The following is a 72089-nucleotide window of genomic DNA, read 5'->3' as shown; positions in this document are numbered from 1 at the left end:
CTCTTGCAACTTAGGTAAAAGCAGTGTACACTGCAGGGTACAGCTAGAAGGTAGAGCCATTTGAGAAAAAAAGGACCAAAGCTGTCTTTTTACCACTGTCCAAAGCAGCAGGTCTTTTTGCTTGTGCTGCTGAGGCATAGTAAAGTTGTGAGTGGTCCTAGCCTACTTCAGTATACATGATTAAAAAAATGTAGGAGTCTGTGGATATTGCATGGACTATGAATGCTCGCTAATGGGTCTGTCATAATAATTAAAAAAAAAAAAAGTTTCAAAGGTTATTTTATGAGTTTACATTTCTTGTGAGATGACAGACCTCTGTCATGAACCTTATAGTGTTTTTTGTAGTATGGCGGGTAGAAATCTCTTATGCAGGCTCTATCTAATTGGTAAAATTTTACTAAACTAGTACCCCCCGCAGAAAATCCTGGCATAGACAAGAATCAAGGATTTTTAACCTTTGTTAACCTTTTAACTTTCTGCAGTTTACTGTGCACCTATTGAAGTTCTGCAAAACAATTCTTTTCTTTCCTATGGAGCACTCAGTGCTGCATTACATACATTCTTATTTTATTTTAAATTAACAAAATAAACTGGAGTTGAGATCTTCCTGGCCTGAGCTTTTTACTCATCATTGGCCCTTAAGTCTCCCCCCAACTGTAGCTGCCCCCACTTTGCTCCACCCTTCAGCAATGCATGTAAATCAGACGGAGGCCAAGGAGCCCCAGCTCAGAGGGATGCTCACTCCCTGCATGGGACCTCAGTGAGGGCTCAGCAAGGGATACAACTGGGAACTATGTCTTTTCTACATCACTGTAAGCTGAACAGAAAGATAAAAGTTTCCTCCGTCATGCTTTCTCTCTCTCTTGGTTTCGTGTTTGTGGTGAAGACTGCTGCATGCAACAGCTTCCAGTGAGTTTGTTTGGACTTTGCCCACTGCTCAAACTTTTCTGGAGGGCTGCAGAGCATTTCAAGCTGCAGAAAAATGTACAGGGGAAAACACGTTAGGTAAGGCTGCCTACGCTTCCAGGTACCTCCTCTAGCCAAAGATGCTTTGTTTCTTAACTGTATTTTTTGGGGATGAGAATAAGGAAGGGAATGTTACATACCTGGAACTGAAGGCTAATGTCTCTTGCCTTTGCTGTTTTTGTAACTGGATGGTGATAGCTCTGCTGTGTTAACGGAATGGTACAGAAAGAGATATTTTTGGCTGATTGTTAACCAGTAAGTGTACCTATAGTTTTCTAGAAGAAAGTATAATATGTATGTCTTTTCCTCCACATCCTTCCCTCCCCCGACCTTTTTTGTTTGTTTTTTTTTGTTTGTTTGTTTGTTTCATTTCTGATCTTAATTTGAGATTTTTTGATGTGTTAATTAAAATTACTGCTGGCATAAAGTATTTGTAGCTTTATCAACCATGAGGATTATACATTTTGAAAATGTTTCCCCTCCCTCTTTTCCCTCCTGCCCCTTTTCCTCCCTAATCCCCTCGAATCAAAATCTCTTTCGGTTTTTGGGTCTTATTAACATGAATCTAATTTATTATTTTTATTTTTTTAAGAATTCTTTTCACTCTGACTGTGGTCTGGCAGGCCTTTCACTTAGGAAAAGGTAAAGATAACTTCATGTTTTCCGCTGTCCCATGTTTTTCTTATACATTTACAATATGTATTGTTTCATTACAAACTATCGTTTTCTTCTGTTTTTGCACATCTTATCAAGGCCGTGAAGAAGAAGACAATGAAAAAGATGTGAAAAATCTCAATGTCACAGCGCAAAAGCTACAGCCTAAGAATGAAGGGACTATTATAAATGCTCTCAGTGACATGAATCAGAGTTATGAAAGCAGAAAACAACAGAATTCCAGGTCATTTGTACCTTTTACTGGGATTACAGAGAGTAGGTAACATTATTTAAACACTGTCATAAGATTGATTTTTAAGATGCTATACCACAGTAATGCTTTCACTGTTCTCATGAGCACAGAGTTGGATGAAAGTATCCAGCCTATTGATTTTCTGCAGCAGCTCATTTAAATTATTCCTGTAGCCAGTTATGAAATAGTGTTAAAATTTTAAGGTAAAATTTGAGATTTTTCATCTTCAAAATGTTTAATGGTGATAAGACAAAACAGAGTAAAATGCTAGACATTATGAAATGGCTGGTCCTTGCAAAAGAGTTTGTAAAATTTTGTAAAATTCTGTATATTTTGTAAAAGTCACCATGACCAAAAATGAAATTGTATATATATTTATGTATATATTGTTGAGCTATATGAAAGTAAAAAAGAACCAGAGGGAGGAAAGGAAGGTATATCCCAGGCATCTGCAAAATGCCTGAGGGAAGGTTCCATTCCCCTCTCGAAATTAAGTGGAGTTTCCCCTTAAAAATGCCTCATTTCTTCAGAAACTAACAACACTTCCCAGTAATTGCCTTGTTTTCTCGTGTGAATGAAACCTGCATCCATCAAAGTGAAATATTTCACTTGAATATATGCTGCTTCTAGTAGACATGTCAGGCTTTGCTTCTTGAACATCCTGTAATCCCTGGTAGTTTGCCTCTAATCCCTAACCAAACAAACTCGGCTTAACTGAACAAACACTCCTAACAGGCAGCTAATTTTATTGTCTCTAGAGACAATAAAACTAGATGTCCTTAAGATCCTTTGGCAACTGGAGAGACCTGGGAGAACAAGTGAGAAAAAGAGGAGGTTCAGAGCCCCCTGAATGCTCAGTAATATCGTCTTGTTTTGTAAATTCTGTAATTCCATCTCACAGGTAAAAAACTGAATAGAAACTGCTGCCTAAATGGAGGGACCTGTATCCTTGGGGCTTTCTGTGCATGCCTAAAGCATTTCACTGGCCGGTACTGTGAACACGATGAACGGCAAAGGTAAAAAATAGATCAAAATCAGAGAGCTGCTCTGGCTGGTTACTTCTTGTGGCATACCAAATGTCTCCCTTGTCTTTGACAGCAACTGCGGCAGCATTGCCCATGGTGCCTGGGTGCTGAAGGGTTGTTGGCTGTGTCGGTGTGGCTTTGGTACTCTGAACTGTCTCTCTGAAATAATGCATGAAAACTGCGGTAAGGATTGGTGGTTTGGTTTTTTTTTTTCTTTGCTTTTTTTTTTTTTTTCAAGCATTTATTTTTTTCCTTAATGGACAACAGAATTGCATTCTGCAAGGCTGAGCTACCTGCAGGATTCTGTAAGTGCTCCTGTTAAATTTCTCCTCCCGCCTGCTTTGCTTCAGAGGATGTATTAGTGAGACAGTAAACAATGTTGCTGTTGCTTATAATAGTATATTACCTAAAGTACTTTGAGATCTTTATAATCCTGTTCAGAAGGGAACTACTTCCCCCATTTTCCCTGAAAAATTGGAAGGATTATTATTTTTCGTGATTTGCAAAATCTGCATATGTTTATGATTTCCCATTTAACAAGAGAAAACATAAATGTAAACTGTTGTGTGGTAGGATTAGAAACCAGTATTATGCTACAGAAACTGCCTTTGCCTGAAGAGTTAAACGTTCTTCCTTTGAGTGTTCAACTTAAATGGTTTTCTATTACAGAACCGAAAGACCTAGCAGGCCTGGCCACACTCAGTAAGGGCAGTCTTACTACTTGCCTTCCTACTCTCGAGCTCTGCTTAACAAAGGCAGTAAAGGTGGCACTATAGAATTGGTTGCTTATACTCAGAGCAGGGACTCGATGGCTTTCACATGCATGATGTTAAGCCTTCCTGCTAATAAGTGGAGGAGCCCCTTCCTGTTAAAGGAAGGGGTTAAAAGGCTACATGCAGACTTGAGTGCATACCTCTTGTGAAGATCTTGCCCTTGCTTTTGCTTGGTATTTACTTTTGATTATTCTGAGATTAATGCCTGCAAGAGCTGATAAGTGCTATCAGTTGCACCCCAAACGATCATTGATGGGACATCTATTCACAATCTCTCTCTTGAGAATAGCTCCTTTGATTGGTTTTAACAGCTGATATCTTTAACTTAAATACCTGTGAGATGTCTGAGAAGTTTCAAACTGTTGAAAATCTTTTTTTCTCTTTAACTATTTTATTTTCTTGATACTTTTGTAGAACTGAAAAGAGAAGAGGAGGAAATTACCAGACTATATTCTAATGGCCTAAGATTACAACAAACGATGTTTACACTCACTTGCCTCCTCACCTTACTCTTGGAGTTTTGCTGCTGGCAGTTGTGAATCTGGACAAAGGGAAATATAAATATTTTAAGATTCATGTAGCCCTCATCATGAGTCATACAACTTCCTTCTTCTGTATTACTGCAGAATACACTTCTATGTATATTTTTAAGATGTGTTAGTTAATGTTAAAATTTTTGGTTTATTATAAATGCAGATTATATAAATGTGAAGTATTTATTATATAACTATCTTATTTCTACTACCAACGTCTGATTCCATTAAGTCTTTATTTCTAAAATATTGCTCTTCCAGCGGAAGAAGAAAAACAAAATGTTCTATGCCCTAAGTATTGTAAGTTATAATAATTTTCTGTGTACCCAGTACAACTACTTTAACAAATAAAGACATTTTCATTTCTAAAGAGCTTTTGTATTTGACTTTATTTAAATTAGAAAATTCCAACTACCATTTTTTACTATATTGTATCCAGTAACAAACAGTCTGGAGCTTGAAACAATAAGGAGGATTTTAAGGGTAAATTTCAAGCCCTAATATATGAACAAACTAAAAGTTACATATATCTTTCAGTTTTCATTATTTATGATAGTTCTATTTTACTTTTATATAATCTTAGGCAAGAAGCCTATGTTTCTTAAGAACTCATAGCTGATACTTGTCTTTTGGAGGTTTATTTTTTTTTTGTATATTGGAAATATTAGTTCTTTTGTTTTTAAAAGGAAATAGAGGAATAACCTCCTTAAACTTTTTGTATAGGATATCTGGATTTATATACAATTTAAACGTGGGTATTTCTGAGCTGCAAAATAAATAATTAAAAAATGTTTGGAATGTGTAACCTCATTTCTAATGTAAGTTTGTAAGACATCAGAACCATTTTTTGTTTTTAAATTACAGAGAGCAACCTAAAATGTATCTTCATTCTCTGAAAGTTAAGCTACTACATAAAAACAATCACTCATGTTTTTAGAGCCAACAAAATTATCATTTATTTATAAAATAACTAAGGGGTCCTTAATGACTCTCAAAAGTTAAATATATGTACTTCTTAGCATTTCATAATTACAACAAACAAATACAACAATGTAGTTACTAAGCAGAAAAAAGATTAACTACCAACAAATTACTTAATAAGGTGGCTGTCTTTGAATCTGTGGTAGTTACATAACATGTTGACTTTTATAGGAACCATTGTGTAAAAGTGTGTGCATGGCAAGTGCTACAAATATTCAGACTTCTTTCCACACCCCGGAGCTGAATAGTAATGTTTCTTGCCCTTTATATAAGATACACTAGACCAGAAGTGATTCTTTTCTCATATTACTTATAATCTCAATTGTACACATAAATCTGTGTTTACACAGACTTTGAAAAGAAAAGATCATCTTAGGACAACTAAATATCAAAGAGAACAGCTTAGAGGAAAATGGTTATGCCTTTATTTATCAGATGCTGAAATTGCAGAGATGCCACCGTGAAAATATCTCGTCTTGCCATAAAGCATATCTGGGAAGAGATGCAGCTAGTAATGTGCTTTAAATATGTTTTACTTTTAGAGGGAAAGCAGAAAGATATGTGGAAAGTACACAGTAAAAATATATCTGAAGCAATACTCAATTTTTTATTCCTACAGAAAACATACTGAGCCATAAGAAATTGCAATTAGTGAAAGGTAAGAATGGCCTAATGCAGGGTTTATAGCAGAAGATCTATTTCTGTTGCAACAACATCCACAGCAGATATAATCAGGAAAAGCTGATCTGGAATAACTCCTTATTAGATCAGTCCATGTGCCTGCAGACTCACCCTGATGGACCTATACATTATTGGATCGGTATGACTTGAAGTATTAGAGCAATTGAAATGCCTACCTAAACAACATTTTCCTCTTGTACCAAAACCAGTCCACAACATCTTATTAAAAGCATCAAGGTACATTTTCAAAGCATTGCATGAGAAACTTAGCTCAGTACGTGATTCTAATTAATGTTAATGTAAATCACTGCTCACTCTAAATGTTGGGATTTGAAAATTTATCCTGTGTACCTGGAAAAAGCGTCAGACTTTGCATGTGTGTGTTTGCTTATTTTAGTGGTAAAAAATCTTTATCTTATGTCATTGTATTTTGGGTTACTGACAAATCTGGAACCGATTGCTTCAGGACTGTTTTACATCTACTCTATTATGTCAAAGCATATCCTCTGTGCTAGTTAGTTGTGGAAGGTTTTTGTCTGGCCTTTCTGTCAAGATCCTGAAAGATGCCTGAGTGGGAAGAACAAAAGAAAGAGTCTGTTATCCTTGCATAGGTCTGAAGCAGAGGTTTCCATGGGAGTTAAGTTTGAAGAGAAACAGGTATCTCCTTAAGTTAAAGGAAAAAAATAAATAAATAAAAGCATTCATAAGCTGATCGATGCATAGTCTTGTTCACAAATAAAAAATATAACTAAGAAGGAAGAAAACAGAAAGCACTAAAGAGCAAAGGAAAGCATGCAGTCACAATCTTTGCTTAGGTTAAAACTGTCTCTGCTTTTATCTGTCTCCAGCTGTTTGAAAGAACAGATGAAAGAAAGCATTATTTTCCTCCACTGCTACCATGTAGGCCAGGCTAACCTTCTAACACCACAATTACAGTCACTTTTAAGAGGTTTGTTTATAGCAAACAGTCATGCTTACTCTCCAGCCTCATGCTAACTCTTTTTATGGACCATTCCGTCAAAAATGGCACGTCCCAGCAAAATAGACATCTGTTGCCACGAGTTCATGCATGTGCCCTTTCTATATGCAACTACGTTTGGGCAGGGTAAAGACCCTCAAAGAGAAATATTTATCAAATGCTTCACAGGCCCTAGACTTTTCTCTCCTCACAGTTGACTCAAAAACTAAAACAAATGGTGCATCCCGTGCGTGGCCTCCACAGCTTCACCCCTGCAACCAGCACAGCCTCCTCTCCTCAGGGCACAATGCTGATAAGGTCCCAGATTGGGGCAGCACTGCAGCAGTGGGGGCTGCCTCCACCAACCCATACTACTCTGAGCTCCAGCAGCACATCAGAGGGACTGACTGACAGGGACAGGCTGACATCTGCCCATAACACACTGCTCTTTTAAAATAAGCCATCCATTTTAAACAAATACTGTCTAGTGCACCAAGGCTTCCTAACACAAGCCTGAAAGACCAGTTTACATCTGCAGGCACTAGAGAAGTGTCACTCCTTAGGCTCTTTGGGTATCTGACATTTATCTTTCAAGGTGACTTCCTAGCTAGGAGAGATGAATTTCTGTTTGCAAGAAGTGTCAATGGTGCCTATAGGTGCCAACAGCTTTCCCTCACCTATAACTGTGAAAAAAATGTTTTGTTTTGTTTTGTTTTCCAGTCAGTCAAAACAGAATAAGAAGTAATTTCCCCCACTTGTTTACCTAGATAATTTTTTTTTGGGGGGGGGGGTATTTTAATTCTGTGATTCTGTGATTCTATAATTGACATGTGAGATTGCTTAGGTCTACCTTCACACATTTCATTACTTATCTTTCACGAACTCAACAGTGTGTAGCAGGCTGTGTGTCTGGATCATTGCACCCACCATTTCCATGTGCACGCTTCCATAGCAACTTTATATTTTGGATCCTGTTTATTAGAAAGGTTTTACAGTACAGTAGACTGCCTCACTGCAAGTTACAGGCGCACGTAAGGGGGGTGAGGGGAGGGGAGGAAGGGGGGTGTTAATCTAGTCACCCAGCAGTCATCACCTATAATCACCTGCCTGTCTCAACTTTTTACATGGAGACCCAAGACCAATGAGCAGCTGTATTGAACTGCCCAAGAGTTATGAATACTCCTTGTGATTGCAATGCACCTTCACAGTCAGAGAGGACATTAAAACACATAACTCTTTCCATATTTGGCTCATTGACCTTGCCCTTGGCTGGTGCTGCTGTGAGGAAGACTTCTTGTCAAGGGCATAAAGCTACCATATGCCATCAGAATAAAACAAGATGCCTTAAGTATGTTGGGCTTAGCATTTTTCTTCAGGTACATGCTGGCACTGCAATAACTTTAATTAGCAGCTCTATTCAATTGCTGCAGCAGTAAACACAAAATTACAAAGGCAGCAAAGTTACAAACTTAGAAGGCAGCATATGAGGCTTCAGTTCAGACACCCTTTATATGATAACACCTGGAAGAAATACTGTGATAGTACCAGGACAGAAACACTGGTAAAGGTTCAAAATCAAACAGTTGGAAAAGCATCGACACTATAGCCCCATTAGTTAGAGAAGTCATGTTGTCCACACTGAGCCTTGCTGGCCATGTGGACTCATCAGATTTTTCTTCTGACAGCCAGTGAACTTCTGTGAGCTTCACATATTCCCTGGGACATATCTAATCATCTTTCACCAGCCACAGAGACATGAGCAGAATCAAACACACAAATTTTGAGGATTAGTGTAATATTTTTCATTGGCTGTTACACATAGTGATGGCTGAAGTAGGCATGCTACTAAGCTAACGTGTTCCAGTTACCCAGCGATAGCCTCTCAGAAACCAGGCAGCCAGCACACATGTAGGGAAACACTGGCTTTAGGGGCATACTGGAGCAGGCTGGTTCTCGGGCTCAGTGATTTGCTAGTTTCCATCTTTCTTCTACTCTGGGTTTATATTTTCTCATAATGGAACTCTTTCTGGAATCTGTGACACTTTCAAATCAATTTGCTTTGAATTCCTGTTAACCAGTATCACGTTAACAATCTCACTTCTGTGTTTGTCTTTATTTCTATTTCCTTATCTTGTTTGTCTTAGTGGCCTATATGCTCCCTCATTTGCAGACTAAAAGTGGTAAATAACTTACAGCTCACCACTGACATCCTCTCGTAAAACTGGGACTTGGGTCACAAGACTGAGCCTTGAAGGACTGTGACAGACATTTGTAAACCATTCATTTAGAGTTTTCTATCACCAGAAAACACTACTGTGATTAATATTAAATTATTTTATGGTCACGAAGAGCCCCACTAAACATTGGCTCATCCTACTCAGAAAGCATTTCAAAAAGGTTTATTTGAGAGGAAGTCTCTTGTATAGGCCAATGAAATAGTTCTGTCTCCTGTACTGAGAGAGAATGTCTAGTAAAATTTTACGAAGTTTCATGGGAAAGTTGACTCTCCTGGTTTTGTAAGGCCAAGATTACCTCTTTCCACAATGCACATAAATATTTAAGTACCATGAAATATTTAATTATAGTTGAAGAAGTGGTAAAATGATGGAAACATGATATTCACAGAAGATCAAAAAGACTAGGTGTCAAAGATCTTCCCTACCTGACTATATAGATCAACTATTCTGAAGACAGCTTCTTAGAACCAAAATTAAAAAAAAAAAAAAAAAAAAAGAAAAAAAAAAAAAGAAAGAAAGGGGGGGAAAAAAAGGGGGGAAGGGGGGGCGGGGGAGGAGGAGAGGTGTAGATTAACAGACCTGGAAAATCTCATGCTTTCCTTGTAAGCCTTGTTCTTTCAGCTGCAACATTATGTCCTCTCACCTCAAACCTGTAATACAACTTCTCTGTTGCTCAGACACCTCGTGGGGCAGAGACTGCTGGACAGCCCAGCCCACTGTTGTAGGTAGATCAAAGTAGGAGAGACCTACTTACAAATCTGAGCAAATATTATTATTCTGTTTGTTAACCTAAAATTTCCCTCAAAAATATGGATCTGAAACATGGTGATATCACTATTCTTATCCATTTAACAGTTCAAGACTAAGTATGGAAAGATGTATAGAAAAGTTACTCTGTTTAATGATCTTTCATCGTGGACAATTCCCTCTGTGTGTTTATACAGCACTCTACATGCTTTTGCAAAAGGTAAAGATGTTCAGTAACTACTAAGTTTCATGCAAAGTTCTCACTGGACTGCGTTAAAATTCTGGTCTGCCATCACTTTCTTGTCTACAAGGTTTGCACAAATGATTTAAGTGTTACCAATATGCATCATAAATGTCATTGACTAAATTAAACATTCCAGCCCCAGCACAGAAGAGAGGAAAACAGAGCTCAATCCATATCAAGGATAAGATGGCCTTAATAATATAGTATAAAAGTTGAGAACAATGTTTTCTGATGTTTATCTTTGTTATTCAGTTGGGATCTCCTCCACATACTTTAAGACAAAGTATCCAAATGTTAAAATCAAAGTTGGAAATTTCTTATTACTTTTAACATTGGTCTTCAAAGGATAAAGGATATTATTAGAAGGAAACAAGAAAAGTAGGAGTGTTCTCCCTCCTTTGTCTCTTTCCATTCCACAGTTCTTGGCAGAGGCTATACCCCAGTTCTGCTTTTATGGAGATATGAGTAAAAACTCAAGTGGGAAAAAAAATAAAAAAATCTTGTGCAGAAATATTGTGCAATACATGATGTCCAGCCATATCCAATAATATGTAGCATAAGCTAATTCAGTGCATTCCTGTGCCATCTTCTCCCCTCATCTAAACACTGCCTGTTATGAGTGATGCTAACCAAAAACAGCTGCCATAGTTCAAGAGTAAGACAGTTGTGTTTAAAGATACATAAGCCATCCTCCAGTGCAACAGCTCCAACAGGTAATTATATGCACATATAAAACTGGCTGGCAAATGCATATTCCTTGTGCTCAACACTGCAACCTTCTCAAGTAGTATGAAGTGAAAACAAGACCACAGACATGTACTGTCCCCTTTGTAGTGACACCAGGCATAGCCATGCATTCAGCCAGGTTCACTTACTCGTTCCTCTGGGATTTTTTCCTGGTTTTGTTAACCTTGTTTCTAGCTAGATCACTTTCACTAACAAAGGAATGTCTCAAACACATACAGCAAATATGAAGGGGAGATAACATTTAGACAAGCCAAAACTCACTACAAAATCTACTGCTTTAGTGTAATAGGCATGTTAATTAGACTGTAGGTCTACTTCCAAAAGAGGACAGCAACCAGGAATGCAAAGACAATAGAAAGAAAAAACCATTGATGGGCAGCAAATAAGAATTGTTATTATGATATAAAAACAGTAGAAATTCCTACCAGTACATGAGGAAAAGTACAATTATGTATTTGGCCTTAGAGACACCATTATTGAAAAGCTACATAACGTTTTGTCATCTTCACTTTGTAGAGGATGTAGAAATTTTTAGTAGTTTTGGGGGGAAAAAAAGGACATGGAGATCATTTAAGATATGAAAACATACTCATCAATGAAAATTGTAGCAAGTTCAGTTCATTGTGAAGATAAAATTAACAAGAAATTTGATCCCTCCACAGGATCACTTGGGACGATATTAAATCCTGTGATTTTGTGGAATTGATAATGCCATTTTCATTGTATTACACAGAGATGTCCCAAGAAAAGCCAGTATAACAATGTACTTTCGCCAGGAGACTAAGATGCTATCTGATATAACAGTTAAAACTAGAGATTTGTCCAGTATTTGCAGAGAGGTTGTTTATTAGAATTCTATCAAGTCGATGAACCGTTGCATGCATGTCTGTGTGTGTATATACAAGTCAAGTCTTTGATGCACTGTACAATGAAGGTACTACTAGCAAAGAATGACAAAGCCCAAAGTAATGGAACAAGGAAGATGAGACATTGTTACATGTATGTCTGTTGATTCATCGCAAAAAATAATCTGAGAAACTATGAACATGAAATGCAAGCAACATCATTTTGTTAAAATATGGCTATATTAGTGTGCCTACAAACCTGACCAGGTTTGAGATTTTGGTGTGCTAGGCACTGTACAAGTGCATAGGAAGAATGAAATGCCCTGAGCATCTGACAACACCTAAGAAATATATTTTTTTTTTTTTATTGTTATTAAAGTATCTGTCACCATAGACTCTGGCTTCAAACTCTGAGGCACAACTCTTAGTGTGCACACATTCCAACTTCAGTCATGCTTTTATCAGCCCTGTTGATTTTGCTGTTTATTTTCCATCTTACCAGTGTTGATCTTAGATCACAACACCAGCACAGGCACTACTCACCAGGAGATGGCATCATTAGAAGTTAATAACGCCAACTCTTAACTTTGCAGTCAGATACCAGTGCGAGACTGAGCATAGCACTAATGAATGACTTCCTGAGCCTCACACCACTGATAAAACCTAACACACCCAAAGCAAACCACAGCAAATATTTGAGTACAGGGCATCATTTAAAAAAAAAAAATGCAGCCTTCAGATATGAAGCCACTGTTTTCTGTTTCTTTGGCTACAAATCATATAACTTACCCTATTTACTAAGACTGAGCATACTGTCAGTACTTAGCAAATGTTGTTCATATATTTAGTGTAGAATCAATGAGAGATAGTTTTTCTTAGGCAATTAAGAGATAGAAAATCTTTGGCTGGTGAAAGGAGCATACAATTAGATAAAGGTTATCACAGAACTAAATTTATGGGCAATAATACAGTAATTTTTCAAGTGGCTTTCTTATCACTATTCTGCTCATGTATTAAAACCAAACTTGCAGAGAACAAATAAGCATGATCTGACCCACTGCAGGGAGGTGGAGTGATTCTTGTATCATTGTGCGACTACTCACATAAAGTGAAATAATTACCTTTAATCTTACTGTTATATCAAAGGGACCAAGAAACCCACTTGCTGTGTTAAGTGTGTCAGAAAGACAAATTATACCAGCCCTGTGTGCATGGATTCTGAGGTGCTGAATACTAATTTTAAAGGAGTTTTATCAGATAGCCAGATGAAAAGAAGTAACAGGGACTTGTTACTTTTCAAGAGTCTATGCCTTGCCTGGCTGCTGTCAATTAAAGTTTGATGGAGTGCCAAGATATACATATTAAATAGGATTGAAAATATTTATTTTTAAAATTTTCTGGTTTGTGTAGATATTCAGATCCTGGACCATTTTATATAATGGAGGTAGAAAATAGACTATTGTGTTTTGATAATATCTTCTAGGCACACCATAAATAAGTGCATGATGATAGGTTAATTAAAGCGCTTCACAGAACTCAGCTTTAAAGATTGACATTAAAGAGGAAAATGTGTCTGTGTGTGAAATAACATTCTCAGGAGACAAATTAATTGCCTACTGCATTTATTGTTTATTCCTTAACACTCTCATGCACTGGCTTAGATATTCTGCATATGTGATTATCTTAGCTATAATAAAAATATTTATTTAATAATTCAAAATATATTGAAACAGGTATTTTTGTGTATACTGTCTAGTTTCCTGTAAAGAACCACTCTGCTTCTGAATACTGATAAAAAATGCTGCTAGGCAAACTAAAGGGTCTCTTCAACCTTAGAAAAAAACTGTTTAAACAGCTCTGCAACATTATCAGGAACAAAGAGTAAAAAGATACTTATACTGTAGTTATGCCAGTGTTCCCCAAATTACCAAAACATTAAGGCCAGAAAAAAAATTATGTGGTGCTCTGGGCAGTGAACTGCCTTCTTTTAATGACTTAATGACAAGTATAGCTGGCTGCCAGTTTTCTGACTCTTTACAAAATCATTACAGGTGTAGCCAGGATAACATTATATATACCCGTGCCACTGTCAAAAAAAAAAAAAAAAAAAAAAAAAAAAAAAAAAAAAGAGCAGTCTAAAAAACACAGGTATATATCTCTTTTGCTGAGATAATCTTCTATGTATGGGTACAATGCTGTCTCAGTGTTTATTCAGTTCCCTATCAAAATCTATCTGCAAGGCCATATACTCTTCAAAAGTCTTACTCCTTTATTTTCAAACAGCATTGTCAACTCTTCCTCATTTTCAAAATATAAAGCTGTTTTCTGCCCAACGTGCCCACTAGCTGGCACATGGAGTACAAAAGTGTTCTTGGATCTGTGGAGGATCTTCACTCCATCTCTCACCGAACCCACGGTCTTCTGCAATTTTAGTTTAAAATTCCAGAGATCTGGGATCTGGTTTCTACATCTTTTATAGGTAAGGAGTCTGATTTTCAGGAACAGACTTAATAAATAATAAAATAAAAATAAGAAAAAAATCATCTCTGACAGCTGATCAAATGAAAAATTTCAGTAAAATTTCTTTTAGTGTCCTCATTTTCAGACCAGATTTAAGGAGTAACAGTGGAAAAAAAGAGAGAGAGAAACAATAAGATACTTCAAAACCTTGAATTTTTAATGACCATCCTTATTCTGAACAATGGAAACATAATAAGAAGGGATTTTTCAGCTATGACTGATTATTGCTACAGATGATTTTATAGATAGTAAGATTTCTGGTTGAAGATTCTGGTTGAAGGCTCTATGCTTGTCCCAAGATTGTCTTATCAAGTATATATGATTACTAATTTTATTCAACATTATGTGTAGTTACCCAGCTAAAAAACAACCCCAAAATTCACCAACGTAATTGGCTCTGCATTGATGACAAGCTTGCAAATCTGTTCCAGAAGACAGACCTGTAAAGCAGAAGCCAGATCTCCCATAGATCTCCCATGATGAATCAACTCCTAGAGCACCTCTTCCTGTTGGTCAGTGAGGTTCAAGAGCACTGAGATATGTACAAAACAGATGGGAACATATCATGCAGACCAGAACACAGAATCACAGAATGGTTGAGGTTGGAAGGGACCTCTCTGGTCCAACTACCTGCTCAAGCAAGGAAACCTAGACCAGGATGCTCAGGACCATGTCCTGATGATGTTTGCAGATCTCCAAGGAGGGAGGCTCCCCAACCCATATCAGCCCTGTTCCGGTGCTCTGTCACGTGCACACTAAGAAAGTGTTTCCTGATGTTCAAACTTGTTCCAGTTTGTTCCTATTGCCTCTTGTCCTGTCACTGAGCACCACTGAAAAGAGCCTGGCTCCATCCTCTTTGCACCGTCCTATCAGGTATTGATGAGATGCCCCTGAACTTCCTCTCCTTCAGGCTGAACAGTCCCAGCTGTCTAAGCCTCTCCTTGTAGGTAAGGTGTTCCAGTCCCTTGATCATCTTGCTGGCCTTCCATTGCACTCTGTCCAGCACATTCAGGCCTCTCTTGTACTGGGGAGCCCAGAACTGGATGCTCTCTGGTGAATCAACTGCCAGATGGCTCTCTGGTGAATCAACTACTCCCCCAGTTTCATGTCATCTGCAGTTTCGTAAACTGTATTCTATCCCATCATCCAGAATGTTATTGAAAATGTTAGTTAAGACTGATCCCAGTATTGACCCCTGGGTATTCTGACTATTGTGAGGTCACAGGATATAGGGTATATATGACTCAAAGTAGTTGTCATATGCATGGATGTTAGATTTGCATATTTCATGTAACATTACTTGTTTTGTCTTCATTGATGTAATCACCTGTTAGTTATAGGAAAAACTCAAGAACCCCATCTGACACAACTCTTAGCAGATACCTTGTGCACCAGCTCATGGGGAAACCACTACCAGAAAAATAAATAAATAACTAAATAAGAGGAAGAAGACAAAGAGGGGAAGTGATCACGTAAGAGCAGTCACTTTCCAGAAATGTAATAGGAACTGACCGCTGTCAAGGGAAGGTGCCTCCTACCAAATTATCCAAAAAGGCACAAACTGTGATGAATATAAATAGTCAATTTTCTTAAAGTCTTCAAAACTTTCAATTAGAAACAATGTCAGGACCGCTGAAAGACACCCGTAAAGGATGAACGTCAACAAGATCTATTTTTGCAATGAGGATCATATGTGTCTCTCAACTGCCTACACAAGATTGTGAACATGAAGTCAAATGGGGGAGTTATATGAGATTCAAGCTGCATTCTCAGCACTGGCAGCCTTTTTGCCAAGATCAGAGCCATTGGTACTGATTTCATGGGGCTTACATTATATTGAAGGAGGTTACTATTTTGGGCCTATTTCTTTTATAGGGACATTGCTTTCCATAGTTACCTTAACACTGGCATGTAAGAGGGAACTTTTGCACTCTCTGCATCAACAGTCGTCTTCGTCCATGTGGCTTTTCATTTTCAGAGGTGCTAAGCACTCATGACTCATCAAAGTTCATTCTGGCTGCTGAGCTCAATTCCTCAAGAATATCTGCATGACTTGAGGCACAGCATGAAATAAGAGCAGGTGCTCAGACCAAGATAACCAGAGTACAGACCAATGAAGGACTTCTCAAAAATTTCCATATTTTCAGGTCTTTACCCCACTAGTCCAAAGCACTGACATGCAAGAAAATCAGGGAGACTGACATCCCTGAGATCTTCTTGAAGGTCAAAATGTGTAGCATTAATCGATTTCAAAGCCAGAAGGCAACCAGTTCATAATACAGTCCAGTAGGGCCAGGTTCTCTTGTCATACTTTAATAGATATCTGCCCAGAAGAGTTCAATATAGTAGATTTGTATGCATAGGTAAAACATATTGGTTAGAATCTTTGAGCCATTTGTCTGTAGAGAGGCCTATGTTTCTGAAAGAAGAATTATTATTATTACTATTAATGATAATTATAATAATATAACTTTAAACATAAAGCAATGAAGTAGAGCAGGAAATATTTGCTGGATAGTGAGGTCCTCATCAGATGTCAAAATGATGAATGACAGCAAGAATGGCCTTCCCTTCAAGACAAACTATTTCTAATCATGGGTTGAGAACAAAGAGTATCTTGCTTTTTACTTCTATCAGATATAAATAATCTTTTTGTACCTGAAAGTTTCCAATTTTGCTAGGTTATTTAATTAAGTTATTAATTCTTCTGCAAGCTTTGCAGAAGAAGGTTGCCTTTCTGGTGTTAGATGGGACCCATCCAGACCTCCAGATTAATAACTGGAGCGATAAAGAACTATTAGTTTGTTTAGTCAGGGATGTTCTTGGCCCTCCTCTATGTAGCTCTCCCCTGTATCTGGACTGTGTGCTTCACCCATCAAGACCTAATCCCCACTATGCAGAGAGCAGAGTTCTTGACTACAGAGTACCATCACAAGAGGGAAACATCTACAGGCCAAGAGCAGGGCCTCTAGTGACCACCGTTCATGCCTTTCTACTAACATTTTGTTGTACATGCTGAACAGGAAAGGAGAAAAGATAACAGTCCAGGGACCAGAGCTCCAAAGAGCCCAGGGATGTTCCTTGAGGACATTCCTTCACACTGACATGATGGTGAATAATCTTCTGAGCAATCTTGTATTGAATTTTCCACAAGAAAACATTTTAAATGCCTGCTTACCTAAGATATTTTCTGGATAATTCAACCCCAGAACACATTAGGCATAGAACATACTCATATTAAAGAGATTTTACCATCAAGTTAAAGACATTAGATAATGGATTTTGTAAAGGTTCTACTTGTCAGAGATATAATGACTCCTTATATTAATTAATTAATTAGTTTGACACATTAAACATTTTAAAACTTCATTAGCAATCTATGTGTAAAAAACAGATGAGGAAATAATTTATTCTGCTTTTCTTCAGAAAAAGAAAAAAAAAGTTCTTAAACAATGTAGTGTATCATTTCCTTTTTCATATATATATATATATATATTCATTTGAAATAACAGTGATCATCTTTCAAGAATTATGGACAAAAGTTTCAAATCTTTTATGTAATATTATGCATTTAAATTCATATTTAGAAAATGGTCAGAATGGTCTAACTGGCCAAAGCACTCACACTTGAAACATTCTTCTAAACCAATTTTTATTAGGAAAAGGAATGGCAAGACATTTCTATTTGTTTTTGTCTTCCTTCAAGTTTGGCTTTTTCACAGCTCTCAAGTGTGTGTCTCCAAACAGATTCATATAGCAAGTATTGCAACTACAGTAGCATAGCTTTTGCAGCACTCAGGATACCTATGTTTGTTACTACGTAATGGCCCTGGGTCACTCACAGCTGTCTTGTAAGTATGTGATCTTAATCTGCCATGACTTAAATTTTACTTAACACATACCTGGTACCTCTGTAATCTTGCCAGCAATCTTCACTCACTGAGGATTGTTTTAGTCAGAGACTTTTTAATGACAGCTTCTAAGAGCTAATGGTCAGTTTGGGTCTCAGTGTTTACAAGAAACATTGTGGTGACAACCTTTCACATCCGACATTACTTTTCATTACTGGGTTGAGTGTAAGAGTTAAAATCAGATTTGTCTCCAGGAAGAATACATGAGAGGCAGAATGGGTTCTCAGATCTCATATTCATCCTCTTCTAGGTCTCAGGTCCAGCCCATCTAGTCAGGGCTGCCTTTTTAATGCTAACTGGTACAATCTTGAAGAAGCCAAGAAGCAAAACACAATGTGTTTCTTAGTTTAGTTAATTGGTCATAATAAGGCACTATAGGAGACCACTGATATGCCCTGAGGGGTAAGACACCCATATCCCTTCTCTCTGATACACTGATAGAAGGAAAATGAGTGTATCTAAATACTTTTATTCTTGATCCAAAGTCTAGTTTTAGTTAAGTTAAAGCTGGGGGTACAGCAACAACATCCTTGTGTTACTTTACACTGGGTCTCAAACCACAGATTTATTCATGACCACTAATTTTAGTTTTTAAAGAAACAGGGATGATTCCTTAAGGACCTTAGCCATTCTTCGTCCTACCTTACCTTCTTTCTAAATAAAATTTCTCAAACTCATCTAAATAAATTCTAAAACCAAAGTCCCTGTGGACCTTCAAATATTTTCTGGAAGCAAGTCTGAAGTCTCAAACATCCCCAACTCATCCCATTTAACTTCATCTAACTGAAGTATCCACAATTTGGCTGTGTAGGAAAAAAATAATATAACTTCATATCTATGAAAAGATATGCAGAAGACTGCATTACCCCACTGAGATCCTGTTCATTTTCCATGGACTGTATGGGCGTAGAACAGCCCCAGCCTCAGTTCAAACAGCATGTGCACTGAAGCACACTGCATTGTCTGATTTTAACAGAAGATCAAAAACCTTTTTCCTGCACTCATTAAATTGATGCCTGAGGGTGTCTGGAGCAATTGAGTTCCTAATGCTGGTGCCATAGTAAGATGTAAAAAACATCCAGGCCAGATTTGCAGGCAAATTCAAATCATCATCATAGAAGCCTTTCTGGACAGGTCCCTGTAGAAGGTCATTTGATGTGGACTTTAAGGTAGTTTCAAACACATGGAAATGCTGACAGAGAGTAGGTGACACCAGCAGCCTTTTTTCTCCTTTGTAGCAGAATCCCCCTGTAGTGCAAGGAACCAAGCTAATTACATACACTTCCATGGGAAAGCAACTGTGTATATAGCAGCTTTAGTGGTTAAATTTCAGCCTAATGTAATTTAAACTGCTTGAAAACTTTACATTCCTGGGAAAAGTAGAATCACAGAATAAAAGCTGCAAGCAGGCAACTAACGGGAGAATTACGGAAAGGTATTAGTGGATCTTACATGTTATCGTATTGAAGCAGAGCACTGAAGGTCTGAAGGTCCTTTGTGATCTAAATGATTCTGTGATTCTTTATCTAATTTTTCATGTCCATGTCACAAAGGCAATACTACAATTGCAAATAAACAGCAAGCAACCTCTATAAATGTTACAGATATCATGTAATTGGTGTCCAGAAGAAGTTTCATTCAGCTAATAAAATATGTCAGCTCTTCAATCTGCTGCTTTACTGACCTTGAGATCATCCTATAAGAGGTACTATAAAGAAAACAATTGTGTGTCATAGACATGGATGTTATGATATATGCACCATCCAGAATGCACTCAGAGGAAAAATCCAATGTAGATGAAAAGTATTCCTGTGTATTCCTATATCTACTTTTTTTCTTTTTTCTTTTTTCTTTTTTTTTTTTTTTTTTTCTATTATCTAAACTAGTCTCTGCTGATTTCTCACTGTCCAATCCAAGGCTTTTCCCAGGAGAGGAAAAATGATTTTGAAACCATAGTGAAATTAATTGACTTTTTCAGTTGTCCAGTCATGATATTTTTTTCCATAAACTTTAGACAAACATTCAGTGTCATATCCAGTAGGCAGGGCTAGAAACTTCTAAGCAGATTTGTTTTCTCCAGATGCACTTTCTGAGTTGTCATTGCAGGATAACAGGGTTCAAATCAATGCATGTGTGACTGGGAACCAAGGAAACACCAGACCTCCACACAGGCGTGTGGCATCAGCTGTAGGACAGTCCCTAGAGAAACCTCCTGCCTGTTGTGCCTCACTCACTAGACCCACTGAACGACCCAATCTAATGGTTTTGAAAGATGGACTTTAAAAAACTCACACTGCATCTATTTACAGAAATATCTAAAACAGCTAATGACCATGGGAAAATAGATGCCTAAATTTATTAGACTTTTACCTACCCTCTGAGTTATCTGCTCTATTCAGGAATTTGTGAAGCTTGGAAAGGGCTATTAAAACTGCTCCGGCCTGTGCTGCTCCTAGACCAGGAAGGACAAGATCCATTAGTGACAGAAACTCCTCCTCTCATGTTTCTGACTGTCATTGAATCAAACTAGAATGAGAAGGATGTGAATACTGTATGCACAATGAATAAAGAAAAAGACTGCCTCAACAACATGGTACAGTGTGTGCTTTAAAATCTTATCTCTCTGGAATTTATTTTCTCTAACATCAAAGAGAAAAGAGTATGAGAAGTTCACTTAAATAGAAAGTTCTTGTAGACTTTGTGAAATGCCTTCTCCTTTTGCCTCCTCCTCTTTAGCATGTGTGTTTTTTTTTTTGTTTGTTTGTTTGTTTTGTTTTTTAAAAAGAAAAAAAAAAGAAAAAAAAAGACAATGAAGAAGCCAGGCTGACAAATTATGGCCAAAATGTACCAGATATAATTCTGTGAGAGTAAGAGCTTCTTGCTACTTTTATTTCTACCTCTCCTACACAAGACAACAGCACAGTAAGAACACAGAGGCAGAATTTGATTGCTACAGACAAGTAACACCCCAGGTGCTCCAGAGGTTTGCACTTTGTCAGTTATTTTACAGATTTTTCTAAGGTATCTGCTAATGACATTAAACAGTTGTTTACAAGTACTTTTGCAAACTATAGATGAGCTCTGTCATATAAGCAGGTTATGTTAAACAGGTTTGAGGAGACTTGTTTATGAAGTAAACAAAGACTGAGATGCAACTGAAAATTTCGTAAATAATTTTCACTGCATAAAAGCCTACATGACAGCTGCAATACTTTTGAGGGTGAAGTATGTCTTTTCAGCCACCTTCCACCTGATTATTTATTCTGATCTGGGTAGCCCAGCAGAGTACAAATTCTGTCCAAGATTTCAGGATGCTGGGTGCCCATTTAGCTTGCATAATACATGTGAATACACAGATCTATTGTTCATTGTAAATACAGTCAACGTGTATACAATGTGTATCTAATATGCTGTAAATAACCTGAGAGTATGCAATGTCTACCACACCTTGGCTGTGCTTTACACAGAACTTCTAATCTGCACAAATGCAGAAATATCCATACACCTAGAACATATCAGACCAGAAATATATGTTCTGGTCTGATGAAGCCTGGACACTGAAGTAACCTCCTGAAGGAAGATGCTTGCAAAGGTTTAGGAAACTTACTTTCTACATTTGACATTCAAAATAAAATTCTAATTTTTGCAAATTAGTTACTGAAGCTCTGAGTCAAACTGCAGGAAGAAATTATGCTGCTCTGCAGCACCATGGTGGTTAGCATCATTGTTATATTCAGGCCAGGTACCCATCTGTCCTTATAATAGTGATTATTTTAATATTGACCAAGTACACTTTATTTGCTTGGGATTTCCAAAACCAGCCAGATTCTGATCTAGTTTTCTAGATTTGCAGAGAGTCATGTTTGTCTTCAATGCAATGCATATATCTGGAATTAAAATCTCTAAGAGCATAGACCTTTTCTGCTATCATATGTTCAGGCAAGTGAGCTTATTTCTGTGGCTTCATACGATAGGCAGTGAGACAACATGTTGAAGAAAATCTATACTTTAGCCTTTAACAAGTTAAATAAACTGACCAGTACTTGAAATGAATTGGAATTTTCCTTTACTAAAGAAGGCTGCATCTGTCAGGCTTTGCTCATGGTATTCTGCAGTAAAGCTGTCCGGAAAATACATAAATAAATAAATAAATAAAAGGAAAAGAAGAGGAGAAAAAAAAAAGAAAAGAAAAGAAATATGAACTACAGAAATCATCCATCTAATGGCTGCTGCTTTTGCTACTTGTGGTCTGAAAAATGACAACAAAAGAAGGTTAAAATAATCAGCAATGTCATAAATACTACTCAAGCCAGCAGTCACATATGGTAATTTAGCAATATAGATGGATTTAATGAAAACTGAGATCAGCTCATACATCTGTCATCAACCAAATCTACAAAATATTTTCCTCAGAAAATGAAATTAAATGATACAAGTTCTCATCTTTAGTAGAGTTTTAACAACTCCAAATGGTAAAAGTAGTGCTGGTTTAAAGCATTCTGTCAGCTAATTTTAACCAAACAGACAATTCCTATGACTATTGCCTTGAAGAGAACAGATTGTGCGATAGGTCATAATCAAGCACACATCCTTAGATTAACGGCTCCAAAGTACTGCATACTTCTGTAAGTCACCCTGTAATGCAAAACCAAGTGTGATTTGTCACACCACTTCAACCTTCATTACAGCTAAGATAGTAGTGTGGAATTTTTCAAGCTTCACAGGATGAATATTAAAATGGATAATACTAGCAAGCATTTTAAAGAATAATTCTCAGCACTTGCCAAGTCATGCTCTCTGAGGTATCTGCCAGTGTGGGAGGGATGCACGCTCTCAAGGGGGGCCTGTGTTTCATGGTCACCTCAGGCAGGGGGCTGCAAAGTTCATTAAATGATCTTATCTCAGTACTGGTTCTGTTCAAAATAGCCTTGATATGATGAAGGATTTATGTTACCCCCACTTCAAATAAAAAGTACCGAGGGATGCATTTCATTACTGCCCTGTGACACTGGAGAAGCCAGGGCTGCAGTGGTAATATTCCTCATTTGTTTGTGTCACAAAGAGGATTTATTTGCAGGGAGAGTGCAACTCCAGAGGTAAGTAAGTATATTTTTTATTTAATAACAATTTTTTCACAATAATGTAAACCAGAAATGCAGTTGTTCCCTAACTTTAATTCTCACAAAAGTATATTCTAGGAAAGAAGAGAGTGTGAGGAAAATGTCAGGGAAGAGTGCCCAGTTTAACAGCATTCTAAGAAAGCTGAGTAGCATTGATACAGAAAAAATATTTACAGGCAATTTCCATACCACAACCCTGGATGAAACACCAGGAGATGTAGCTGTACATTGTCATCTGATGGGCTTGAATGATAGCTAAGGTTACATATGTACTCCTCTTGCAAAGGTTTTTAACAGTGATCGGCTACTGAGAGGCTTTTTAATTTAACAGCAGACACTTTCACATGAATCAGGACCTGTTTCTCTTGCATGTTTTGTCAGAACTGAATGATCTAATGAATAACATGAGCCCCAGGCAAGATTTATCCACTTCTTTGATCCTAGATCATCAAGCCCTCCTGTACTCAGAAATCAAACAATGAAACAAAACACATTCAAGATCCTTGGTCTGCTACTAATAAATATTAATTTATGTTTTATACTTGATCTTATTAATTCAGCAACTTATAGGATCAGGTTTCAAATGTATCTGTCAGAGGGGAAAATCTTAATGGTTAGAAAAGATGTTAGATCATGTGAAGAAACTACAGCTTCTTTAAATAAGTTTTAAATGTTGAAAATTAAAATCCAATAAGAGCTGGACAAATCTATAGAAAGCTCATGAAAGGCATTTGGATGTTCTGTATTGTATGATGCTTATGAAATCTATTCACTCAACGCTTGACTCTGTGTAACTGTCATCACTGTCTTGTCTGTGTCCTGGTGACAGAACCTGTGGGAACACAGGCAGCCGTCATGGAGAACTAGACACAGGAGAAGCTGGGGAGCAGAGGGGTGCTGAAAAGATGCTCATGGGGAAGGTTGGTGAGATCAGTAAGGGCAGTCACAGAGAAATGCAGCTCCAGCAACAAGGAGAAAAAGAGATCCAGAGAGTACAACAGAGCTGAAAAAATGAGCTGGAAAAAATGTTCAGAAAAGGATGTTTGAGGCAGCCAAATTAGGCTGGGATGTGAAAACCAGAGGATTAGCATAAAAGGTGAAGGGGGCAGGAGGAGGAAGATCAACAGACATGAAGGCAGAGAATAGAAAGGTAAAGGTCTCTCTCATTTAAGTTCTTAGCTGTGGGCCAAAGTCAGCAAGAGGAATAGAACGCAGGAGAGCAAGTAGATAAATAAATAAATAGGCACAAGAACAGAACAAGGATAGTAACAGATGAATGGGTGACCTGGAGAGAAATAAAACTTTTGATTCCTCAAGTGTTTTGCTCAAAAGGCTTTAAGAATTTTAACGCACAGATGGAGGACTGCTGAGCCCTCAGGTGCAGAAAACCAAGGCAGACAATCAGTTCCCTCCAGTTCAATAGTTCAATCATTAATGTATCTGATATCCAGGAAAGACTGAACACAAGTGAAGAGAACTGGAGCCCAACAGATGAAGAGGACAGAAGAAAATACTTAGTGTGTTGTGTTCAAAGGCATTGATATTGTCTCTTTAGCAGTATAATATGAAGACAGAATACAGACACCAAGAATCATGTCTTTTTCATGTTTCATTTTTGTAAAAGTTTTATCTGAGAAAAGGTCCAAATTTTGTTATACCTCAATACATTTCAAGAAAGTTGTTCTCCAAAGCTGAAAAACAGGCCCACAACAAAAACAAACAAACAAACAAAAACAAAACAAAACAAACAGACAAACAAAAAAAAACACTCTAGTAATCAGAAACAAGAGAAACAAGAATGGCTGAAGTGAGACTACTGCATGGTTGCTACCTGCAAACATTTTGATTTGCATATTCCAGAACTAATTAACTGATTTGCTAGATGTGTATGTGTTGTAACTCATGCATTCAGATAACTCTTATTAGTATTACTCAGATGTGTCAATGTGGTTGCCATTTTCATACAGGAAAAACTCCCATCACATGCAAAAGTCCAATTAATTTGAGTGGACCTTTTAGACAGAAAAAGACCTCCTGACTGAGCACATCCTGACAACAGAGTGTTTCAAGGTCTGCAAAACTAGGAAAGACCAATGGTAGCATAAATCGTTTGTCTAGAGTTCACTTATTTCATTGCAAACTCCATACTTCACTGTTTAGAAAGAAAAGCATAGATTGATAAAGTATAAGGCTGAAGTACAAATGGAAAGAGCATAGGGTTGCACACATACAAGCCATACATTTTTTTCTGATGTAACACACTACAGCATTTTCAAAAGAGACTAGGCTGGTTTCAGGGCCTTGTGTACACCAGAAATACGCCAGGTTCAATGTTGACCCTATCTAGCGAGCCTTGCTAGACTGTTGCCTTTTTTTGTTTTTGTTATTGTTTTTGTTTTTGAGGTGCCACATCCTGGCCTGTGCAGGCAGGCAGCCTCTGCCCTCCCAACATACCGCCTCATTCCTGCACAACACTCATGAGGCAGGCTGCATTATGCGACCTGACACACAAACAGAGGGGTACAGGGGATTGATCTACTTTCTTCTGTCCCTAAAGAGTCCTTCAGGCTCTCAAGATCTAAGTTAAATTTGAAACTGGTGTGCTTCCTCAGTCAGGCTCTATCTGAAAGCAAACCTCTGTTCGTCCTTTGAGATGTGAATTGCTGCCAGCTGCAGTAGCAGGAGATAAATGATATACCAAAGATCCAAGGAAAAAGAACGAAATCATGTCTGCAATTTCAAGTCCCATTTTCTAAGCTCAAAGCCAATTTCTTATTGTTTTAAAGTCAAACATCAGCATTAGCATACATAGATTCTACTCTCCTGTACTCATGCAGCTTTTGATTAATCCAATGTGTGTCTATAATAAACACTGTCACCAATGCTTGTATAAAAAGAACACTGTCACTGAGCAAGGTCCATGAAAATGTAGATGGATAAAATATAGGATTATTTCTACAAAGATGCATAGCGCCTTCAAAACTCTGAGTAATTGTGTTATGCCATATACAAGACAAGGATAAGAACAGCTTTCCTGAGTCATGCAGATGTTTTGTAAATTTAAAAAAAAAATCAACAAAAACAAGCAAACAAACAAATAAACCAAACATATATTTCAAATAACAATTTATGGTCTATTACAGGGAAAAGGAAGAAAACAACAACAACAACAACAAAACACTCTTTTCTTTACATACCATTTTCTAGATAAGCAACTTCCAATTCTCTTCAAGAAACAACATGTTTTTCTTGGTGTAATGGCTTCTCATAGAACCAGTAAGTTCCAGCTTCAATCTATTGATTTCTTTTACTTACAAAAGAGTCAAGATGTCACACTGAATTGATCTTACATTCCCTTCTTTTGTTCTACCAACACATTTTTTCAGTTCCAGATAACAGTGCCAGTGTCACTGTTTCCCTACCTTTGTAAGATTTCCTTTAACAAATTGAGTCTAAATATTATCAACCTGTTCCAAAATGATTAAACCTAAAAATAAACAATCACGTCCATCTTGTATAAGATAAAGCCTTCCTAGAATTTATCTAGCTATTCCTTTCGTCTGAGAACAACTACATTTGTTCAGCTAGCTAACAACTAGTGTTCTGTCAAAGATGATTACGGAGAAGAGACTCTCATTATTGTCATATGGAAGGATTGTCACTAGAGACTTGAATAAAGCTTAGTTTAGTCCTAGCTGTTGCACACTAGTTTAAGTCAGGCCTAACTGAAAGACCTATAAAAGGGCTATTGGAACTGCCTATATGATTTAACAGTATATTTCTGCCAACTTGTTATAGTATACATAGAGATTGTTCAGGATGTTTTGGAGGCTGATTCCATGATGTCTTTCTCTGCTAAACAAGGTCCCTTTCGTTTTCCGCTTTGAAAAAGATCCAAGCCATGAAAATAAACTGTACCCAGTTGATAATTGCTGGTGTGAAGCCACAATACAGGCTTAAGTCCTGGTACTTTCCTCCGGAAATAAAAAATGGAGTAGGAGAAGAAAATAGAGAGTTGTCATCACTGGCGGAAAATGTTAGCACAGAAAGTGTATCCTGAGAGAAGTGAAATACGGATAGACTAGGTTTGATATCAGTGATTTCCCCACAATCCTGAAGGCTTATGACAACAACATTGAAATGAAAGGCTGGACAGAGTTGAACTCTAATGTCTATGTGCATGATGTATAAAGGTAAAGGAAACCAAGGGGGTTATTTTAGCAGAGTTGTTGAGGAGTTCTTGCAATCACTGAATGAATGGCCTTAAATAGCAGGTTTGAAGTAAAAGGTTGTTTAGGGTAGGATGATTCAACAGCTGAGCAATAAGAGTTGTGATGCATTGATATACTGGTGTTTATCAAGGATTTAATGTTGAGATGTGAAAGGATCAGTAATATGATGATGCAGAAATTCTAGGTTCAGTTGATAAGTATTCAGGTGTTGTCCGCTGTCAGGAGGAAAGAAAATAAAGAGGAAGATCAAGGTCTGAGTATGAGAAAAATTCAACAATTTAAGGTATCCATTTGTTAATGCAAAATAAAGTTTTCCTAAAGACGTATAGGCTTGGACAATGGTCTTAGTGTGTCTGAGCGAGCAAAAACAATTTCACTGATGATAAACAGAAAAACATACCAATGTATTGTATTGTACTGTTATTGCTGAATAACGCTGAAGAACAGCTCTCTTTTAGAGGGTTTAAAACTTTTGCTTTGGGATTTTTTATTATTTTTTTGTGAGGAAAGGGGTGACAGAAAGACTTGTATATAAAAACATATTCAAGCCAGCATCAAGAATATAAGCAATCAAACCAGAAGGCAGAACATCTGAAACTGGTAAAGGTTGCATGTATACTGAAAGTGGGCTCAGTTATACATGGTGATGGTGGTTCAGAACTTTGACTCATTCAGAAGAGCTATTAATGCATATACATGGAGAAGAAAAAAAAAAACAAAACAAAACAAAACAAAACAAAACAAAACACCACCAACAACAACAAAAACAACATCCACAGTAAACAGGAATTTACATTCAGAAACATGAATATATTATATTTTAGGACCACTTCTGATTAAAGTAACAAGGGGTGGTTATTTCCTGTCAGTGTTTATTTTGGAGCCTGAGGATCTGGGATTTTTGCCTGGTGTTCTTCAGAAATATTGTTATTCTCAAAGATTAAGTCCTGTGGTAAAAAGTCCATTAGTCTCACTTGGATGGCTGTCACTATTGCTTCTTCATAACTGTCTAGACTACCCCTAGGTACAGACTTACAGAGGGTAGTAACTGCTATCTGGGAAACTGGGTTTGTATGATATATATATGCAGATTTATAGAATACGTATATTTTATGAGCACATGTCCTCATATTAAAAGAGCTTTTGACCCAGAATTGGTTGTCCCTTAACACAGCTGAAAATGTTCAGTTGTACTTGCAATTCACATTAAGGACTGATGCTAACACATACATCCAGCAATAAGTTGCTCAAAACCTGGAAAAAATGCTCAGTAAATTAATTTTATTTATTTATGCAAAACGCAGGCTCAGATGCACAGGTTCTATCATTCAGAGAACACGTGTTAATGTATGGGTGGTTTATAGGAACCACAGTGAAGTCATTGTAAAACCTCAGAAAGAAATCAACCTCTTCAAAAGGCTACTTTTGTTCTCCACTCACAGTTTCTTTATAATGTGTCTTACAGTTTGTCATAAAACAGTAAAATATCCAAATGTAATTATGTAAATATTACTGGTTCCCAATTTGGTTTTCTTACCATGGCTGGCAGGGAAATGGCAGCAGCTCCTTCAAGCTTTTCCAAGGTAGCCTTGAGGGGCTTGTTTACAAGCTCTCTATGGCTCTGATTAAAATAAATTGCAAATAATTGCCATGAATTCAAACAATGCATGAGAGAGCCCTAAATACCTAAATACAAGAGAGCCCCTTGGTTAAAAAAAAAAAAAAAAAAAAAAAAAAAAAAAAAAAAAGCATCCTGGCAAATATTTTAGTGCCATATAAAACCACACCGCTATTTGGAAGCTATATTTTCATTACATATTTACCAAAATTTTGAAAGTAATGATATGTTTTTTCTGCCTGGAATGTGACATAAAAGAGCTTGACTGTTAGCCTAATACGAACTCATCCTGAGACAGAAATTCCTTTCATAGGATAACATTTAATTCCAAATTTATTTTTAAGATGACATTAAATGAAGGAGGAAGAACAGAATGGACACAGGTATGTAAACACACAGAATAAAATTGCTCTGTTTTGAAAGTTACATAAGACGGCACAGTATTTAATAAACACAGTGGATTTTGCAAATAACCATCTTTTAACAATATGTACATATGTATTTTTACATGTAAATTTTCTTCTTTCCCCCAGAAAATTACAGTAAAAAATAAAATCATTAACAGTAAATCACCAGAGTTCTTTTTCTTCATTGTTTTAAGTTTAATCTACAAAGGTTATTTCATCATGTTATGGACAAAAAAAGCTGTGAGAAAAATCCCACTAGATTTGACAATTTTTATTTCTTTTCATTTTTGAGTACTATAAAATATATCTTAATCTTTAAGCTAGAGAAAATAATAGAACTGTTCCACATTTTAAATTTAAAGATCACAGACAGAGATGAGAAATACCTGAGGTTAACATAAAAGAATTCAAATCACTGTAAACAGCATATCCACAAGTGTCAGAGCTAGGAATGGGAAGTTTAAATTGTCCACTCTTATCTTTGTCCTACATAAAAAACAATGTGATTGTAACTCTGTGAGAGTGCAAAACATCAGTACTGTGCTTCAACCATGTAAACATACATGGGACCAAGAACTTGTAATAAAAGTGTTTCACATTTCTCTTTCACAGAAAATGAACAGTCAATACGTACGTCACGAAGTGAGGGGATGTGAAACCAGTGACCTGAGAAACTTCTGGGAAAAGACTATTGAACAACAAACTCGGTATCTGCAAATTGAAAAAGAACGTCAGCAAAGAAGCGCTCTGACAAAGTAAGTAGTTTGCATTTGGAAAAACAATTTGAGTTTCCATTGTAATTCTTTTTAAAAGAAACGTGGACCTGTGTTAATGTAATTTAATGAAAGCTGAAAGTAATGTTTATTTTCCTTAGATTTTGCGAAAATAATAAAGCTTCCCAAACTGACATGATAATGGCAATTAGTTTTAGCTAGGGCTTCAGAGGATAAGAGAATAATTTACTCTTCTTCACTAAATGGGACCAAAGTGTGGAACTTTCTGAAGTTATTAGGAAAACTTCTAGCAGTATTGTCTTACCTTAAACATCAATTTTTTTTCAGAGCAGGGCTAGTGGATATGTGTACCTGGTTCACTTTCTTTCTCTGTGGCTTTGCCAAGAATATAGGTTCAATTAATTCACATGGTTTAATTTGCACAAGATAAGTCCGTAATATGGTCCAAGTATTCTATCTGACCAAGACAACTGTCATCCATAGTTACGCTTACTTCAATTAGTCATAATTTCCTAAATCAGACAAATCAAGAAAGACCAGTCTGCTGCAGCATCAATAGTACAGTTTTACTCCACATGAAGTCTCCCAGAGTTTAAGTCACGTGCAAGGATAGATATTCTGACTTGGGATCATTCAAAAAGAAATCATTTATTCAAAATTCCCCTCATATCTCTCTTTGAGTTAATGTTTAGCAAAATAAGGGCAACAAAGGGCTTGTATTAATAGCCCTGGATGAAAGAACACTGCAGTCAGTCTCTAACAAGCTTTACCCACTTTTAAGTCCTAATTTCAACATCTCAGTTTCTCTGATGTGAAATTTTTGTCTTTTCTTTTTAAGGCAGCTTTCTGTAGTATCTAGATACTACCAGAAAATAAAACAAACTTCCAGCTATCACCACTTTCAACATGTGCGGTATTTCTAAGCCAAATAGTTCAGAGGTCTCTATACAGCTTTTTGCTAACGTGTTTCCGAGGAGGGGAACTGGGGAAATGTTGGGTGATGCTACCCACCAGGTGGCAGCAGGCAATCTCCAGTGGAGGTGACAAGTCACTTCGGCACAGAGGCACTTGAGAGGGGATGCCACGGGAGATGAAGATGAACCACAATGATCAGGTGATCAGATTTAAGAACTAGTCCTGAACTTCCATCCAGCAAAATTCTCTACGTGTGCAGAACAGTTTTGACGGCAAACAGTGAAAAGATCTGTATGACAGCATCAGTGGGAGAGATGATGAGTACAAATCTGTTCCCTGAAGAAAAAAAATAAAAAATTAAAATTAAAAAAATGGACAATCTGACCGGTGTTTTTGTCTTTAGGCTCAGAAATGAATGGATGGAGAGGCTGGAAAAGCGGATAAAGATGTTGAGAACTGAACCTGAAGACCCATCTAGCTGAAGATCCACATTCATTGCATGTAAAAAAGAAAATAGTTTTGCAGGAGAGCATGATGGTGTGATTCAAAAGCTCAAGTCAATTTTACTTTGTGGCTTACATGAGCTATAAATAATTAGCTGTCCATTAGAAGCTTCATGTGTAAAATGTGTATTGCTGCTTTTAATATTATGTGTCCATCCCATTATTTGATAAACAGAGATTGAAGTACTCTGAAGTCTTCAAGACTAATGAATCATGGTTCACTGAGCTGGGGATGCTTGGGAAAAATACAGTTCAGCTACATAACGTTCAGCAAAAGCATTTCCTGGACATTTTAGTTTTCTCTCTAAACTGATGGTAATTTAATGAAATGGTTCTCTTTTTAATGACTAGTTGAGTGTTTCTGGTTTTGTTTTTGTTTTAAATACAGCAGAGCCCTTCTCAGACTAAGGAAGTGGGGACATACATAAAAATACTATCACATCCAAAATCACAAGTAGTGTTCTATTTGTTAGGTGTAACAGATTCTTGCTTCTGTATTAAATATCTGTAAAGTCATTAATACATATTCTGAGAAATAGACTTTGTGACATACCAACAAGAGTTGCTTTATTTGTTAACCCACATTATCTAACTTGAGATGTTATGCCACCAAAGTCAAAATGACTTGGAGTTTGAGGGATAGTTCTGGTACCCAAACCAACTTGTCTAGAACTGGTCTGGTATCTCTTACACAGAGCAAGCTGGTGTACCTTCAAAGCTGCCTGTCATCATGAGTGACAAGCACACTTTTTGCTGTAACATGGTGAGACCCAGTAAATATTCGTTCACAACCACTACATTCAGAAACACAGCAAGTTTCATTTTCCAGATTTGCCATTAGTCAGAACTGTTTCTAATGCTTTCTGAAGATGTAACATCTCCTGAAACAGTATCAAAGCATATCAATAGGCTGTTATAATAAAACTGCTTCCTTTTTACAGTGACTGCTTTGTTGCTAACAGAATGCATGAGATGTTCTATAGAAAAATAGATAGTTCTGAATACTCTAAAAATCTCTTTCCTCAATTGCTTAATTTTTCAGTCCCTTTTATATGAGCATTTCACTAGTTCTCTGGTAATTTACATTGTTTTACAGTAAAGATTTGAATTGCCACGGGACAAGAAGAGAACAGAGGAAAGGTTTGTGGTTTTAAATTATTTAGAACATATGTTCTTTAAAAAGCAAAACAAAAAATTCAAATGCTATTTGTTCCATCTTTATACATCACCTTTTAAATTTAGTTCTGTGTGTCCCAAGGTCAATTCAGATCTATTATGGGAATTTAACAATGTAAATAATGTTTGGGAAGCCTGAGAAATCCATTAAAGCATGAAAAAAATGACCTTGAAACATGTGCTCAGAAATCAAGACATCAACAGGTATGTCACCAAACAAGAGCAGAGTTTGTCTGGCAGCTGAAAAAGCTGCTAAACTCATATTCTTAGCTGGACCTTTTCTTAAATCAATTTTTAAAACAACTGAAAATATACATTATTATCCAATCCAGAGGATAACAGTATATTTACAGTATAACTGTAGAGGGGTGAACAATCCCCATGTAGATACACAGGTTAATGATAGGTGTTAGTAAAACTTAAATTTCTTTAAAATGCCACTTCACACATCACATTTCTCCCATCTTCTGTCTGTGCTCTATGCTTACTGAACTTCAATGCACCGCAGAATTGTTTTAAACCACTTTGACGGGAACTAGGCTGGAACTGAGGTGAAAGCAACATTTTCTGTCCCCTTACTAATTGTGTAAGTGAAAGCACAATGTGCAAAACAGAAGAAATCACAGTTTGTGTATCTTAAAAATGAAGGAGTCTGAAATAAGTTTTTCACATCTCACACAGTTTAGATCCTTCTTCCCCCTTTCTCATAAAGTTAGTCAAAATTAAGAAAATCTATGGGAAACAAGAAGAAGAATTGCCAGGAAGAGATTAGTGGGGTGTCCTGGTAACAGGAGACACTGAAAAGGCAGAAATACTGAATGCTTTCTTTGCTTCACTCTTTGCTTCAAGGATTCCTGCCCTTCCCCCCCCACCACTCTTCCCCAGAACTCCTGAACTCCTCAACCCTGGAGGGAGGAGAATGGGTCTGGGAAATGGAGGGCTCCCCCCTGTTTGATGAGGGAGTGGTTCGGGAGCGTCTGAGTGGGCTCAATGCACACAAATCCATGGGTCCTGATGGGATGCATCCACATGTGCTAAGGGAGTTGGCAGAAATGATAGCCGAACTGCTCTCTATCATCTTTGAAAGGTCCTGGAGAACAGGAGAGGTGCCTGAAGACTGAAGGATAGCCAATGTCACTCTGGTCTTCAAGAAGGGAAGAAGGAGGACTTGGGAAACTACAGAACAGTCAGTCACCCTGGAAAGGTGTTAGAACAGCTTGTTCTGGATACTATCGCCAAGCAATTGGAAGGGAAGAATGTTATGAGGAGTAGTCAGCACAGATTCACCAAAGCGAAGTTGTGCTCAACCAACCTTATTGCCTTCTATGATGGCATCACCAGATGGGTAGATGGAGGGAGAGCAGTGGATATCATCTACCTTGACTTTAACAAGGCTTTTGATACTGTCTCCCATGACATCCTGCTAGCAAAACTGAGAAAGTGTGGGATAGAGGAGTGGGTTGAGAACTGGCTGACTGGCCGAGCTCAGAGGGTGGTGATTGGTGGCGCAGAGTCCAACTGGAGACCTGTGTCTAGTGGTGTTCCCCAGGGGTTGGTGCTGGGTCCAGTCTTGTTCAACATCTTCATCGATGATCTTGATGAGGGAATAGTGTCTGCCCTCAGCAAGTACACCAATGACACAAAGCTGGGAGGAGTGGCTGACATGCCAGAAGGCTGTGCTACCATTCAGCAAGACCTGGACTATGAGCCAGCAGTGTGCCCTCATGGCCACGAGGACCAATGGGATCCTGGCCTGCATTAAAAGGAGTGTGGCCAGGAGGTCAAGGGAGGTGATCCTCCCCCTCTACTCTGCCCTGGTCAGGCCTCACCTGGAGTACTGTGTCCAGTTCTGGGTTCCCCGGTACAAAAAAGACAGTGATCTCCTGGAAAGAGTCCAGTGGAGCGCCACAAAGATGTTACAGGGCCTGGAGCATCTTCCCTATGAAGAAAGGCTGAGAGACCTGGGTCTGTTCAGCCTGGAAAAAAGAAGACTGAGAGGGGATCTCATCAATGTGTGTAAATACCTGAGGCGTGGAAGACAGAGGGAGTTGGCCAACCTCTTTTCAATGGTTTGTGGGGACGGGACAAGGAGTAATGGCCACAAGATGGAGCACAGGAAGTTCCACACCAAGATGAGAAAGAACTTCACAGTGAGGGTGACAGAGCACTGGAACAGGCTGCTCAGGGAAAATGTGGAGTCTCCTTTTCTGGAGATATTAAAAGTCTATCTGGATGCCTACCTGGGCAGCCTGCTCTAAGGGACCTGCTTTGACAGGCGGTTTGGACCTGATAATCTTTTGAGGTCCATTCCAACCCCTACAATTCTGTGATTACGTCTGTGATTACTTTATAGACTATAGTCTGCCCCACTTACCTCCAGTCCTCCATTGTACATTTTATATGATTATGTCACATATTCTTTGGAATATGTACTATCAAGAAATGAGACTCCAGAATCATCTTTTTAAGTGATAAAATGGAATTTATTTTGTCCAGACTACATCTTTTGCAGCCCAAGGCCAGGAGGAGTTCTAAGAACATATTTCCAGAATTAAGCCACTTTTCTCCTGAGCTTTACAATTCCACCTTTAGTGTCTAAATGAATTATTTCAGGTTCAGGCTTCACAGTGTTAGATTCAGGAGATAGAGCCATGTAATCTTTATTTATCTAAGTGTTAGTAATACAATTATATACAACCTCCATCACTTTTGCAGGGGTAATTTTTTAATTACTATCAATAAAAATTAATATATATATATAAAAGTAAACATACCCACTGAAATAAATGTAATCTAGAATCAATAAGCAAAAATGAAGTGCAATAACATTAAAATTCAAGTCTAAATGTCAAGAAACACACTTAATCAGAAGCTAGAGCAGATTCTATGATGTAAGTGGCTCCAGCAATTTGAAAACACAAACCTGTAAATCTTTAACTTACCTTGAGGGTTATAAAAGAAATTAAAAGAAGTTGAAAGAAAGAAAGAAAGAAAGAAAGAAAGAAAGAAAGAAAGAAAGAAAGAATAATAAGAAAAAAAAAAAAAAGTAAAGTATACTGCAGTTTCTGTAAGACTCAGAAATAAGGAGTAGAGAAACCTGACCATAACTCTAGAAAAGAACTAAAAAAAAAAAAAAAAAGAAACCAAAAAAAAAAAACAGACAATAATTAGAAAAGCTAAAAACTGATAAAATCATCTGGGATTACTAAAAAAAATCTTTATGGTTACAGTGGATGCTTAGATGCTCTTCAGACTACTTTTCACTATTTTTCAAATATTTATAAAACAGCTCCTTGAAGATACACTTCATTTCTCTTGATTTTCTTCTATCCATATTTTCACTCTGCTTTTGAGTGATTTGTAATTAAAATGTGATAGATACTTACCTATTGTCTTAGTTTTCATTATTTTACTCTTCCTTTGCTTCATCCTGACACTGAGTAGAAAAAAAATGCCTGTCACTTTCTCATTGTAAATGCAAGGTACCTAACTGTTTGATAAATCTTTTAACACTGACAAAAATCAAACATAGTAAAGTTTTATCATCCTCTGATACAAGCACTAAATGATCTGGACCCAAGTCTTTTTACAAACTATTTATGGGAAGTACACTGCATTTTAGCACAAGAGTGACAGATACCCCTTTTTAGCTGTATTAATGGCCTTTCTAGTGTATGGATAAGGTGTGACAGCTGTGAAGAATGATTCTGACGGTAACTTAACAGACCTCTTAGCCCAAATCAAGATAGCTTAAAAACAGTTCTTTCCTCAGTAGTCCCTCCTGACAATGTCTTTTACTAATCAAGGAGGTCCTCCCTGAAGCTCTCTAATTAAGGAGCAATTAAGCATAACTCAGACACTATGGCCAGTTGTTGAATTTGAACAAATAGTGGAAGTCAGGCAAAAGACAGGATGTCTTTTTGTTGAGATGGTAGAGACAAATCAAGTAAGTGGTTCAGCTATGGCTGGGTGAAGTGCCTGGCCCTGTCACAGCAGAATCTGCAGCAAAGCCTGTCCAGCATCTCACTGCAGAAACATCCAGAAAACTGTGTTCAGCATGACCCAGCATCATATGTTCCCTGTTGTACATCCACTTGATCTTCATGCAGGCATCTACATGTCTGTTTGGGCTTTTGGTGACATTTGCTGAACAGGAGATTGACCTATTGGCCAATTCTGAGGTGTTTGAAGTTGACAGCACTGAAATAAACCCACTATACAATACCAAGTCGACCTATCATATTCTGCATTTACCGTAGCAGTAAGTACAAACAAGTTATTCTGTGCTCTAGAAAAGTCTACACACTGAGGATTTGGACCCCAAGATACAAAAACAACATAAGAAATAACCCCTGTCACACAGAGATTAGCTTGTAAACTGGACAGAAAGAGTGGAGGAGGAGTGGAAGGATGGGCCAGAGTCAGAGGTCAGGGAAGATCTACACTACCTGGGGTCAGGTATGAAGTCAATGTCCAACTGATCAACACATTGGATAATGGGACCCATGTTCACAGAAAACCAGTCCTCCAGCCAACAGTTATATTTGAGACCTATTTAGACCCTATGACGTGATATTTTAAGGGCCTTTATTCAGAAAAGACATCCCCATGCTAAAACCTGCAGCCATACTTTTCTTGCATAAATAAGACTCAGTTTCATAGAATCATAGAATTTAGATTTCGGTTGGAAGGAACCTTAAGGATCATTCTGTTCCAACCCCCTTGCCATCAACAGGGATGCCACCTACTAGATCAGATTGCTCAAAGCCCCATCCAGCAAGGCCTTGAACACCTCCAGGAATGGGGCATCCACAACTTCTCTGGGCAACCTGTGCCAGTGCCTTACCACCCTCTGAGTAAAGAATTTCTTCCTTATATCTAAACTGAATCTACCCTTAGTTTAAATAGTTTAAACTAAAAATAGTTTAAAGCTATTACCCCTTGTCTTATCACTACACTCTCTGATAAAGAGTTCTTCTCCAGCTTTCTTGTAGGTCCCCTTTAGGTACTGGAAGGCTGCTATAAGGTCTCCCTGGAACCTTCTCTAGGCTGAACAATCCCAACTCCCTTAGCCTGACTTCACAGGAGAGGTGCTCCAGCCCTCTAGTCATTCGCATGGCCTTCCTTCAGGTTTGAACCAACAGGTCTGCATCCTTCTTGTGCTGGAGGCCCCAGAGCTGCGTGCAGTGCTAAGGTGGGGTCTCATGACAGCAGAGAAGAAGGAGAGAATCACCTCTCATGACCTGTTGGCCACTATGCTTTTGATGCAGCCCAGGATATGGTTGGCTTTCTGGGCTGCAAGCATGTTGAGCTTTTCATCAACATACACCCCCAGGTTCCTCTCCTCAGGGCTGTTCTCCATACATTCTCTGCCCAGCCTATATTTGTGCCTGGGATTGCCCGGCCCAGGTGCAAGACCTTGCATTTGGCCATGTTGAACTTCATAAGATTTGGGCCAAACTGCTTCTCATACTACAAACCAGACTGGAAAGAGAGTCAGGGTTGATGAGGAACATGCAAATCCATTACAAAATATGTCAAAATATAGGTATATTTTTGAATGGGTTTTGAATTACGAGGTCTGGATTTATCCCACTTAGGATGAGAATTTAATTCTGAGCATGGCACTCTGAAGACCAAAGATAACAGAGTGCCTGTAATAAGGACGGAAAATCAAACCAGAGAGCCCAAAAGACATGTTCTGTCTGAAAGCCCGCAGAGGAGTCAGCTGTGACATACTTAGTTCACTGCTCTTTTAACCTTTTCAAGACAGTTCTCTGTTGGCAACCTGTGGTCTGTGGCTGTTGGTAGCCTTTTGGAGAGTTAGCCCTGTAGAGGGACAATTTATAATGTACTATCATGGGATACCTCACTTAAATCTCGTAGTTCACCCTTCTACCAACATAATCTACTTTCTGTTGTGATTAAATATAACATCTTCAACCTAGCCTACACTTTCACAACTCATCCTGCTTCTGTGATATGTATTACTAACACAAGCACTCCAAGAGCATTCCTCACAAAGCAAAAACTCCCTCATCTCTTCATCCTCCTCTGCAATGATTTTTTCATTAGTGAGCACAGTGTGCAGAACGTTGGCTGCAGCTGCTTTAAAAGCACTGAACATTTCCCAGAGGTTTGATTTTATTCCCACCTTACTCCTTGCACATATTCCTTTTTATAATCTCACCATTTTTCCATCCCAGAGGGTTGAGTGGAATAGCCCTGGTGTCAGAGGTCACTGGTGAAGTTTACGCTGAGATTTGAGTGCTTTATATTCGTGACCTTTTGCCCCTTCTCCACTTTGGGAAGGAAAAGGAACAAATTCGCAAGCAGCCTAATAGCAACCTGCCAACATTTACTGTAGAGAATAGGGCTGGTTTTGAATTGTAAAACCAGTAGAGAATTTTCAGGCACCGACTCTGACTGCTTTAAAACTCACCTACTATCTCTAAAAACAGGGAGCAAGCATAAAGTCATTTAAAGTTTTTCTTCTCTTTATTCTGGGATGAGAGTTCAATACCAAATTCCATCTGAGAACAAATTTTTATGGACAAGTAATAAAGTCCTTTGAAACTAGGGGATTATAATAGAAATGCTGACACAGCCTTATTCATGGGCAGGAGAGAACAGTGCTGGTATAATTACTCAATGCAACCTATAATCTTCATGGTGCTCTAAGTCAAAAGGAAAATGAGAGGCTTTGCATAATGCTGAAAATCTATCAGGACTTTGATGTTGCTCTAATCCTACCCTGCCTAATAGTTCATTTAATGTCCAAGGGAATGAATGCAACTTAATGTGTCATTTAAGATTATTGTAATTAGAAAAGTTAGAGCAGAAACAAATGGAAAAAAAATATATAAATAAATAAATCTCTGTTTGACTTGATTTACCCAAATTAAATGCTATTGTCAGAATATCTAAGCAGTGTTTCATGATTTAGGTAATGTTTTAGGGGAAGGCATGAGAAATTATCAAGTTCTCTATTGAAAAAGAAAAACAAAAATCTGCACACGTCATCTTTGTACTGTTTGCAGATTATAAGTAGGCAATGTTACAGTGAAGACCAAATTCTAAGATAGCTTTTTTACCCACAGAGAGGAGCCTTAAACCTGATAATCATCTGCACCAAAGGCCAGAGCAGTGGGACTTTGTGAATGGTCCCATGAAGTATCAGCTTCCACTCCAAAAGGAGCAGTGCAAATGGCTACTCAGTGGTTACTAAAGATACGCATGCGTAGATTTGCATACTGAAATGGTACCAAAAGCCCCTGGCACCTTTATTCAGTCCTTGTGATATAACACAATAGCCCCAAAGCAGTCATATTAACAACAAGCAGCAAGCCAAAAATATAGACTCTCTTATACGAGCCTTTGGGGACAGACCTCCTGGTCTGTAGAAACAGAAACCCTTTAAACCAGTGGGTTCACAGAGCAAAGAGAAGCAGCTGAGCTCAAGAGGAACCCTGCCGCAGAGTCCAGGCCCTTAAGAGACAAAAGAGCCCATGTCCATCTCTCAGCTCTGAGGTCTTTCATGTATTGCAGAACTCTTGAGGAGAGCATTACTCCAGTCTTTAAGGTGGAAGCTGAGTGGAAATCTCAGAGGGTCAGGACACCAGCCTTTTTGTGAAGATTCCTCAACATGAGTCCTCAACGAGGTGATCTTCAGCCTGCACTTTAAGGAATAGATGAGCAGGCAAATACTAGAGCTGCTCCTAGTACCTCTCAGAGCCATGAGCTCTGCCCTCACCTCTAGCCACCCCCACTTCCCTCCTTGTGTCAGGAGAGCTGCTGGGGAGGCTGCACAGGGAAGCATGCCAGAGAACTTATCCAGATGAAATAAATAGATATACACACAGCTTTGTTTGGATGGTTTTCAGTTCCAAGTCCCTGATCTGATTTTCTACCCTCTCATGTAATGGTAGAGGAGTCTGGGTGCCGGCAGCATGGCTGATGGAGGGCTGAGGTATACAACATAACACCCATCCTAGCATTTTAAGCCCAGGTTTCAGACAGACTTCTTTCTGCCCATGTCCAAGCTATTTAACATGCTACCTCCAGTCTGAAAACAAAAGGCAATTAACAATGGTTAAAAAATAATGAAATCCAAAACACCAGTGACATTTACCTACAATTTTGTTTTTTATTAGCAGGTCCCAAAGCATTTAAAGATGAGACCTATTACCCCATCCTCTCACTGATGAGGAAAATAAGGCAGGGAATTATGTCTTAAGGCACGTAGCTGGCCAGTGCTAGACCTTGGTTGTGTGCCTAGACATATGCACTAGTCCAGACCCTTATCAGCCAGAAAATACTGTCTGTTTGCCGAACACAATCAAAATGTGCCCAAACTGGCTAAGACCTTATAACCTTTTATTGTGTATGGCATTGGCTCATTCATAAATTACACATCCCATTGTTACGACTTGCTTCACTCATCCTTTTCCAGAAACCAATACTCCATGTGGTAATCAAACAAATGGCAAACCTACCCTGGACAAGTTCTTCAGTTGTCTCTGAAATGATGTTTCTTTCCTGTGTTCGGGTGGGGGAAACACCCTGGCAAACGATTGATTTGCTATATATCCCCTTCAGAATTTCAGGGTAAAATAACTAAAAATCAAATATATACACCACATGGAATTTAACAATCTGTTATTATAATTGAACCAAGATTACTTTGGGGAAGACCATCTATGGAACTGTCTGCACAGAAGTTCTTAATTTCATCTATCTTCTGTATAAAGGATTAAATCATCCAACATATGTTCACATTAGAAAGGGTTATTCAAGCAAGTGGCCATCTCAGGTCAGAGGCTATTATATTCAACCAAATAATTCACCTTTACCCGTAAGTTATGAACACCACAAATTGCTTGTATGATTATAACGACCTTGATCTCTTCTTTTATAATTTGTTTCATCTGAAGAGCAATATTTTTGCAAGGAAGTGCAAATAAAGATTTTCAGCTTTACAGTTCAAAATGACCTGAAAGAGACATAGCTTTACCAGAACAGAGAGCCTTTCAAGAGCAAAATATTGCCTCCTGGTGTAAAAATGATGTAATGTTTCTCTATTTTCATACTCCAGAAAGAATCAAACAGCACATAGCTGAGCCAAAAGATTGATTTAGCTAAGGAGCTGCTACTTTATCTTTCAGAACATTGAATGTTCAAGGTCATTTTGGACTACTGTTTAGTTTCTTATTTAATTTGCTCTGTTTCTTCTAAAGGCTCAGGAGATCTAGCAAGGTGAACCAAAAAGACCAGACTACAACATACAAGATAAAAACAGAGCAGCTGCATAACTCTGGAGGAGCTATTTCCTAAACCTCTGTCATTTTAGCCTAAATACTCCCCACAAGCCCACAACTCTGCTTCTGTACTGCCCAGAGCAGCCCCAACCTGAACTGCACTCATGCCTCACTCAAACGTGAAAACAGACAAGGCAGCAAACAACTCCTCTGACAGGACCAGTGTGGTTGACATATTTCTCACTCATGCCAAAACCAGCTTTCCTGGAAAACATAGCAGAAACAGAATACTCTCCTATGCAGAAGGGATACAGAGAAAAAAAATGCACAAAATAACCCTTTTACTTTTCATTAGCTGCTCTACTCTGAGTCGTAATTAGGGCACATTCACAGCAAGGAGGAGATCCAGAATCTTCTCAGCCCCAGCAAATTCCTGACTGCATCTCAGTGAAAAATCCTCAACTGCTTTGTTATTTGAACTCTCTTGTGAAAAACAGATTCAAATATATGATGCTGAGCATGTGTATAAATAAGCAATACGTGAAAAGCAACTAGCTTTCCTGAACCTGTAAGTAGCACATAGACTTTACATGAGTATAATATATTTACCAGAAAGCTGAGGGGAATCATAAAATCACAGAATGGTCTGGGTTGGAAGGGGCCTCAAAAATCATCTAGTTCTAAACCCACTGCCATAGGTAGGGATGCCACCCACTAGATCAGGTTGCTCAGGGCCTCATCCAACCTGGTTTTTAACACCTCCAGGGATAGGGCATCTTAAACCTCTCTGGGCAACCTGTGCCAGTGCCTCACCACCCTCTATGTGAAAAATTTCCACCTAACGTCTAACCTAAATATCCCCTCTTTTAGTTTCAAACCATTCCTCCTCATCCTGTCAATATCTGATTAAGCAAAGAGTTGCTCTCCATCTTTTTATAAGCCCCCTTCAAGTACTGAAAACTTACAACAAGGTCTCCCCAGAGTCTTATCTACTGTAGGCTAAACATCCCCAGTTCTCTCAGCCTTTCTTCATAGGGAAAGTGCTCCAGCCCCTTGATCATCTCATGGCCCTATTCTGGACTCACCCTAACAGCTCCACATCCTTCTTGTGCTCCAGACCTGGACACACTACTCCCAGTGGGACCTCACAAGGGCAGAGTAGAGCGGAGCAATCACCTCCCTTGAGCTGCTGGCCACTTTTTTTGATGCGGCCCAGGATGCAGCTGACCTTCTGGGCTGCAAGCATGCACTGCCAACTAATGTTGAGCTTTTCATCCACCAGAACCCCTAAGTCTTTCTCTGCAGGGCTGGTCTCAATGAGTTCTTCTCCCAGTCTGTACTCACGTCTGGGATTGCCCCAGCAATGAAGAGGACCTCCAGAATCTTCCAGAAGGCTCACAGCTTCATTTTGAAATAAGGATCCCTGCCTTACATTCATTTCAGGTCACATCTTTCTATGTAAGCGCAATCCTACTAATGGTGACACCACAAAAAAAAAACAAACAGGGGCTCAAGCTGTTCAAGGTCCAGGTTGACATAAAAAAATATTAGTATTAACAATTTGGGACAGTAGTATTCCATATTCCAGATGTATTTTTCCTTGTTTTCATTTTATACCCTCTTAACAAAAGCTGCCAGTTCACCTTTAGCAGATGATTTCAATTAATGATTAAACACCAACCTTTAATCAAATAATGAAAGTACTATTTGCTCTGATAGTATAGTAATAAAGATGGTGACACCGTAGACTGTTCTGACATAATCTGCCTCCTTATAAAATTCTCATCCCCGTTAATTGTCCTGTTAAACATGACTCAACTCGGAACTCACTCTCAGAAACAATTAGCAAAGCACACTGCAAATAAATGACTAGAAGCTTCCTGATATTGCAGCCTAAGTTATACCATACACAACTGTCAAAATCTGAGAGGACTGGCTACATCTCCACACAGCTCTCAATATATGTTGAAGAATAAGCCAGCTAAAGTGAACATGGTCCTGATTAGTACAAGAGGAAGACAGGAAAGAATAATCGTAGCTGTGTAAGTTTTGAGTCTCTGCTTGCTCATCTCCCTCCTAGACTCCAAGGAATTTCCCCAGTACAGTTTTAGCAGCTGATAACTCTGGCTCCCTCCCAAATTAGAGACCACTTCTTCTGGATGAAAATCTTCATCGGGAATTGCTGGCATATTCACGTTTTCCAGTTATATTCACATCTTCAAATCTTTAAACTATGACTGTCCATATTTGGGAAGAAAATAATGCACTGGCAATTTAGCTGAACACTTTGTTGAGGTGAAGGTCACATCAACCAAGTCATGCTGGGAACAAGGGTCCCCCCTCCTTCACACTTCCTATGTCTATCATCTGGAGACAGTATAATGATTTACAAGTCTGTTTGATACCAAGACAGTATCACTTAAGGCTATGTCTCCATGGCAATATTTCATTAATCTACCTTCCTCACTTGTGGGAAAGAACAGAAGTGTTATGTTCAGGAGCATCCAAACACCTTGTTATATTACCATATGTAATTTGCCTCTTAATCCTTTGCCTCTTCATAATTCTATCTTTATTCGTATTAACTGGTTCTTACTATGGGCAGATGTTCAGGATAACAAAATTGTCTCTTGCCATTTTTATCTTCACACATTGTAAAATATCTACCAGAAACTATAAAAATTATGTGAGAAGTAAAATCAACATATTTCTCTGATTGCTTTCTTGGCATTCATTATTTTTCCAGTGCCACTTCTGAACAGCTTCACTGGAAGCAAAGGCTGAATATTGAATGATGTGATTTTGACAGCCCTTAATAAGAAACAGATGGCACGTGTGTTTGCAGAGATGCAGGTGGCTGAATACTCAGCTGTATCAGAGGGATGCAGATGCTACTTTGACTCAACTAATGGAAGAAGAGGAGGAAAAGAAGATATAAATTTAATGTTTACTTTGGCAAAATATATATCTGAACCAATCTGACTGGGGGAAGTGTCACTACATGGTGTTGTCATCTAGAAAGGATTTACAGGAAAGGGTAGTAATGTAGAGCTGAAAAACCTGCAGACACAGAAGAACTTCAAGTCACAGAGGCCAAAAGAAAACACATGCCAGGCTTAGGCTGGAGATGGAGCAGCAGACACTAATCATGAAATCTCTCCTTAAACTTCACAGGGACAAGTACAACTTCCTGGCTGTGGTCCAAAGTTTACCAAATGATTGAAGCTGTGCTACAGAGAGCATAGCCACTTGTTGTGTCCTGGTGGATATAGAACACAATAATTAAAGGGAAAGAGGAAGCAGGGGGGAAGGATTGAGTTCCAAGTTTCTCTGATAATATAAAGGTTGTTTTGCTGCTGACTGGAGGGAAGTTTTCTTCATTTGGTATACTTGCATTCCTTCAGTAAAGCATGAGTACTGTGGGAGTATCTGGAGATACAAAGTCTTTGGAAGGAATGCTGGAAAAATCCAAGGTGGAAAGAGCCAATCCTGCAGGTATCTTGTCCAAACACTGAAAAATCCTGAAGACAGAAAAGAATGGTAGAGAAGGGGATTGTGCTTCTATCAACATAGAAAAGAGCAAAAGGAATACTAGCTATACGACCAAACCCAAAGAAAAAAAAATTACTTCCAAAGCTGTGGAAATATAGACCACTACCTATAACTTCTGTTCTTCTTTATGATGCCAGTATTTCAACATAAATGCAGAGTTCCTTAATTATATTTCCCGGTTGAATATCTCTGCAAGAATATTGACTGGAGAAAGGTTTCTGCGTGTGTGTGATCACAGCTGCTGTGAAGATTCTGTGCATTAGCAACATTTGAGATCAAGGTTGTTGTTTATTTATTTAAATTATAATTTATTTCTATGCCTGCTTGTTCTTTAAGCATAATACCAAGATATGTATATATTTTTGTTAGACCTTGTAATACCCATTTTTGAGCATATATGGGGAGGAGAACAATGTATGGATTGCGGGTGATAGGGTGGGCAGGAGTAGAAACTGTGGGTGCAGGATGTAAGTGTTGTCATAGTAAAGTTGTTATATCAAGCAAAAAAAAAACCTTCAAGCCTTCAGTGGACATACCATGTTCATCACTGAGAGGAAGTTTAGAAGTTTAGTTCCCTCTGTAGCATTTTTATCCTGACTGTGAGTTCTTTTCCACACTCTTTTCATTCAGTTTTCATTCATTTCATAGGAGTTTTTTATGGGTGTCCAAAATCTCCTGTCCTTCAGCCCTAGACAGATGTTTTTAAACTTTCTCCCTAGTCATCCCCACACATACAAGTAGAGAAGGAAGAGACTTATATATGTGGATACCTTTCTGCCTTCTCTTGGGCTGCTGTTAGTTTGTAAGAAAAGACACTGCTTAGTGTGACAAAGGCTATGTGCATGGGTACTAGAAGTGGTGAGAAGGTGGGGTGTCTGTTTTTGTGTCACTCTGGGTGTGGAGCTGCACAACAGGGGACAGTATCTAGTATCTAGACTTCATGTGAGTCATTCAACAGCATCATTCAGCAAATAAACTTCATGTGAAAATCTTTGTCACGAAGACAATTGGTGTAATTACATGGTGAAGTTCACACCATATCTGAATCTTGACACCATGTTTCATAGCTCAATGCACATCCACATTACTAGTACAAATGGTGTGTGTGAGAGTGTGTGCGTGTGAAACTGTAATGCAAATCACAGAAATAGTCAGTTAAAAATAATTTTTAAAAAAGGTCGATAGCTATATTTCCAACACCAAATGAAAAGAAACAATTTTAGAAACAATACATGTAAGCCCAAAGGACTTTAAAAGGAGGAACTCATTGACATTTCGGTGATAAAACATGACTAGGTAGGTAAAAAAACTAAACTGATGTGCTCTTTTCTTCTGCAGAGACACTCATCTACTTCTGTAGAGACATAATTGAGCCCTAAAGCTATTGCCCTTTTGACATCTTTAACTCATTAGCAGGAAATTAACTCTCGTTTTATTTGTGTCAGTACCATGCATGACCTCTCCTTGAAATAGACAACTCTTGAAAAACAGGGCATTATATTCTCATTTTGAACTTGAGTCGCAAAAGGATTTTTCTAAACACCAATTAGTAAGTTTCAACCTATATTTGTCTGACTGGACAGTGTCAATAAAAGATCCAAACACATCTACTATGATAATCTTTATGAAACACATGAGATTTGTCAGCATTTAAAAGCAGGTATACCTCAGTGAGAAAACATATTACCACCCATGCTTGGTTTTAGAAAGTGATGTATTTTACATATTGAATATGCCAGTTCTTTTTATTGGATGACTTTTTTGCTCTCATTATGGAAAAAATCTCATTAGTTCAAAGAATAACTAAGTCTTAGCAGTGCTGACAGACATTTGTAAAATTAGTAAAACTTGAAAAACAGCGAGAAACCAAAATATGAAGACAGCAAGGTCTCCCTAATTAACTCCACTGAAGGGAGAATATGTTTCAAATTCCCCCAAAAGATTTTCTAACAATATAAAAGAACTAATTTAAGTATGAGCATAAATTATTTGTATACAATTTTGCTTGTCAATTTTAACCTGAAAAAGAAGTGTTTGTTTTTTTTTTTTGTTTGCTTTATTACCTTGACCATGAACTTTATTTGAACAGAACAACTACATTTAGACAACTCCTGCCTCTTAAAATTCCTGCTTCTCCTACTTTTTAACCCTGTAACTATTCCAAGTATCCTCGAAGACTTTATTTACTTCAAAATGCACATGCAGAAATGCCTACATAATGGTGCCACTATGATCCAAAAATGTGCAGGTGAGACTGTAAATTTTCTCTAGACAAATGTAGAATATGAAGTTGTTATTTCACAACACTGACCAAAGGTAACATTTCCATGAGAGAAGAATTATACATCATCTTTACAAGATTCAGACAGCTGCATTGTCCTACTGTAATGTGTATATCAAAGAGACGAAAGCCATAACCTTAGTAACTGTTCTGAAAATGGTTTTAACCATTAGATAGGCAGACCTATTATCCTGAAACCATTTATATTATATTACTACTTTCTCAGCAATACGTTTATGAACATCTTTACATAATATTCATAATGTATATGAATGATTAAGCTCTCATCATGCTCTTTCAATGTATGTGAATATTTCATCTGTGTCTTACAAATGGGGAGCTGAACCACAGAGATATGAAACAACATGGAGGTGAGGTAACATTAATATTTTTTGAATAATGCCTTCAGAAGAAGTGTAATTTACCAGTCTAACAATATTTTTGAGTAGGTAACTGGCTTTAGCGTGCTAAGTTACAGTTAGAATGCTGCTAAAAGGTTTCAATCGCTCCTGTGCTGTAGGAGTAGTTGAGTTTGATCATAACCTTGGCATAAATTCACACCAATAGGAGAGAAAATAGGAGAGAAGCTGCAAATCTCCTTTAAGAAATGAAATAAGGAAGTCTGTAAGTCTGTAAGGAAATCTAGAATAGGGAATTTAAGGAAATTGTATATTGTAGAACAGGAAAAAAAAAAAAAAAAGGAGTGAAAGAATTTATTATTGTGTCCTAATAATTCTGAGATTTAACTAATGCTTCTGAAAGCCACACCAGTTTTACACAGCCAGGCAAATGTCAGCTTGGTGATAACACCCAACAGTGGCAAACTCAAGCAGTCTTCAAGTCAAATGCCTTGCTTATTCAACATCATTCACCATCACCTCCCTGCAAGCACACATGCGTGCACACACACGAACTCTCACACCGACGGTCAGTAGGTTTTTAAAAGCTGCTATATTTCATTGCATCTACCTAAAAGCACAAGCTTTCAATTTTGCTTTACAGAAATAAAACAGCAATCCAAAGATCATATTTTTGTTTGTTTGTTTAACGAGCAAGCATCAAAAGACAAGTTTATCTCTGAGGCTTTGTAATACTTCTTCTTTATTTAAAAATAAAACCTTACTACTGAAACAATTATTGGCATTTCAAAGCCATCTTCAATAAGCTGATTTTATATCAAGATATTTCAGAGAAAATGTTTAACCAAAATAAACTCTCCACTACTAAACCTTAGCAAAAATAAATAAATAAATAAATAAATAAATAAATAAATAAATAAATAAATATCAGAATCATAGAGAAAATTACCAGGCTTTGAATCAAACAATGTTGCAAGGAGTTTGAACATCCAAGAGGTAACCAGTAAGTAATTTACCATGTTCATTTCACTCTTAGTATTTCCATAGATATTCTAGACTCCTCAAGGCTCACTATAACAACTACATTTCATCCTAATTTTCCATTAAATCTAACTTAAAAGATAGGAATAATATGTTGTAGACTGTTGTAAACAACCAAAAAAGAAATGTTAGGCTTTAAAACTGAACCTAGCATGGGCCTCCAAAATTTTCATCTTGAGACTTGAAACCGTAATTCACATGAGATAAAAGTGATAAACTGCACTGAATCACTTCCAGTGGGATTATTCAAGGCATGAAAAAGTTTAACCCATGTTTAAGGCAAGGTTATTCCAACCACAAATCCTGCTCATTTGCCTTGAAATAAGTGTAACTGCTCATTTAAATCCTTGGATGTGCTGTAATCATTGCGGAACTTTCAATAGCAAGGCATTCAGATATCAATTACTAATTATTATTTACTATGATTAACCTAAATCAAAGTTGGTGGAAATGACTACCACTTCAATTTGCAAGTCTTATACTTCTTAAAATGTCCAAGTATGCTGAGGATGGTAATTGTTTCAAAGTTGTTTGTACAGGTGTTATGTGGAAGGTATGGTGGAAATAGGTAGAATCAGTCTTGAGGGAGTAAATCATTAGAGGAAGAATGAATTGCTCTGGAAGATTAGTGCAATAGGGCAAAGCTACTCCTCACTTCTTATGCCTCTTAAATAGGTAATCATTTCTGATTGAACTCCAAGGGCAAAATCAAACAAGTAGATAGGATTATTAAAATGGATCCATCTTTGATAGAATTTTCAGAGTCCAGCAACTAAAACTGGAGAGTTTTTTGTGTTTAAAACACGTGGGTCTTTTTCCTCTTATGTCAGTCTAATGTTAATTTAAACTCCTGGTACTCCTGGTACACAATCATGTGAAAAATGTCTTCATTTAGTCACTGATCTTTGTGAGTTCAGAGAAATCTGGAAAAGTGAAGCCCAGCAGTGAATTCAGTATCAATAAACAGAATGCAAACCAAATGAAGCTGAAAGGCTCAAGCCTAACAGTTGAAAATAATTGTGTAGTGGGGTTAACCAGCTATTTTTAAAAGGCTAAGATTTGACATTACTGCAAAATTACTATGAAAAGTTCTGTGAGGCATGCTAATGTCCAGAGGTGTAACAGGTTTCATTTTGACTGTTTCCATGCAGATTTTTAAGAGCCTAATGATATTTTCTTTGTTAAAGCAAAGCAAACTCTTGCATATAATGTATTTTTATCTTAGACTAAGTCACAGCAGACTACATTCAAAATCCATATTCTCAACTTTCAGGACAATGTTGGCACCTTAATGTTGTAGAGATAAAATGAATCAGTCTTGAAAATATTGCATGTAACATTAAAATAAATAAGTAAATATATAAAATGACGAACCATATAGAAAACATTTTAAATATTAAACATATTAAATATTTGAATCAAGTTAAGAATATTACCCATCAGAGTAATTCCTGATTCTAGGGATTATACTATGTTCGCCCATAGCTCTCTGTTTATGTCGTTAGCCAGACCTTAGTCATGACAATGACGTTATGCTTTAAGATAAGAGAAAAAGAAAAAAAGAGAATGGAAAAAGAAAAAAAAAAAAAAAAGAAAAAAGAAAAGAAAAAAAAAGAATCTTTCCTTTAGGTAAGAAATGCAATTTACCTTTAGTTCTGTTGCCCCCAGAGACCACTTCATAGCAGGTTCTGTGATAAATCCACCACCCAATGCCATGGTAAATCGCTAGGTTAATGAAGAGAGGTCAAGTAGGGAAATGGGAGGTGAGAATAGAAAGGTTTTGATGGTCTGTAAATGACCTGCTGCAGGGAGTACACTGTTAAAGCTCAGAGAGTGAAGTACACCAAATTCTTCTTGGATGATAAGCAAAGGATTGGCTTTACTTTCATTTCTATATTTCACTAAAACTTTGCTGTCAAACTAATTCTTTTGTGTGCGCACGTAGCAGGGTAGTGTTATAGCAGAAGAATACCATAGAAAGGAGTGAAATATGATCAGAGTAGAGGGGAATGTGAAGCTTTTTAGCTTTTTAGGTAAGAAATTACAGTTTCTAAATAATAAAAAATCAGTGATAAAAATGTTTACTACTAGTTACAGGAAAAATAAAATATATCAATTTTGTTTAACAACTTTTTTTTTATGCTTCTTTTTACAGGGGTTACCTAAAACTGAGAGATCTCTTCTCCCATAATACTTTTGTTGTGTTTAGGCTCTTATTGTGTTTTTGTTTTTGTTTTTTTTCCCTTTCCCAAGTATATTCCCAATCTGCAGTTATATCTCACTAATTTCATGCTGTAATTTAATATTTTTTTTTGATGAATTCATTTTTCACATATCTGTATCATTGAATTGCAGATTTCTTTTAAGTACGTCAGTACATTTACAAATACTCCAGTTTAAAAATTGTAAGACATAACATGTATTTCTTGACTTATTTTTTTTAAAGTGCAGTGGTTTTGACAAATAACGAAAATACTGAAGAGTGTTCTCTCCCCTTCCTGTAAATAACTAACATAAAAAAATATTGTCTTATAGTCTCAGCTTCAGACATCTTTGTTCATGAATGGGGTTACTTTTGTGAGTGGCATTACCCTTATATTTTTAAATTTAGGATTTGTTATGATGTTGTTCTCTGTCTTCTTTAGGGAGCTAGGCTCTATTGCATGATAAAAGATGCAGATCTACTCGGAGTTTCAGAATGGGGTTAGGGGATCTTCCTGTTGCTTTTTAAGGGCCCAAAGAATGTGCCCATGTTACTCTTCATGTAAATAACAAGATTAATATTTCAAATATTCCAGAGTATTTTCTTTTACTTTTCCACTACCTCCTGAACCCATGTAATAATAGTGGATTTAAATATGGAACAGAAAGTGAAATAGCTAACACGTTATAAAACATACATCAGCCTCTCTATCTCTTCAAAATTACAGCTTTGGCACTTTTCATAAATAATGTTTTGATGTGAATTATTTTAACTACTGTCATATATTAATTCTGTGTTTTAGTTACAATCCTTTTTTGATTTATATGTTTAAAGGGTATGAAGGAGAAAATTGTAACAATTCCCCAAAACCATGAAAATTGGAGTACATCTTTAAACACGTTTAAGGAAATTAATAACCTCAGTTCCAAGAGAAAAAGGAAAAAATGCTTCTGATACCTTACCTTTCAGTGAGTTAACACATGGTGTGTTCATCACAAGGGGGTACAATTGATTTTCATGTTCACTGTGAAGGTATTTCTACAGGGAAAAAAAGGCCATGAAGGTCACATTATAATCTGTTTTCTGGAGAAGACTTTCTGTTTGTATCTCTTAAAAACACTATCAAATATACAAAAAGCACGGGTACATACAAATAGGTATATTATTTAAAAATAAACAAACAAGCAAACAAAAATCCCCTACAAATCAAGGAACATATGCAGACTCCGTGTCAAGAACCTTTACATCTGTAAAGTGTGGTTTCTTTAGCAAATGTCAGGAAGTCCTTGAACCTGTGGAGGCTGCTAATTATTTACACATAGCCATTGGCACCACAGTTAGAAAGCCTTTTCAAGAACACCAATGAACACTTATACACCCTTGAAAACGTCAAAAATGCCTGCTAAATTATCCATCAGAATACTTGAAATATGTCACTCCAATGGAGAAATTGGAATTGCTGCACCTCTATTTCATTATTCTGTATGGTGCAGAAAGCTAGAAGTAGCTGATGACTTTTTTAGCAGCAGATGCAGGGGTCAGTTCAGAAGATTATGCCATATCCTCCTCCCTTCAGAGGTAATGCAGCAACATCAGGCAGTACTACCAGTTAAACCGTGGATGTTACATGATCATAGAAACACCTTTTACCACATGCTCCTAATTTTTAGATGTGAGGACAGTTTAAAGTTCAGGAAGCCTGCATGTAAAGGACAACTCTATATTCTCCCCTAGTGTGAGGAAAACACCTACATTTATAGCTCTACATTTCTAAAAGAAAAAAAAAAAAAAACAGCAGTAATAGAAAAGCCTCTCTTATCCTGCTTTCTGTGCTATTACCAAAGTCAGAATACTTTGCTTGCTACAGGAATATCAAGGGATCTGTGCAGAAAGCTGTTGCCCTGATTCAGAGAGAGCTATTTCCTTTTATGTTTCCTAACATTTCCCCCAGCTCCCATGGAGAGTATAAAGAACTGATACTTTCATACTTAATGTAAGATGTGTGTTACTAGCTTCAACAGCAGCTATATGTGCAGTGCCTGCTCACTAGATATATATGATATTTGTGTCTCTTCCCTACCTGAAAATATCTTCCAAAACATTTCTGAAAATACACAGTAGTCTTCTTGGTGACATATATTTCTCCCTTCTCCCTCTTATTAATCCAGACCTCCCTAACCCAGAAATAGTCTATTGGAGAGTCATAAACACCTGTCTGGCCACCAAAATTTGCATGTCGTTTTCAGACTTGCTAGCCAGAAATCCTGATCAAAACAAGGAACTCTTGCTGTGTTTTTAAAGAACATATATGAAAGGTATTTGACTGATTGTCTCTAAAATCTTCAATCTCCAATTAAGCACAGGAACAAAAGCAGAAGCCTGAAGATAGTGGTATCTGTTACTGACAAAGTAATTTAAACTTATGAGGGTGATGCTGAATTTAGTCTTTGACCTTTTGAGTCTACTAACAAAAGAGGAAAACTGGGTAGATTCTTTGAAATAGGCAAACTGATCAAATCTTAAAATCATCAGGTTGAAAATGGTGGCCCAGCTGTCTGCAGCTAAAGCGGGTGCTTTATTTGCTCAGCAGTCTAGTTTTTGTAATAACTTTTTATTTCGGATTCTAGACCATGAACTGAAACAGGAACTGCTGTCAAAACAGAGAACCCTGTTTCCTGGTAGCTTTCTACATATGTTCAAATTATTTTACAGGCAGACACTTTGAACATGATAAATGCATCAGGTGAGCAAAATACAACTGGAATTTTATACTAGAAATAATAACAAGCTTAATTTAGATATACATAATGCCACTTCCTGATATTATTATTATTATTGTTGCTGCTTTCTGACAATGAAGACTCTGTGGCACTACCAGTCAGGGGGTAGACCAAGGGTGGTTGCCTGCTCTGCCAGCATGTCTGTAGAATCCTTCACTGTTTTCCCTCAATGCTTGAGTTGGCTGTGGTAAGAGACAATAGGATACCCTGCATGACATGAGCCTTTTTACCAATACCCAGTTGTCTATTTCTGCTATATTCTCTAACTAACACTGAGTCAAATCACCTGCCTAAAATAGTGGCAAACTGGTCATGGAGATTCCTTGCAGCTGCAGCAGAACATTAAGTGCACTTGGCATCTTGTGAAATTTCCCACCAACCATAACCATGGACTCATCATCCTGATCACCTGTGTGATTTACAGTCTCATTGCCACAAAACTTGTGTTTAACTGTCCCTACAGAAAAGAGGATGGATGTGATAGGGAAGCAGCAGAGTGACCATCCTGGGAGTGTACAAGGAAAGGTTGGACTTAGTGCTTAAGGACATGGTTTAGTGGGTGACATCAGTAGTAGGGTGACAGCTGAACCAGATGATCTTGGAGGTCTTCTCCAACCCTGATGATTCTATGTTTCTATATTGAGAAACAGGAGGTTTGCTGAGGTTTGACTCTGTCATGTCTGTGTTTTTGTCAGAAAGTTTCTCATTGGTGTGACAATGAGCTCTGTCCCATCAGAGAACAGCCTGTCATTCATTACCTCAGATTTTACTAGTTGCAATTCTTTTCTACATTAGGAACAATAAAGTTTGTCCCACCACAGTAGTGTAGAGACTCTTAAAAAGACGTGCGGTCTTTTCTATCCCAAAGATTATTCCTTTAGATCCACATTTGAGGTATATGCCTGATATAACATATAATTTTTACCTATGTTTTTTGCTTCAGAAAAGACTTGTTTTGTTTTTCCACACTAAATTCAATGTGAAGCTTGTAAGGTTTGGATAAGAAATACCTATAGATTATGGGTTTATCTAAAGTGTACAATTTACTCTTCGTGTGATAGTAAATGGAGAAGAACACTTCAATTTTGCTTCTTTCAGTGGTGAATTATTCTAATTTGTCTGATCAACTGTAAATTTAAGAAGAGATCTGATGAATATACGTATATGTGTCTGCATGTGTATATATTCATATAATATGTACACATGCAGAGATATGAATACAGTTATAATTGTATTTATTTGTCTATGTACATAGTGTATATATGCACAAAATATACTAAAATACAAACACACTGTCTTTCTATATCCACTGGAGGCAATATTGATCAAATTTGATTCTTGAGCAACTATGGTACACTTTTTTCAGAGAATCTTCAGTTTTTCAGTTTAAATAAAACTATCTTAAATGCATAAACTTATCTATGTTTGTGTGTGACAGAGGGAAAAAAAAAGGGGGGGGCTTTAATTTGTTAAATATTTACTATGTTAAGCTATTAATGTTAGAATTAAGCAAACAAAAAAAAAAGGACAACATTCTGATTACTTAGTTTGCTAATTTACTTAATGGTTTTACCAGGTTAATTGGATTTTGTTAATCTCTTTAGAATGAATTTTTCTATCTGGGTTCCCTTGAGGATTTTCTTGCAAAGGGAACAAAAAGCCTGAGAGCTTTAGTACTCTGATATTTTTGTTTCACATTAAAATAAATTTCTGAGTCTCTAGAGGGAACATTACCTCCAGCTACTTACTACATATGCATTTGCAAAGAAAAATACGGCAGTACTTAAAAAACAACATTCTGGTGAATATTTGAGATTTACATATGAATACTCAGATATTTTCTCTCCTAAGCACCATAAAATCTCATCAGTCATTTCTTAAATGTTCTGAGTGCTGCTGTTTGCTGCTCTTTCAAAACTGTGAACAATGTCTTTAAGGATCCTCCATCACTGCCTGTTCAGCTGGAGTAGCTTCTAGGAAAGCTGAAAGGAAGTAGTTTAGAGCAATAAAGAACTTGAAACAACCCAGGCAAATCATTCTTGTTTCTGCTTAATTTAAAGCTATTTAAATTGAAGTCTTTGTTTGTTCAGGTCCCACAAAGAAATCTCCCTGATTAGATGCTGGTTGGACCCGGGTCTGAGGGACAGAGCCTTCAGCATAAAGACTACCTTCTTACTGCTCAAGCATTGTTCCCACTGATTTGGCAGCTCTGACAGGCAATAGAAGGGAACAAAACAGGTGTGTTTTCTGTTTCCTTACAGAAAAAAAAAAATATAGTGCAAATATGAAGCTCCAGGTGCCTGGAAGCTCCAGATCTGACTGATTATCAGCATGTGGTGGGAGGCTTGCAATACCACCAGGCTCACCTTCCCCACAGCTGCATGAATGGAAAGGCTGCACTATTAGAAAGATGACACGTTTCCTGAAAAACAAATCTGAGACCAAAAAAAAAAAAAAAAAAAAAAACAACCACACTCTCTGCATGTTGAAATGGCCTTATTACATTCATTGTTTGACATATTGTTTAGTATCAAAAGATATCGAAGGATCAGTCCTTTCTGGGAAGGAAAAAACCCTTTTATACTATATACATACTTTTATAGTGTATTATTGTTAAAAAGACAGATTCTAAATAGTTTTCATATTGTTGTGCATAATGTTTTGTTTTGTTCTTGAGAAAGTTTTCCTTCGTATAATGGCTTTAGAAGCTTGTATCTACACTGTTTCCTGGTTTTTTGTTTTGTTTTGTTTTGTTTTCAGGTGTGTTCATCTTTCGCATTACTATTGCCATATGCAAATAAATCTATTTCAAAATTAATTTAAATATTTAACATACCATTTCTTGAAAAATAATAAGCATATGCAGTGCAACTGTTTGTCAGGATTTTGAAAGTCTATTTCCCACTTATTAATTATGTACAAAACAACTTACTCAGGTTAAGCTGGGTAGAGAAATGATGAGATATATTATTCCTTTCAAAAAAATATAATGTTTTTCCTTCACATTTTTTTCTCCTGGTCTCAATTATACTTTTTATTCAGCAGAGTACAAAATTTGTGTTAGAAGTATTATCACTTTTACATAAAGATATCATTTTCAGTGTGAATACTGAACTATTTTATCTGTGATAAGTAACTCATCAATTTATTTACTTTCTACTTTAAATAGTTTTATTTGAAATGGGACAGAAAGAATCACAAAATTCATTTTCATTTCCACATTTCGTATACTTGATCCTCTAGGGAAGAGTCTGGGATGACTGTAGAGTAGATTTAGGCCCATGACAATTGCACCAAAGCTAGCACATCTTTGAGGCCAAAGGCAAAAATATGTATTCAAAGATGGGTTCTTGTCAGTTATTTATTAAGCCTGATGACTGAAAAAATATCACCAATTGAATGAAAACGTAGTCTTTCTATCAACATTTCTATCAACTGTTTATGATACATATATTATTTGGGTTATTTTCATAATGTTAATATTCATTTAGAGCAAACAAAACATCACTGGCTTCTGATTGTTTTATTAGTTCTCAACATATTCAATGACTGATGTTTTTACTTCCAAGAATGGTTTTCTACATGAGTGCGATCAAAGGAAAAGAAAGGGGTGTTTGTTCATCCTAACACAGCAATTTTGAGGTAGCCTTCTCTGGTACCTTATCTTGCAATATAGTTCTACACATAGAAGAGTTCCTTGTCTGCCAGCCCAAAGTCAGTGAGATAGGTGTATGAGAAACAACATGTGTCTGTACCCAGGTGGAACACATTACATGAGCATCTGTTTGTATTCCATAACTCTTGCCAAGTTTGGAATTTTAGTCAACTTAATGTACAGACCACCAGTAACCTAGCCACTGCCTACAGCAGGGAAAATGGATTCATATATAACCCTACCCAGCATAACAACAGACAACATTTTACTCCTAATGTGACTACAGCAATCTTGCTTAATGACTACTACTAATGACTACAGCAATTTTACTTAAAAGCATGTTCACTGATTGATATGAAGCTGATGCAATGGGAGGAGGTAAAAAATGTCTGAACCAAAATTTCTTCAGAGAAAATCTGTTTCGCCATAGGACCAAAGAGCTTTTGTCTTTCCCTCCACTATGGAAACCTAACTAAAATACATTAATTCCATCAAGAAAAGATAAAGACGTCACCAGGAGTTCAGAAATTGATATTTTTTCACCCAGCCTAAACTGGGACAGAAATATTCTGTGTATTCATGGGATAAGCCTTGTTTTCAGCCAGCTTTTCAGAACCAATGTATACAGCTGCACTCAATTAACTGTAAACAATACTTGGCTCTGCTCTCCTCTTCCCAACCTACACAAACAAGTAGCAATATCACCAACCTGATTCACCTAATAACTGATTGGCATTACTCCAGGCTTAATAAGCCACCTCAAAAAGTAGCCCATAAAACCATCGTTGGCCACTCATGTCTTTCCTTGTTGTAGAGGTAAGATAGCAAACTTGATATATAGCAGAAATTTGTGTTAATCCCTTTTAACACTTTTTTTTTTTTCCTGGTAAGATTTTAACACTTAAGTGGATACATTTCACATACATTTTTTTCTTATCCATGTACAAATAAATGACAATGAAAAAAAAATAAACAGAACACTCAGCATTCATTATATGTAAATGTGGGAACACCAGCTCACTGGAGTCCAGTTTAATTCTGATTTCAGTCTCATCACAAAAGGAGAATTAGCACTATCAGAGAGAAAAAAAATAATGACACCAACCTTAGCCACAACTAAATTAGATCGAATACATTATCCCGCTGTACACATTATTCCATTGTGGAAGTGATCATTTGTTTTAATTAGGTGTAACACAAAGTTGTGAAGTGCACAAGTCTGGTAAGTATTAGTCTAAAGACAGCAAACATTTGTACTTCTGCTTTTCTGGTGAAATCTGTTCATTACAACTGGTTCCTCATTAACAATTCAATTATCCAAGTGACTTTTCTCAACCTTTCAAAACACTGCGTGTGTGTGTTTTACATCATCTTACTTTAAGTATTAATTGTATTAAAATACAGGAGAGTTTTCGTTTTCTTTTAGTCTTTATCTTTTTTTCTTTTGGCAAATTTCACTACAGTTATCATAAGTAAAAGTTTGTCTCTTAACCTGGAAAAAAGCAGCCCTATCCTCCTTTTCAGGGAAGCACAGAACACATTTCAGCTCCACTGCTTGTCATGCTTCTGCACAGGGCTAGACAAATAGCAGGATCAGACCTGGATCTAGACCACAAATACATCTGTATGTGCCTTGCCAAGGCCTCAGACAGAGACATCTCCTGCATTCCCTAGCAGAGCTGTTGAAGCGGGTTACCTTAATTTTCAGCCATGAAGGTATCCTGAAGCACCTAGTTTGCTCAGGATTTGATCACCACTAAATTGTTCCCAGTAAAATTACAACATCTCGGAGAATCTGAAGCCCCATTTGAAGCATTATCTGCTAAGACAGCGTCAGAGACACAGCCTCTGTTTAGGAAGGTGGTGTTGGCATCTGTATACAAAGTAGGTGTTGTTACTGTATGCAGAAGTTCCCTCTCCTGGAGGGAAGTGGGAATAGCTGATGGGAAGCACAAGTAAGCCATGAAAACCTGAATAGGAACATTCTTGGCTGGCTCAGGGCCTTCTCATGTTATAGAAATAAATATTTACAGGAGAAAATATGTTGGAGCTATCATTAAAAACAAAAACAAAAACCAAAAAGCAAAAAAAGTAAAAAAAACAAACCTACATATACACAGATAAAGTCTCTCCTACCAGACACAAGAAACAACAGGAACAAAAAAAAAAAAAAAAAAAAGAATACTTTCTTCTGTGAAAACAGGTTGAGTAACATCTGCTATCATTTTTTTACCATGTGCCAGTTAACAACTGTCAAGTGTTACATACAGACCATCAAATTTCAAACCCCTGTCTCCTTCAATGTCCAGCTATGAAGAGGAGAGCTAATTCCCTGCATCAGGACATATTAACTCTTTGCATTTCTCTTTCTGTAGCTACACTTCTAATTTCAGGTTGAACTTGCATATTGTTTCAATGAAGGTCGAACAGGTTAATGATTTTTACGATCAATCTAAAATCATAACCAAGTCCCACAAAATTTCCATGCTCAAAACTTCATGTCCTTCAGCAGGACTTTTGTTAAAGGTATGGTTGCAAGCTTAGACCCTAGTATATGGTACCATTGTTATAATTTATACAATATTTGCACTGTTGTACACTGTAATAGACAGAGAGAGCAGATGCTCAGGAAATTATTCAGTGGCATATGGCTGACCTTGCCATCTCATAGAAGGTTTTGAAACATTACATTTCTTTTTATATAATTACTGAAAACTATTTCATGTTTGCTCATGCTTGCTGGAGACCAATGAATCTAGATTACAGAGGAACCTCAGTACAGCTCATGGCAATAGTTTTAAATGGAATAGCTTGTCATTTGATTTGAAATTACATTATTGTAACATTTTTAAGTCTTGAGTAAGCAATTATAGAAGTAATATTTTTGTAGCACTACAGAAATACAAGTTCTTTCAGAAAAGAGGTGTGACCAGCAGGTCAAGGGAGGTGATTGTCCCACTCTACTCTGCCCTCATGAGGCTGCACCAGGAGTACTGCATCCAGGTTTGGGGCCCCCAGCACAGGAAAGATGTGGACGAGTTAGAGCAAGTCTGGAGGAGGGCTACAAAGATGATTAGAGGACTGGAGCACCTCTCCTATGTAGAAAGGCTGAGACAGCTGGGGATGTTCAGCCTGGAAAAGAGAAGGCTCTGGGAAGATTTCATTGTGGTCCTTCGATGCTTAAAGGGATCTTATAAAAAAGATGGAGGACTCTTTATTCAGGTAGATAATGATAAGACAAGGAGGAATGTTCTTAAAACGGGATAGATTTAGATTAAATATTAGGAGGAAATTCTTCACTGTAAGGGTAGTGGGGGTCTGGAACAGGTTGCCAGGAGAAGTTGTGGATGTCCTGAAGGTGTTCAAGACCAGGCTGGATGAAGCCTAGACTGATCTAGTGGGTGGCAATCCTGTCTGTGGCAGGGGGTTGGAATTAGATGATCTTTAAGGTCCTTTCTAACCCAAGCCATTCTATGATTCTATGAAAAACATATCCAAAGCAAAACAACAGAGAAATGTCCCTGAAAATATTTTCATGGATGAATGACTATTTCTGATTTCTGGATCACTACTTTTATACTAATTATATTCAGGTGATCATCTTTATCATTACCTATTCATCACTTTTTTTTCTGCTCTCCTCTCAAGTTTCCATCACTCAGTTAAAAAATAGATACTGAATTGTGAGACTTATATCAACAATCACACAAGAGTAATTAACAAATACAAATTAATAACAGTAATATTTCACATATAACAGGCTAAAATTTATTCACTTGGACTGTGTGCATTTCCTCTTTAAAAAATAGTGCAGATACCTTGGTGGTTTTTGTTTGTTTGTTTGTTTGTTTTTCATTATTCCTTTTATTTCTGTCCAAAAACTAAAAGATCATGAGATAGTGATAACCAAAATTGCCAAATACAGTGAGATCAAAAATATTTCCCTTTAACTGCAAATTGCCACCAGAAAAACTACTGTCACACTCCATAATGCTGTAAGACATATGTTGGCATTTCTCTAGTCAAGAAATTATATAACCTCATATTGGTTTTCAACACCTGCACTATTTACAATCATTTGTCTTCACCATCTCAGTCCCTAAGACTGAAGTGACTGTGATATAATCTTATGACCCGTTAACCATGAGGATTCATTTCTGTTGTCGTGTTTTACTATAATTAAAGACTGCTTGTTCAGTCATTTATAGCAGGAATGAAAACTCAGCTTGAAAGAGAGGAGCAGGGAACATAACATTTCCACGACATGCATGGGTTACACAGAGTATATAAATAAAACATTTGCTTCACTTTTTCCATTTTCATAGTTTGCTTTTTCTCTGTATCCCTGTTTCCATTCTCTTTCCTTAGCTCAGATAGCTTCTAGCAAGTACAGCTCTCTACTCTTGTTTCTAAATCTTGGAATCTCCTCTTCCAGAGAAAAGGAGGATGAGTATCTCCTGTCCACAGTAGGAAGCAATACAGGTTTAAGACTGATCACAAAAAGCCACAACAGATAGTTTTCCAATTTTAATAACATTCAGTCCAAATTCATTAATGTGTGCAAACTGTAACATGCCACTGAATCTGGACTGAAGAAGAAATTTCAGCCATAATAACACATGATGATTGGTATAGCTATTCTTTCAGATTTAATGTGGGTCTTGTTTGACTGGGAAAGGTCTTCTGGAGATATAATTACAATGAAAATCAAGAAAAACAAATAAATAAAAATAAAAATATATAGACAAAATGAACTGTGAACTTGCGGGCATCAGGCAGATAAAGGAACTGTCAGAAAACAATGTTAAAATGTGCAGATCCTAGCTGGAATCAAATCATATTCCATTAGGAATTTTAACAGATTAAGTTAATTTCTTTCATTGAGTTATTCAGATTAAGGTCTTGAATGATATCTGGAAATAAAGGATGATAGCAAGAAAAAAAAGCTAAAGTGAGAATGTGAGAATATACTAAGAAAAAAAAATATGGAGTAAGCTGATAAATTCTTATGATATGCCCATAGAAGAAATAGAGTGGTAATAGTATGTCAGTATTTTTATGCCCTGACTACCCACAACAGAGCAGAAATAACATTGCTTTCATAACACACATGAGTATCCTCTAAAATAAACATTAAAGGCTGTGAAGGCAGTCAGAATGCTGAAATGTTTTGTTGTTCTTGTTGTTGTTGTTGTTTTCTCTCTCTAAAATATACAGGTCATCAAAGTCCAATTATGGCCATTCAGAAAACAGTGGGAAAAATGAAATGAAAAGATGGAGGAAGAAACAGACAAAAAAGTTATTACTCACTGGTGACATGGCCACACTAATCTTATTTACAGGGCTATTGAGCTTCTATCGCAAAAACAGAATATGAATGATTTCTGACACTTCCTGATCTTACCTGTTTTAGAAATATCACAACACATTTTATTCTAGCAGTTCTTCATGCCCAAGAGTGGCCCCAAGAAAGCGCATTAAGGAGGAAGGAACAAAGAGATGTGGAGGAAGAAAATATCTCAGCAATAGTTTCTGCCTCAATCCCCAGTGTACATGTAAGTATAGGAGAGGGAAGGTTCACTGCAGTTATATATAAATAGATTCCTGGATCAGCTATGGAGTTGCTTTGAACAAATCACATTACTCCTCAAAGTCTCAATCGTCCCATCCATACAATGGAAACAAAAACACATGCATTCCAAACCAAATGCTTCAAGGTCTGTAAGGAGAAATCTCTGTATTCAATCCATGTTCCACGTTCTTTCAGCACTGATAGTTGCACCATCCTTGCTTTCTCCAAATTTCTCCAAAAAAAATAAAAAATCATGCCTTCTTCAATATTACTTCCTCAGTGCTTGCTTATCACTTTCAAGGGTTTATTGTTTGAAATGTGAATGCAAAGGACAAGCTTTTATTTGATGTACAGTACTGTGCTTTCCAGGTCATCTATGTACTCAACATTTTGCTGTCTACACTTATGACACATTGGGAGGAATTTGGCGAATTTTTTCACATACAGCTTACAAATTTGCTAGTCTGCTAATCACAGTTATAATAATAGAATCAAATTACAATAAGCATTATATCAGTGCCATTTTTTTCATCTAAAATTTACTAAGTTCCAATAAAAATAAGTCTCCATGCCACACATGCAACTCATAAACAAGCATAAGTCTAGTCCTTTCATAAAGGGTGCAAAACGTGATTTTTTTCTTTCCTGCTGAAGAAGCCCTTATTTATAGGCTTCATCCATATCCCTACATGAAGCTTTTCCGAGACATAGATTGACTGGAAGCAACACAACAGCTAAGATGATGCTCTATATAGTTTTACTACTAAAGAAACAAAAGAGAAAAAAAAAAAAGTCTTTTTTACTGTCAAGAGAGATCCAGCCCAACACTTTTTTTTTTTATTTATCTTAATTAAATTATGTCTTGGCTACATAATAGTTAAAGCAAACTTTCATTTGCCTCTTTTTAGAAACAAGAAAATATGTCCCTCTCTCTTATACATGGGTAACTTTTCACTGGCTTAGTGAAGTCACCTTTCATTTATGCTGGTTTCACCAGTACTAAAATTTGACCACTTTTCTTAAATTTGTTTATATAAGACATGAAAAATGACATGTTTTTCAAGTAATTAATAATCTAGACACCAAACTAACAATAAAAAGCGTGTAAATTAAAATGTCAAGCAGGCTAACACAACATTTGATAAATGACTATGTTGTTGCTGAGAAGTACATTTTAATGTATTTCTAATAACTTGATTATAAAGGACAATTACCACATTTAAAGTAGGCTGTGCTGAACATAACTAGATTCAGATTTAATTTTAAACTGACCTGGATGTAACATCTCAGCAAAAATATATTTCTTAATCAAACTGAACTGCACTAAATGATTAGAATGGATTTTTAAAAAATGCAATATATCCATTCGTATAATTTCCTTCAGCTTTTAATCATTTTTTTTTCTATCTGTGCCCTCCAATATACTTAGAACTTTTCTCTTTGGGGACAGTTCATAGATTGTTTGACTATCTCAAAGGAAATTAGTGCGATATTCTTAAATATTCTTAAAGATATTAGGTCTCAAAAGAGTAAGAATGCTCATATAGCTATTTCTCCCTTGCTAAAACAACTTCTATCTAACACTTTTTTGTCAACTTATAATGTAGAACATTGAATCTAGTTTTAAATGAACACTTAAATGGTCTTGGCCTTCTCATTTTCTTCCCTCTGACTAAAAAATTAATGTTTGTTGTCATGTGAGAAGCTCTTATTTGGAAACAGGAGACCCTACAGCCCATATCCCTGCCCACAGTCTGACACTCATAGCATACTCTAAAGACATGAAGGATTAAAAGTGAGTGGAAATCAAACATTACCAAAATTCAGTATTTCTTTCTTGGGGAATGCTTCAAGATCTTGAAGTTTGTCTTCTTTTCTCTTTAAGAAATTATTTATTATCTTTCACTCCAAAATTTTCCTGCAGCTGAAATTGAAGAAAAGAATTCTTCAAAACACCAAAATAAAACATTATTTTAAGACCCTGCAGAAAATTAAACAAAGTTAAAGTCATTTTCACTCACCAGTTGTCAGACTGAACAAAGCTCATCAGGCCAAGTGCCTGGAACCCAGGACCCTGGAGTTCAAAATGTCTGAGACTAGCACTGACTTTTACTTCCACTGTTGCTAAAATATTTTTAATTCTCCATCAATCTTTAAAAGACATTTAGATGTAGAGCTTAGGGATATGGTTTAGTGGGGACTGTTAGTGTTAGGTCAGAGGTTGGACTCGATGATCTTGAGGTCTCTTCCAACCTAGAAATTCTGTGATTTTGTGATTCTGTGAATCCTTATTTTTCTGAACAATCTGTCCTAGGCCCAAAAAGAGACAACTTTACAGCAATAGTCTGAGCCCTAAATGAAAGAATCAATTGATATATACCTTCTTAGACATTCTCTGTACCTTTTGTAATGCATGACCAGCTGTGATATAACTGATTTAATCTTTGTCAGCCATTGCAGTATCTTAATTTTAATTAAAGATGGTCCTTATCCATGTTTGCACAAAACCTAGCACAGCAAATACTCTTAGCCATCATCTTTTCCCCGTGGTGTGTATTTTTATTATTATTTTTTTTAATGTTTGCAATTGGTTTTATTTCTGCTATATTCAGGTCATGTTTAGTTCATTTAAAAATATTTGTTACTTTTACCATTTTCTCATAAATGTCATAAGTTTTGTTCTAAATTAGATTACAACTGGGACAAAACCCAAACCACATTTGAGTAGAGAAGTACAGCATGTAGTTCATCAGTGTGATCAGAGAAAGCAAATGAGAACATAAGGAAAAAAATAACTATATTGTCCTTCCTATATAAGATGAACTGGTACATCTATCCTTCCTATATGAGATGGACTGGTACATGGATTTTTAGCTGCAGTGGACTGGCTGAGGAGACCAATCCCCTCTTCCATCTTGCTATCATGGTGAGCCTGCTGTGTGAAAGTCCTCAGCATTCCTGTCTTCAAACTGTCATCTGAACTTTTCATGAGATCTCTCTCCAAGTCATTTCAATTAAAATATTTGTGTGAGCCCACTCTTCAGATTCTTTACAGCTCTAGGCCACATCAATGAACAGCTCAGGGATGACTTTCAGGATTGCAGCTGGCAGAGCAGGAGATGCGATAGTTGTCTGCATGAAGGAGGTAATGAGGTAGGATGGTAGTGGCTATTGCATTCCATTGTGCCACTGCAGCCAGGGTGTACATCGATGGAAGTATGGAACATGCACAACAGGGTGTCATCTGATATTGATAGGTAATATTAAATAAAATCAAAAACGAGGGCCAAAGTACAAATTAAGTCTGAGAGCTCCTGAATATGGTAGGAGGAACTCCATGGGAAAATAAATAAATAAATAAATAAATAACAGAGAGAGGGGGGGATTTTAGGTGAGCCAAAATAGAGGCACTGAACAAAAGTCAACAAATCACCCACTGGAACCAAACTATTTTTTAGTTTGAGATGTCTACTGCTTATTTACAAAGGGATAGAAGACTGAAACATTTCAGATATGTCATGATGTTTTCATGGTAGCCAAAAGTAAGCATTTCCACTGTGATATGCCTCCCTTTGGTCCTGCCATATAGACAGGAAAATGAGAATGGGATTCCTGTAGCTTATAGCTGGCCAGAATATGAGTTTTGTTACCACCAGAAATTTCAACATGGCCAGTCTCTGTGTTTAAAATATTTAGGACCCAAGTACCTAGACAATACAGGCTAAGCTGGATCTCATTTTCAAGATAAAATATTATCTGGGTCTCATAAAGAAACTGCAAATTATGGGCACTGGCAGAGTGACTGTAAAGCTGTGCAATACCATTTCAGAAAGAACAGGAGGTTTGCCCGGGAGGACTGCTTTTCGAAAGTGGCAATTTTCCCCAGACCTAGGCATCTCATAGTTTTCATTTGCTTGTGATTGGTCTAAGCATTGCCAGACTCATTATCTCAGACCAGAACTTTTATTCATCAAATCTTATACCAAACTTTCAGAACAATAAAAAATGGTAAAATAAATGCATATTACACCTGTCCAATTGTGAAATGTTGGACATAGGGGAAAATAAAAAAAATGATGATCCTTCCATTACTGAGTTTTGAATGAACACCTCACTTATTTTAGTTTTTCTGTCAAAATTAGAGGAAGAGAGAAAGAGAGAAAGAGAGAAAAAGAGAGAGAGAGAGAGAGAGAAATAGAAAAAGAGAGAAAGAGAGAAAGGGAAAAAGAGAGAAAGAGAGAAAGAAAGAGAAAGAGAGAAAGAGAGAAAGAGAGAGAGAGAGAGAGAGAGAGAGAGAGAGAGAGAGAAAGAAAGAAAGAAAGAAAGAAAGAAAGAAAGAAAGAAAGAAAGAAAGAAAGAAAGAAAGAAAGAAAGAAAGAAAGAAAGAAAGAAAGAAAGAAAGAAAGAAAGAAAGAAAGAAAGAAAGAAAGAAAGAAAGAAAGAAAGAAAGAAAGAAAGAAAGAAAGAAAGAAAGAAAGAAAGAAAGAAAGAAAGAAAGAAAGAAAGAAAGAAAGAAAGAAAGAAAGAAAAAGAAAGAAAGGAAGGAAGGGAGGAAGGGAGGAAGGGAGGGAGGGAAAAAGGGAGGGAGGGAGGAAGGGAGGGAGGGAAAAAGGGAGGGAGGGAGGGAGGGAGGGAGGGAGGGAGGGAGGGAGGGAGGGAGGGAGGGAGGGAGGAAGGAAGGAAGGAAGGAAGGAAGGAAGGAAGGAAGGAAGGAAGGAAGGAAGGAAGGAAGGAAGGAAGGAAGGAAGGAAGGAAGGAAGGAAGGAAGGAAGGAAGGAAGGAAGGAAGGAAGGAAGGAAGGAAGGAAGGAAGGAAGGAAGGAAGGAAGGAAGGAAGGAAGGAAGGAAGAGTGAAACAAAAAAGCAAATATGTGGGGATATAGATCCATACAAATCATAAATGAGAAAGACCTATAAGTTATTTAATTCATTTCTCTGCCATTTTACTCTGACTCCTCAGTGTACTTGGTGGTGCTTAGCCCAATCTGACTTAATATGTCTGAGATAATGGAGTTTTGGTCCTAGTTTTCCCTTGCAAAAAGAATATATTTTTTTTAATATTTTCATGCAAAATTTGTATTCTTATATATTTCCGTTATCTGAACTAGTTCAGCTCATTACAAAAACAAACAAAAAAAAAGAAAAGAAAGAGTTACTCAAATACAGTTAGGTTGTTTTTACTTTAGCACTGTTGCTTGGAACCAAAGGGCACTTTTTAAGTGAATTCAACTGTCCTCAGTTACCACAGTTTGGTTCACAACTCAGACTGCTAAAAGGACCTTTCAAGTAAGGCTAAACTGAAAGGTTTTCTCCATGAACCCACCAGCACTAACACAGTTTCAAACTGGAGTCCACTGCTTCTCCGATTTGGAGAATTATTAAGTTATTAAGAGTGTATATTGAACAAATTAGATACCCTGGTACAACCTCTTAGGCAAGCATTTTTAAGCCATTTCCCATGCAATAGCAAAGCCAGCTTTTGGACCAGTGATACAGGACCAGTGATTAAAGTCTGTCTGACTTCAGTGGAGAGACGTATTTGCCAGCCTGGAGCAATATAAATGGCATAATATCTTGTCATCCAGCATAATCACTGACATGGGATAGAAGATATCACTTACAGGGCCATCACACTGCATTGCTTTCACCTTGTCCCCTATTTTTGCACTCTCTCTGGCATGTTCCTCCTGGAAACTTTCCACATCATATCTGCTCTTCTGGTGCACACAGACAGAACCCCAACAGACCCTATCACTACCAGCATTGTCCTCTGATACAGTAAAGAAGATGGTATTAAGAATCCTTAAATTCTGGATGTTGTTTGTCTGCCCACCTGCAGAGAAAACATTGATCTCCTTGATCTTCAGGCCTAAGGAAGATTGATCCTACTGGACAAAACCACTCAACTGAAGGCACATCTACACAGCATAGGTGAAAGTTTGGGACTAATGAAAAGAAGGACATGATGCTAAGATAACATTCATCAAGTGAACACTGAAGAGATATCCTGAACTGCTGGTAGATGCATTTGCTGGGTAGCAAAACAAAGCAAATAATGCAAAGGTGATAAAAACACTTTCCCAGACCATACAAAGACTGCAGTACCATCTAAAGGTGCTCATCAGTACCTCCCACTTTGTCCTGTTTTATGTATCCTGCATCCTTAATATAACCCTTACATCACAGAGATTACAGTATGTACCACAGTCCCTGCAAACAGCAAAGAACTTTGTGTAAGTAAAATCAAAAACCATCTAGTGTAAATACTGACTATAGTGCAATTTGGTCTTCATTTCCACATCCATTTGATGTCTGCTTCCACTAATTCTTGAAAAGAATGTGCAGTACAAAAAAGACAAGCATAGTCCTGGTAAGGAAATAGAACTCAAAAATCTGCAAGCAGACTCCCTTCACTTCCTCCTTAGGTAAACTCCATATTACCAAGCAAAATTGGGTAAAGTAATGGATGTAACACAGCTTGCTAGACTATCCACAGGTGACTACAGTTTTAAGTGTTCATAGAAATCTTCAATGGCTTGTAACAAATTAATTTTCTTCCTGTCAATGAAGGTTAAGGCTCGGTTACTTAATACAAACAAGCATCTTATTGATAGCACCAACTTAGCCAGAGAAGCCCGTCTTAGTAGTATTCACTGTAACCATTTGTGTAATATTCTTTTAGAAATTACTGGAAACAGTAATTCCAATCATTAATTGACTAACAATGGATTGACAAGAGTCACCATTGTCAGTCTATATGTAAGAAGGGCAACTGTCCTCTCCATGCTGTGTGGCAGCATGTGTTGATCTGATGATCTGCACTGAATTAGCAGTGGAGCTAATCTCCACAGAAGCTGCCTTTCTCAGACTCAGGTTCTCCCCTCTCCGGGTCTTCTTACAACACCATTCACATGTTCTTGCCAGGAACCCAGACACTACAAAGAAACTGACTTGATTGTAAGCATATGCTTTTATGTACCTAATTTTGATAACACCGTCTACGCAGCTGAATGCATGCAATATCAGAATCCACTAACCATTGGGAAAACATTTTGTGTACCGATGCCCTCCACCTTCTTGACATACTTTACAGCAATAAGTCATTTTTTCACTCATTCAGACAAAACAAAACAGATCTGAACCACTTATACAAGTGAATATCAAACTCTGAAGAGAAACAAGGGAGATGGATTCGTGGTTCTCAGCATAGGAGATGGGTTAATGTCTGACTCCACAACAACAAAGTAGAATACAGTCCTGCCAACATTAGCACATTTTTAGCAATTTTTACCAAATTGAACAGAACTAGGGAGACACCAACTGTAGACAAGGAAGTCTTTTCTTCCATACTCTTCCTGGTTTTAATGACCAGATGTAGTATTCCACCATCATCGATACTCCTATGTTGCTATCACCCATGGAATCACATCTACGGTAATGGTCACATTGCAGCTAAAGCAGGGCTGCCTCATGAGGGGGTTCTAGGAGTGCTAGGTGATAGCTAGGAGTCCAGGTGACCCAACATATGCAGTGACTTCACCAAGAGGACTCCATCCTGTGGGATCTGAGAAGGGCAAGCCAAGCAAGGCCCAACATCTGATAACAGAGTCCATTAGCAACTCCAAGGATGGCAAAAGATGAAACAGGTCCAGGATACCTCCAAAAAGAAGGTCCAGAGGAAGGCCATCCATGATACTGTCTCTAGGTACTTTTGCCTGCTGTGTGCTGTTGGTCTTTTAGGACTGCAGACACCTTCAACACAGTTCAGGATCCAGCAGGAACTGTACTCCTGGTCTTGAGCAAAAATGTGGTGGTTGGACAGGGTTGTGTGTCCCAGGTGAAGCCAGGCAGAACCATTAAGGCCTTTTGAGGCTCTCTAGGTATCACAGTAAGGAAACACCAAAAAAAAAAAAAACAAAAAAAAACAGTTAACAGTTATCGCCTGCAATTGCATACACAAAGAGGAAAAAAAAAAAAAAAAAAAAAAAAAAAAAACAAAAACATAAACAATGATTTCTGCACCTATTAGAAAAAAAAAATACATGGTAAGGATAGGGTTACAAAGTAGACTACTACTATACAACACCCCAGAATCAATCAAATCAATCAGTTACACCAGGGCATAGGTCACTGCAAGACAGCATTGCATGAGAACTATTAGCAGCCCTAAATCATTACAAATGAGCAACTGCAACTGTCAGAACCATACTTCCATACTGGAGAGGTACACTATACATTTGTCAGCTCCTTAGGTGAAATCGACAGGTTAGGTTAACAACCTCCAACAGATAGATAGTGGTACCTATCTGCTTTTCTAAGAGAAAACAATTTATTCAAAATATTTTTTCTAACATGTCTGTAAAATAAATCTGTTCAAATTCTAAAGTAACATAATATTTATGCAGATTACTCTGGACTACCAGAAGGCCACTAAGACTGTATTGTTTATCTGCATTTAGTATCAAATAAGTCTTGCATGTGAAGTCTCAACCACTTTAATTACAAAGAGCAAAGAGCTCTGATTATTTCTATGGGGCCTTTGGTAGCCTAGTCCTTTGCCTAGAACTTCCTATTTACTGTGCTGTTATGCACCACTGAAATTACACATCA

General features: G+C 37.3%; 2 protein-coding genes and 1 long non-coding RNA gene across 3 annotated transcripts; 2 read left to right on the top strand and 1 right to left on the bottom strand.

The window, feature by feature from the left end:
- Positions 1 to 691: 691 nt before the first annotated feature.
- On the top strand, positions 692 to 4574 carry LOC137848276 (cryptic protein-like). Its single transcript, XM_068667299.1, has 6 exons — positions 692 to 1005; positions 1559 to 1608; positions 1720 to 1896; positions 2775 to 2889; positions 2972 to 3081; positions 4086 to 4574. The coding sequence occupies exons 1-6, from the start codon at positions 983 to 985 to the stop codon at positions 4208 to 4210; spliced, it is 600 nt and encodes a 199-aa protein (XP_068523400.1). The 5' UTR covers positions 692 to 982; the 3' UTR covers positions 4211 to 4574.
- Positions 4575 to 23083: 18509 nt separating this feature from the next.
- On the top strand, positions 23084 to 32382 carry LOC137848529 (protein FAM240B-like). The gene is made up of 3 exons (XM_068667682.1): positions 23084 to 23171; positions 30065 to 30207; positions 31505 to 32382. Exons 2-3 carry the CDS (start codon positions 30068 to 30070, stop codon positions 31581 to 31583), a joined length of 219 nt encoding a protein of 72 aa, XP_068523783.1. The 5' UTR covers positions 23084 to 23171; positions 30065 to 30067; the 3' UTR covers positions 31584 to 32382.
- Positions 29400 to 51050, bottom strand: LOC137848530 (uncharacterized). The gene is made up of 3 exons (XR_011091409.1): positions 50918 to 51050; positions 31198 to 31437; positions 29400 to 30163 (listed from the first exon to the last, which is right to left on the bottom strand). It is a non-coding gene; the product is annotated as an uncharacterized lncRNA (long non-coding RNA).
- Positions 51051 to 72089: the final 21039 nt, after the last annotated feature.

This window comes from Anas acuta, chromosome Z, assembly GCF_963932015.1.
Source record: "Anas acuta chromosome Z, bAnaAcu1.1, whole genome shotgun sequence".
Classification (NCBI taxonomy): domain Eukaryota; kingdom Metazoa; phylum Chordata; class Aves; order Anseriformes; family Anatidae; genus Anas; species Anas acuta.
This window is presented reverse-complemented; position numbering and strand designations above follow the sequence as displayed.

Coding starts and splice junctions, on each gene's coding strand:
- LOC137848276 (XM_068667299.1), top strand. CDS start 983: ATGTACAGGGGAAAACACGTTAG. Junction 1,609..1,719: donor GGCCTTTCACTTAGGAAAAG/GTAAAGATAACT, acceptor CATCTTATCAAG/GCCGTGAAGAAGAAGACAAT. Junction 1,897..2,774: donor TTTTACTGGGATTACAGAGA/GTAGGTAACATT, acceptor TCCATCTCACAG/GTAAAAAACTGAATAGAAAC.
- LOC137848529 (XM_068667682.1), top strand. CDS start 30,068: ATGAACAGTCAATACGTACGTCACGAAGTGAGGGGATGTGAAACCAGT. Junction 30,208..31,504: donor CAAAGAAGCGCTCTGACAAA/GTAAGTAGTTTG, acceptor TTTTGTCTTTAG/GCTCAGAAATGAATGGATGG.